General features: G+C 35.6%; 2 protein-coding genes and 1 pseudogene across 5 annotated transcripts; 2 read left to right on the top strand and 1 right to left on the bottom strand.

The window, feature by feature from the left end:
- Nucleotides 1-8879: 8879 nt before the first annotated feature.
- Nucleotides 8880-33340, top strand: LOC114194757 (MUS308 and mammalian DNA polymerase-like protein). 4 transcript variants are annotated; one of them, XR_003606433.2, is made up of 26 exons: nt 8882-9142; nt 9358-9710; nt 10044-10275; nt 10373-11212; nt 11834-11898; nt 12448-12553; nt 12692-12892; nt 13035-13235; nt 16246-16407; nt 16495-16728; nt 16988-17200; nt 17449-17799; nt 19130-19282; nt 19440-19661; nt 22171-22389; nt 22498-22615; nt 22893-24058; nt 24177-24374; nt 25293-25552; nt 28555-28744; nt 29764-29871; nt 31335-31687; nt 31944-31998; nt 32088-32196; nt 32296-32436; nt 32530-32626. XR_003606433.2 is itself a non-coding variant. In XM_028085153.2 (26 exons), exons 1-26 carry the CDS (start codon nt 9107-9109, stop codon nt 32815-32817), a joined length of 6408 nt encoding a protein of 2135 aa, XP_027940954.1. In that variant the 5' UTR covers nt 8886-9106; the 3' UTR covers nt 32818-33340. The 4 variants fall into 4 exon arrangements, 1 of the variants encoding a protein (XP_027940954.1); XR_003606432.2 differs by having other exon boundaries at nt 8883-9142; nt 31941-31998; XM_028085153.2 differs by lacking the exon at nt 31944-31998 and adding an exon at nt 32738-33340 and having other exon boundaries at nt 8886-9142.
- Nucleotides 33341-33413: 73 nt separating this feature from the next.
- On the bottom strand, nt 33414-36518 carry LOC114194759 (BURP domain protein RD22-like). Its single transcript, XM_028085155.2, has 3 exons — nt 36444-36518; nt 35691-35793; nt 33414-34501 (listed from the first exon to the last, which is right to left on the bottom strand). Exons 1-3 carry the CDS (start codon nt 36480-36482, stop codon nt 33630-33632), a joined length of 1014 nt encoding a protein of 337 aa, XP_027940956.1. The 5' UTR covers nt 36483-36518; the 3' UTR covers nt 33414-33629.
- Nucleotides 36519-54532: 18014 nt separating this feature from the next.
- On the top strand, nt 54533-57298 carry LOC146884246 (uncharacterized; annotated as a pseudogene).
- The last annotated feature ends 2592 nt before the right edge of the window (nt 57299-59890 follow it).

The following is a 59890-nucleotide window of genomic DNA, read 5'->3' as shown; positions in this document are numbered from 1 at the left end:
CCCAAGACTTGTCAACAAATTCTGCCACCTCAACCCATCCCTCTAGCTGCTACAATTCTCATTTCCTATCCATAACCCTCCTAATTTCATTCACTCTTCAACTTGACTTCAATCTCCTCCCCACTTCCTCACTGTCTCGCGCAAACGCCCAAGAACAAAACTGCCACGAAGGCGCCAGGCGGCACATAGATTTCTGGGTAATTTTACAGCCCCTGCAAAAATGATTCTCATACCATATGGATGCCCCCTTTCCTTCCTAACCTCTCTAAGAACCTAATACAAGTGCCTTCAACCCACGCTTAGTCTAATTCCAACACAGTAGTTTTATTATAATAAACTTTGTCCAGTTTAGTGCTACCCATCCGCCAATTCCCAAACCCTACAACTCAATTTCACTGTTCCATCGGATTAACCTTTCATTACGATCAAAATCAATGGAAAACAATTTAGAACTTCCAGTAACCACTATCCCATTGTTTTTCCCCGATCAACTCAATCCAACAACACCCCAAATCACCAGAAATCGAGCCCAACAGACTCAATCGCCTGGCAGAAATTCATCACCGCCAGGCAGTTCATCAGCGAAACCCATAAAATGTAAAACTTCACGCAGCGCCTGGCGGCCGGGAGCGTGCCGCCAGGCGGTTCCTCGTCCAGGAACCCAGATCACATATAATTACATGCACCGCCTGGCGGCTATGAATAGCCCGCCAGGCGGTTTCTGGAAATTTTCCAGAAACACAAAGATTCAACCAGAAACGAACAATAATCACAATTATACATATATCTATCAATTCAAATGCACTTATAAAAATTCTAACGTATAAAAGCTCCCCTAACCTGGAATCCCTTCGCTTAAATTGAATTGTTTGAGATACTCCAATGATCACTATGTCTCCCCCTTCTTGATGTGGTCACTCAAACCTCACCGGAACCTCACTCAAACCTCACCAATCTCTCTGATTTTCGTGCTCTAATTCAGGTCGCTATTCCAGCTTGCCAAAACCTTCCCTATGGCCACTTTTTACCCTTTTAAACTTGGCTTTTAGTAGAGTTTAATTACCCAAAACGAAATTTACCTAATGGTACTGTTAACTACCATTTAATTGACCTTTATGATCTGTTTTTCAGCTACCCAAGGCTGCCTCTCAATTATCTAGGGTTTTTCCCAACCTTTCATATTCAATTCAAAGCCAAAATGCCAAAAATAATGTTTTTAGTTTGGTTCTCCAAGGTTTGAACCCATAACCATTCAATCACAAAGTAATTAGACCACAAATTCAACCAAGTCATGTTTCATGCTTAACAAATCCAATTCAGACATCATATCATACCAGAACATAATTACATAGATTTAAATAATAAAACAATAACACAAAAGTTAGCATACATAGGACTCGAACCCAAGTCCTCTCACACAATTTAAGTACTCTCAACCACTTTAGCTAGTACTTTTCCACGTCATACCAACCATAATTTAATGTTATAATTATTTCCCCTCTCGTATTTATTAATTAATTAATTAAATTCTACGGGTCTTACACGTACAAATGGGCTTGATCAACTTATTTTCTACTAACACTTTCAATCTTCACTCCTTTAACACCCTTAGCTTCATATTTACCTCCATGTTTGCCTTTAGTTATGTAGGGTTATCTTGTTCCTTTTTATGATTAATGAATATGGTGTGAGTTGATTAAGAAAGCTAAGTGAAATCCTCACTGAACATTAAGATAGATGTTATCTAGATGTGAAGGTTCCTTTCACAAAGCTCAAGAGAAGAATGAGATGGATTGATTCAAGGCAAAATAAGAATGGAAGCGCATGAAATGGTAAAAACCGAGACACACACAAAGGGAGAAGAAGGCATAAAATGGAAAGGAATGGAATGGTAAAAATGTGATAAGCACGCCACTACAAGACTAGGCTAGAAGCCATGACAACCTTAAAGATGAGTGAATATGTGCTGCCACTTGCTATGCAAGATAAGGCTTAAAATTATTCACTTCCTAGGGAGGAAACTCTCACAAATGGTTGATACACAAAGGTGTTTAATTTCTCTAAAATGTTCAACCTCTTTTACTAGTGTTAGAAGATCCTTTATATAGAAGTGTTTAGGGGTCTCTAAGCAAAAGAACGAAGTTGTAAAAGGGATAACAATGCAAATAACAAAACTTAGAGTCTAGAAAGTAGGCCAATAAAGGGTCACAAGGGCACATTCTAGAAGCCTTCTTGGCCAAGGCAAGGTAGATGCTCCTTCTAGATGTTTTAAGACTCCTTGGTGGTCGAGGCATGTGGTCATCATTTCTAGATGTTTCTAGAAAGCTATGCTCTTTTTCTCTCCCCCACATGTGCTCTCCAAAAGCCATCTAAATGTGCCACTTGTCTTCTCTTGCATCACCTCCTAAACAACCTACAAAACAAGTAAAAAGGGATTAACATGTTGGCTTAGGTTAAAACTAATCTTTGAGTCAACAAGTAAACCTAAGGTCAAGGTCAACAAGTCAACTTAAAATAGTTAACTAAGCCAACTTCATGGAATTCAAACTAAGGAAAATAAAAGAAAAGGAAGGGATCAAGGAACTCCCTTTCTTCTAAGCATGTGCCATGGGCCATCATCCTTAGTAGGAATCAAGCCTTCATCACTTCAACACTTGGCATATAACATTGCACACAAATAGAAAGTTTATTGATAATATGAATTGTACACATTGATGCCTTCTTCCCACAATAATTTCAAATCACCAATCAATAATGTCAATACTCAATTTCATCCAGGTGAATAAATTTTTATTTTTGAAAAAAAATATATGAAAAAAACAAATGTTTTTTAATTAACGGTAAATAAAAAAAGGTGAAATAAAATTTTCTTCAAAGATTTTCAAAATTTTAGCAAAAAGAGAAAAAAAGAAAAGAAAAGTTGAAAAAAAGGAAAAAAAAAGAAAGAAGAGCCCAATTTGTTTTTATTATTGCACTCCTTCTCATGAGCCCAACAATCTAACGTATTTTCTACCTTTGTCTCTGCTAGAGAAATTTATGATTATAATAATTAGAAGCAATCTCTCTTATAATGATAGAATCAATATTATTGATGATGATGATTGATAATGTGCTCTGATTTGTTGCGATTTGATTCCCATAATGTGTTGCTATCATGATCAATTCCTTCCTTATATTGTTTATTACAATTAAGGCTGAGATTGCATTGATATTGCAAGGTGTGAGTATAAATATGCACTCTGTCATATGAAAAAGGATCAAAAAGAAAAGAAAATATTCTCTACACTTCCTCTTTCTTTCTCAATACCACTTATACAGTCACACCTTCTTTCTATCTCTTTTGGGGGGAAGAGCAAAATTCTTATTAAAGGAGGTAGGAAAAATAAGAAGAAGAGAGAGAAGGTAGTTATAATGTAGGGAACAAAAGAAGGAGATTGATAAAGACAAGGAGGAACTGGAAAGTTTAAAAGGTATGTTAATGCCAAATTTTTTCATTTATTCATTCCCAAAATTTCACTATATTTTGTTTTAATATTATATGTTTTTTTTCTACACCACCTTTTTTTATCTTATTCTAAAAATCATAACAAAAAATAGTTTTCCTCATTTCTTTAGTGTTTGTCCAAATATAATTTTCAAAATTCTTTTTTTTTAGAAAATATAAAAAAAATATAAAAAATAAAATAAAAAATGTTTACTTTTTGGTGTTTGTCCAACCGCTTGCGTCACATGACACTCATCTCCCAATAATAAAAAATAAAAAAATATATAAAAATATAAAAAAAAGAAGTCAAATCAACTATTTTCTAAAAAGATTCATAAAGAACTGTGTAACCCTAATTCTCCATTGTGACTCAAGATATGTAGGAGCGAGGATTAATCCTCGTCAGGCACAAAAAACTAAAAAAATATTTTTGTTTCTTTTGTACATTCTTTTATTACTATTTTTGGGTAAAATTAAATATTTTGAAAACCATATCACTTTGCATGTTTAATTGATGGTATCGTCTTAGGACGAACGTTGTGGGGTGCTAATACCTTCCCCACGCGTAATCGACTCCCGAATAGGGATGGCAACGGGGCGGGGCGGGGACGGGTTTCACTATCCCATACCCATCCCCGCATAAAAAATTCATCCCCATCCCCATACCCAAACCCAACGGGTATCAAACTTTTTTCCCATCCCCATCCCCACCGGGTAACGGGTATAATCTCGTACCCATACCCGTACCCGTGTTCTAACTACTTCAATATTAATTTTTATAAATGAAAAAAAATTACGGTAAAGAAAACATAATATTATGAAATATTCAATATTAGGAGGATTTTCTTCGATGCCAAATACCTTAAAATAAATTATAATTGTTTACATTTTATATTAGAATACCAAATAAAATTTCATGTGAACCAAAACATTTATTAAATTTGCAAACTACAACATTGATGAACTTAGTTGATAAAATTAAAAAATATTTCAAAAAAATATAAAAGGAAAACAAATATTCAAATTAAAATATATTTTAAATGTTTGTTTACTTCAATTTTTTAAATTCTAATGAATCTCTTTTTTATACACTAATAAAAGTTATAATATATCACTTGATCAAAATGACACAAAGAACAAATAATAAACATAATAATAAAAGGAAAACAAATATTCAAATTAAAATATATTTTAAATGTTTGTTTACTTCAATTTTTTAAATTATAATGAATCTCTTTTTTATACACTAATAAAAGTTATAATACATCACTTGATCAAAATGACACAAAGAACAAATAATAAACATAATAATAAAATTTTGACATAGATTTTGTATCTTTTGAACTTCAATATATGTTGGATAGTGACAAAAAAATATTCATAGCAATTACATTAAATTTTTATATTGTAGTAAATAAAAGTTATTTATACAATTAAAGTGAAAAAAATTACAGTATGATTAATAGTGAGTTATAAAATAACAAATAATTAGATAGAATATATCGAAATATTATTCTACATGATGAAAATAAACAATAAATAAAAATATTAAAAAACTAACAAATGTGTGTTTTAGAAATAATTTGAAAGACTATCGAAAGAAATTGCATAAAGGAAATCAAATGTATAATTAAGGTATGATAAAATGAAAAATACCTTAGAGAACTAATTATTAAATTATGTTTGAAGTGGTTAAAATTAAATAGAAATATCATTAGTGACAAAAAAATTTGTCATTAAATTACAAATAAATTAGTAATTAAATTGGTCACTAAATCAAGTTCCGATTCGATCATTGAATCGGTCACTAATTTAGTCATTGATTCAGACAATAAATCAACTACTACCACCAATGACGAAAAATAGTGACTGATATGGGTTACTGACTAAATCAGTCACCATTTCATGTTTTTCTTGTAGTGAATTATCATATACTATTCCTAAATATCATTATATATATATATATATATATATATATATATATAAAATTTTAACCACTTCAAACAGAATTTAAAGTGAAAAAATTACATTATGATTAATAATGAGTTATAAAATAAAAAATAATTAGATAGAATATATCGAAATATTATTCTAAATGATGAAAATAAAAACAATAAATAAAAATATTAAAAAACTAACAAATGTGTGTTTTAGAAATAATTTGAGAGACTATAAAAAAATCACACAAAGGAAATCAAATGTATAACTAAGGTATGATAAGACAAAAAATATCTTAGAGAATTAAGAAAACTTTTCAAATATCAACATATATACTTAATGGTTGAAAAATAACGAAAATTATTTTAATGAAACAAAAGAGTTCTTCAAATTAAACAAAAATTAATAATAATAATAATAAGTAAAGAATTTTTTTTATATTATCTTAAATTGAGAGTATAAACATTCTCATGTGAAAGGAAAATTTATAATAAATAAAAATATTAAAAAATAATATAAATATTCAAATGTGAGGCATAATTTTTTTTTTAATTAACATACATCATTTTAACATAATTACATAAAGGTTATGATAAGATAAAAAATATATTGGAGATGAGAATGAGTTTCATGACAAATGAAATAATTAAAAGAAAAAAAAAATAGAAAAAAAAAATATATATATATATATATATATATTTTTTTTTTAAACGAGAATGGAGATATGGCGGGGACGGGTATTATGGCGGGTATATGTACATCCCCATACCCATCCCCATACCCAACTGAAAAAGTCGGGGATTCCCCATACCCATACCCATACCCAGTCAATGCGGGGATTCCCCATCAAAACGGGGACGGGTTCGGGCAATACCCACGGGGACGGGTTTATTTGCCATCTCTACTCCCGAACCCAAAATTTGGTTTTTTGCAGACCTTGTCTTACTTTTTTTGTTTTTTTCGTAGTTTTCCAGAATAAACTATGGTGGCGACTCCAAACTTTATTTTTTTTTCAAATTTTATTTTTGGTTCGTCGTCCCGTTGCGATTTCGGTTTCGACAAACGACTTTTGGTACACATCAATGTCATTTCTAGTTTGTTTAGGACCCGATATCATCATAGACAACATAAAATATTTTCTCTTCATGCACAACAAAGGAGGTAGATTGTAAATCATCAACAAAACAGGCCACGAACTATGTTTGCTACTTAAGTTTCTTAGCTTTGCACCAAATTTTGGAAATGTTTCATCAACCTTCTTCCATTGTGGAGAATTAACTGGTATTGAAGAAGATTATCACACTTTCTTCCATTAACGTGCCAAGGTTTTTCACATATTCTTTAATGGAAAACAATCGTTTGAACCCAAATATTATAAGCAAGTACCACACCATCATAGCAGGTGAACCATCTTTGTCTTCATCACCATTATTTTCATCAATTTTCTTTTTAAATCGCGATAAATCACATGTTAGACATGCCTTTAGTGAAGCAACCTCGTCTCTGTACAATACACAATCATTGGGGCATGCATGTATATTTTGATATTCCAAACCCATTGGACATAAAATTTTCTTTCACCTCATAATTACGGATAAGTAACATGTTATTTTCTATAAGCATTTCCTTACACAACTCCAATAATTTTATGAAACTTTTATCAGTCCATCCATTCCTTGCTTCTAAACTGAGCAATTTCAAAGTTGTTGATAGTCGTGTAAAGTTAGTGTATCTTGGGTACAACTCATCCTTTGAATTAGATTAAGAGAATCATATAAATGAGCTCTTCCAATATGTTCTTCACCAACATCACGTACCATGTCTTCTAAATGATCACTCATCCATTTGTTTACATCATATGTTCCTCGTGACAACGTGGCTTGTCTAATACTTCTTTATGCCAAGTCCAAACTGTATAACTCTTCACTATACTAGAGATGAATAATTGATCACGCATTGTGTCCAAGTCCTAACGTATTTGATTAAGACAACGAACACAAGGATAAAAATATGTTCGGTTAACAAAGATTGCGTGTTCTTTAGCATATTGCAAAAACTTAGAAACCCGTTTTTCATATTCTTCATCGATGTGACGCTTATTCATCCAACTTCGATGCATATTAAGTTCGTAAAAAACTCCACAAATATCAAATTTTTAACCCTCAAAAGGTAAGGCCCTACCCATTCGAAAAAAATATTTTTCATAATTTTCTAACATGTATACAAAGAAGTCAAACATCATAAAATTGTCAAAATTTCAACAACATTTTGCATTGGTCTCTAAATTACATAAAATGAAAGTGATCACTCATGATCACAATCAAGTATGCATCTAGAGAACAACACAAAATTGTCTCATTTGAATTTTTATCAAATTTATTCATAAACCTCAATGTACACGTTATAACCAATTATGAAAAATAATATTTTCAAACTATTTGATCGGAAAATTTTAATCATTTGTACCAAATCTCAAACGATAACTAATGTTCGCTCAATGCTTAACTAAAATTATAATAAATCTTAATTAAACTAAAATTAATCAAACATAATCAATATTTCTTATCTAAATATTCATTTTAAAACTCACAAAAAACTAAATTTGATACTAAAAATATTCTTCAAATTTAAATGAAACAAATATGTCAATAAAATCAAGAAAAAAGTGGTAAGAAAAACTTCTTCGAACAAAGTTCCTAAAATCCCTAAAATTTATTGGCCAAGATAAATAAAATAAGGGAAAACATAACCAAAATCACATATAAATCGAGCCATACCAAACTCCAATGAAGATAAAAAAAACCTATTCAACATTTGGTGCATATCCAAACCTCAAACTAAGCACCTCAAGCCTCGTCGCCAATAATAGGGAACAAAGGATTCTCGCGTTGCTTAAAGGGGTTTGAAACACACTTCCTGCATGAAAAAAAATGGTGAAAACGAAAAAGAATCACGTAAAAGGCAGCCAAATAGCATGCATTTGTGTTAAATGAACCACAACTTAACTTAGGTGGTGATCGTGCAAGTTACTGCAATAGCTAGGAAGACTTAGAAGAGAAAGTGCGAAGAAACATATAAATAACTTTCGACATAATATATTTAAAAATAAAAAATTAGTTGAATATATATATATATATATATATATATATATATATATATATATTCTTTCGATTATTCATATACTTTTACAAATATTCACATATCTACCCACTTATATTTACTTTCATAAATTAAAAACCAATAAAAAACAATTAAAAATGATAATAATATAAACATTTTAGCATGTCCTTTTTCATATGTTTTCATAATTAAATTTAAATTTATATGAAAAAAAATTAGAGAAAAAGAATCTATACTTTTGAATAAATTTCTATAAAAAAATGTTTATTTGACAATATTTTATTTTAAAAACAATATTTCTCAATTCCATATAATTTTTCCTGTTCAGGTAGCACATAACATTTTCCCGCAACCAAACATTCCCCCTTATGTTTCAATTTCAATTTGTAGCTTTCAGTCGGCGCCACGCCAAAGAGCACACAAACCTCTTTGCCGGTTCGTTGCGTCTTTTCAAACTCTGCGCTCGCTCGACGCTAAGCATTCAAAACAATCTGCGACGTCGTATCGTATGCGTGATACGAAGAACCTACACTTCTCGTTCCTCGCGCCATTCCATTTTCTTCCATGGCTTCTCCTACGCATCGCACGCGCCTCGATCAGGTCCTTCTCTATCTCTTTCTCCAGCCCTAGACGACGCTGTTCTCTTCCGCATTATCCTCGCACGCCCCAACAAATTCGCATTGCTTCGCAAAATCAAAACAACAAAAACCAAATTAACAGTTTCTGAATCTCGCTGCTTAATTGTGGTATACGAATTGTGATTCTTTTTTGTTTTTCTCACTTGCGTCCGCTTGTTTGTGGATTTGCGCGTGCAGTTTTACGTGTCAAAGAAAAGGAAAGCTGCGACGCCGGTTTGTAAGGTTGGAAGATCCGAGAAAGGTGCCAGGCAAGGGGCTGACGCGTCTCCGAGTTCCAAAGGCACTTTGGACGGTTACTTGATTGCGTCGCAGGATGGTGACGGTGACAGTGCCACCGCCCCAAACACAGTTAAGAGAAATTTGGCATCAGAGATCGGTAGTTTTCATGCCAATGGACTTAATAAGCACACTGTTTTATCGGCTCAAGGGTTTGATGATTCTGAAACTAGTGGGGCGACTGAATTCGGGCAGGGTGCTGCGAATTTAGAGCTCAAACAGTTTGCAGCTGGCTTTTTGTCTTTGTATTGCAGGTAGTTTACTCTATCTGTTTGAAAAATGAATAAAGATTGGTGTACACATCAATGTAGTGGACACCCGTAGGGGTAAAGAAAGGGAAGAGAGAGAGGTGTAGGTATGATTGTTAATATGATGTGATAGGAAGAAGCTGATTGAAAGAAATGACAGGGGTTAATGAGATGCTTAAATAATAGTATTCTGTGTTTACTTATCTCCACTTATGAAAAATTGTACGTATCAATGAAATTTTCAATGAGGATTGGTGTTGAGATGTTTTCTTTCTCTTTTTGTATTGTTTTACTTGTGCGTGTATTTGACTGTTAGCATTTGAACCATGCTATTTGCAGTGAATTGCATCCAAGTGTGGATTTCCCTTCAGAGATGAAAGTGGATGATCACAAGAGTCATGGTACCGTGGCAGAGGGACATAGTTGCTTACCACAGAAGAGTAAGTGCACTGCCAGAGAGCCGGGTTTTGGTGTTGAAAATGTATCATTAAATGTCAAGATTGACGAAGACGTCAAGTCTGGTGTTGTTGGTAATAATACTATGGGATATGTTCCTATCTCTTGTTCGAAGGTTAAGCTCTAATCCTTAGCTGTTTGAATTTTTTTGTAGCTAGATTGGTATTTCAATTTATCTTATCTGTTTTGATGCTTTGGCTTCTGAGTGACAGGTTTCTGATTGTGGTGACACTGCTGCCTTTGAGACAGGCTTTAGAAAGTGTAGTAATACACCTAAAATGTCTAGGAATATGGCTGAATGCTATACACCGGGGTCTTTGATTGTTAAAGCTAGGGTTAAGGAGACTCCAAAGTCAGTACGTGGAAGCTCATCATTTTCACCTGGAGAGGCATTTTGGAATGAGGCAATTTTACTCGCTGACAGTTTGTGTGTTCCCATGGGTAATGATCCTTCTAAGGCTATGTGGGAAAGTAATGTGGTGGAAGATGGACCTGAGATGAATAACTCGTGCAATTTACAAAATTATGATGGCAAGCCAAGGAAAATATTGGATCAAAGTAAAAGCAGAATCTGGAATATGGAAGCAGGCACTTCTTTCGGGTTAGTGGGGATGCACCCAAAAGATTCTGGGAAAGAAGCATCCAGCCTTCCTGTAAAACATTTTGATTTTTCGTTTGAGGACAACAGTTTAGAAGAAAATACCATGCAAAATGGCCATGTTGGTGATCAGAGCAATGATACTTACATGGCTGGTAAACAGTATGGATCAGGTCCTACCACTAGTCATACTTATGAAGAGAAGAATGAAGTACAAGAGAAGACTTTAGTAAATAAATTAGGAAAAAGAAATTGTCATGGTAATGTTAGTATGACATCTAATTCACCCCACAATGAGGTCAGGACACCAATTAGTGCACATGAAACTGATGAAGCCAATACGCCTTCAACTAGTGTATCATTTAATGATCATTTTGACCTAAATAGCTGGCTTCCTCCTGAAATATGCAACATATATAGGAAGAAAGGAATATCGAACCTTTACAATTGGCAGGTACAAGATTGTTTCTTAAGTCATCAACTTGTTATATTGATTTACTATGTTGTATCTATATAATTGAATGCTTATATTTGCCGCTACTTTTTCTTTTCCTGCTAGTCTTTATCTTAATTTCTTCTTTTGAAAAGTTGTGGCTGTGGTTGAGGTGGTCCTGAATTTGATTATATCCTTTTTTGGTCTGGAATTCTTCTAATTGCTCCTTAGCGACAAAGTATTGAAAGCAAACATAAGAGAAAACAAGCTTTCTATTTAGTATTTTTAGATCTGTAAAAGTTATGAGCTTTTGTTCTGAGTAGTTTTATATATGCTATACAAGCACATCTAACTGAACGGATCAGTTATAACTTATAACAACTTGACAGTGACAGCTGTGACAAACTACTAACAGAAATCAAAATATTATGAGGGCTGTAACTAGCTAACTGTAATAAAAGAAGTTATATACTGACGTTAATTGACTGTCTTATAAAAGGAGTTCTACACGCAGTATAATACTAGTGATAGCTGAGAAGGTTATTTAAAATGCTTGTTTTTTTTTTTTTTTTTTCAAAATCTTAAAGTTTCTGGTATTCTTAAGTTTGAGCAGGTTATTTTGTTTTTATTTTTATTTTTTAGGTTGATTGCCTTCGAGTGGATGGTGTCCTACAGAGAAGAAATCTTGTATATTGTGCTTCTACAAGGTATTCTCTCACGTAATAGTAATTAATTTAAACCTTTTGTTATACTTTTGTCCTATTAATTTATTTAAAATTAAAAGAGTTACGTAGGGTGGAATGTAAATTTGGGGGGTGAGTGGTGGTTTTAGGGCTGTCTGTTCGAACTAGGTGGGCCTTTGCATGATAGATTTCACTTTCCCCAACTAGGGTTTCATTTACAGTGAATGATGGAGTTACAATTTTGGTAATGAGCATTAACATATTGCTGTACAACTTCATTATAATATTTTATTTCATATTTATTTTGTTGTACTGAACCTCTAATTTTATTGCATCAATACATGGTTTTATGAATTTTCTTCTTAATATTGATTGCTGAATTCTTTATTTCATTTTAATTCTGCTACCTGTTGTCCCTTTTGTTTTCAGTTCATGTGATTCTTCCGCCTATGTTTTTTATTTTTATTTTTTATTTTTTTTTTATTTCCTTTGTTATTTTATGTTTTCCCTCTGTTTTGTGCTTCCCCTCTGTCTTTTATTTGAGGAGGACATGTGTTTTTCTTGTTGCCGCAGTGCTGGTAAAAGTTTTGTTGCTGAAATTTTAATGCTGCGGAGGGTGATAACAACTGGAAAAATGGCGCTACTTGTTCTTCCATATGTATCAATTTGTGCAGAAAAGGTTCTCTTCTGGCTTGCTAATGTGTCAAAATTTAAAATTACATTTTTTTGCTATGGTGTTGTGGGTTTAATTTGTGGGATTTGGCTTAAAATATTTCTAAATTTTGAGTGTTTTGTTTTGTCATTTGGATTCATATAGGCAGAACACCTCGAACGTCTCCTAGAGCCACTTGGTAAACATGTTCGTAGTTATTATGGAAACCAAGGTGGTGGAACACTTCCTAAAGATACTTCTGTAGCTGTCTGCACAATAGAGAAGGCGAACTCTCTAATTAATAAATTGTTGGAAGAGGGTCGTCTGTCAGAAATGGGAATTATAGTAATTGATGAACTTCACATGGTATCATCAATTATTACTCTTTAGTTATTTCTCATGAGCTGCTTTCACATGTATTTTTCTATTGGACTATCATGAAAGCTAAACAGGAAATGGTACACTTGGATGGTTCTCATGGTTTATTATTCTCTTCATCTGTTAACAGGTTGGTGATCCCAGAAGAGGTTATCTTCTAGAACTTATGTTGACAAAGCTTCGTTATGCAGCAGGGGAAGGTATTCCAAAGTCAAGCGATGGAGAAAGTTCAGGTGGAAGCAGTGACAAGGCTGATCCTGCACAGGGTCTGCAAATTGTAGGAATGAGTGCAACAATGCCAAATGTTGCAGCAGTTGCTGACTGGCTTCAAGTAAGCATAATTACAAGGATCCTCTCTTATGTACACAGCTGTTATGGGGAATCCTCTTTCTCTTGCTCAACTGTCATGTTTTGTTGTCATTTTTGGTAGTGTAATTACTGAAATCAGTTGAAACTTGAACAGTATAACTATACATGAATTCGAATTTATCCCTTGAAAACATAATTCCACTTAACTTTGTTTTGTTATCAACATGTTGCATGTTTAGTACTCTGAACATCATCTGTTTGAAAGAAAGAAACAGAAAATTCAATAGAACACTGACTGGAAATAGAGGAAAATCAGATTTTGCAAATATAATTGAACCATCGATATGTAATATTTACTAGAAAACCAATTGTTTTTGGTCTAGCTCCATAGGGAGGCAATCTTGTTTGAGTTAGAAACACCCTCAGAGGCTAGCACACTCTTGTGTTTTGTCATATACACTAGACTTGAGCTTGAGACCTTATTTGAGAGAAATGAAGTATGTAGCACCTAAATCAACCACCCACTGGTTATGTCATATAGTGGGATGACTTTAGACATTTATTTAGGATTATAGATTATGGATAAAATTTAAGAAGATATAGGAAAGTGATAAACTCAGAAATCACATAATGATCAATCCTGAATAGTAGTCTCCTGGATCGTAGTCTAGTCTGGAAACACTAGTGGGATAGCAAATAGCAGGATGACCATTATTTCAAATATATTATTATAAGGGTTAAATATCGCGAAATTGGAATTCATCTATGTCTAAAATTTAGATACATTTTGGTTCCTAAACTTTAAAAATGAATGAATATAGTTTTTTTAATCCAATTATGTTAAACTTTTTTTAATGTGTTAAACACATTTCAGGTTGGTGTTTGAGTTGTTTAAAATGTTTGACACATTTTGGCTCAAATGCTAGTCTGTAATGCCGTTTAACAAGTCCAAAAAAATTAATTTCATTAGATTAAAATGATATATATTCATTCATTTTTAAAATTTAAGGACCAAAATGTATCAAAGTTTGAAATAGGGACGAATTTCAATTTCGCGTCCAAGTTGGGACTAAGACCACATTTAATCCTTATTATTATAATATAAAGTAAATGAATAGTCAAAAATACAAACTAATAAGGCCAAAATTAAAGAAATCATAATAAATAAGTCATACCCTACAACAATTACCATCAATCTAGGAGAAATAAGATTATGAGAATGAAGTCTAAATGAAAGATAGTGGTCAAATTCGTAGAAAAAAAGGAAAACTACAAATAAAAATTTGGAATTTGTGACTGAATCATGGATGGAAGAGAAATAGACCTTTGATAAGTGAAGGACAAAGAAAGAACAAAACGCAAAAACAAAAGAGAGAATAGATGTGTAAAGTGTGAAGGAAGTGAAAAGAACAGAAAGCACATGCACTAAAGACAATTGCAAGGCACTAGGTCCAAATAGAGATTGAGCTTTGATGAGTGAACAAAGACCCAAGGAAGAACAAAGAACTACTTGCAATGGGGTTGGCTGGGGAAACAGATGGTGGCTAGCAGATAGTTGATCATTAGGTCAGATTACAAATTGCAAACAAGTGTAGTATTTTTTGCTTGAATGATTGAGGAAAGAAGGGTTTCAAACCCTACAATAATTTTGAAGCCAAAAGTGTATTATAAATTGAGACAGTCCATATACAATTTAAAGGAAAAGCACAAAGTTTAGGGAAAAAGTTACCATTGTTTGAAGTGCAAGGTCGTGGCTCAAAGGTGATGCGAATCAAACAATGTGGATAGCAACTTGGTTATCATATCTTCATTTGTTGAGTCTCACAAAAATATAATTCTTAGAGGAACTATTTTACCCATATAAGCTCACAAGTGAGAGATGGTATTGCCGTATACTCAGTTTAGTTGTTGATCAAACAATTACATTTTGTTTCTTGCTTTTCCATGCATAATATTTTCTCTAATGAAAATACGATATCTTGTAGTAGAGCATCTGTTCATAGGAGAACCTGCCTAATCAATTTCACAATATCCAGAGATTTGGGTGTTCCCTTTATCTTCATAAAGTAGACCTTGTGTTGGAGCCTTTTCAAAACACATTAGATCTGAATGACAACATTCAGGCTGTGTTCTTTTGAGAGGAAGGATTAGAGGGAGAGGGAGAGGGAGAGAAAGAGATCGAAATGATTAGAGGGTGAAATTGGTGTTGTTTCTTTTAAGTGATTCAGAGGTGATTCTAGAGTGGATTAGAGAGTGAAGTTTGTGAAAGTTTGTAACTGAATTAACTGATGTGATATATTAAAAAAAACTTTTAATAGAAAAAAAGAACACGCTAAATCATCTCCTAATCATCTCTTCCCATTCCTTGTGAATAGTACATCCACCCAAAAGAACACAGCTTCAATGATTGATATGAGGATTCTGCATAAACTGATTCACAACACAAACTGCAAAAGACGAAGCTAGTCTAGTACAGTTCAACTGTTGAACTTGTTTTGGTGGTATTTTACTTCCATCTTCTAAGTGATCATGAAAACATTGGCGAGAGATTCAAAGTTCAACCAAAGCAAACCAAGATAGGTAATTTTTTTTATTTAATTTCTCATAAGATATAGAGGCTAAAATTCAAAGGAATTACTGTTAACACTCCCAAAATGTTCGATGAGAACTAAAATCACGTCAAGCTAGTCAAAATCATGTCTTAAAACATGTCATTACTGGGGCCTAAGATTGTAGCATGTCTGGTTTCCCTTCTCTTATTGGTGGTGATATCTTTGATTTCCTGAAACCACCCATGGCATTCTAAAATCGGGGTCCAAGATCACCCGCTAAAACAGGAAATACAAAGTTCATTGGGGTAAACAAAATTTTGGATGCTTGGTAATGGAAGATCGGCTGATTTTCTTTTTATTAACTTAGACTTTTATATTCAAATTGATGACTATTGATCGCTGCATACTTGACCATATTATTTGTATAAATCCTAGTTTTTCTGATGTTATGCTATACATTTGTCTCAAATTTTCATCAAGGCAGCACTATACCAGACAGAGTTCCGGCCCGTTCCACTGGAAGAATATGTAAAAGTTGGTAACTCCATTTACAGCAAAAATATGGAACTTTCTAGAACAATCTCAAAAGTGGCTGACCTTGGAGGTAAAGATCCAGATCATGTTGTTGAACTATGTAATGAGGTAGGTGGTCTAGAGTCTTAGCTGCAATGTCTATACCTTGTAATACTGAAAACTTTATAGTTATGAACAATTAAATATTCTTTTCAGGTTGTTCAAGAGGGACAATCAGTGTTAATATTTTGCTCTAGCCGGAAGGGTTGTGAATCAACTGCAAGGCACATTGCAAAGTTCCTGAAAAGATTTACCGTTGATGTTAATGATTGTGAGTTTGCTGATATTACTTCTGCTATTAATGCCCTGAGAAAGTGTCCTGGTGGGTTGGACCCCATATTGGAGGAAACTCTTCCTTCTGGTGTTGCATTTCATCATGCTGGCCTTACGGTAACCTTCCATTCTTTTTTTTTCCTTTAGCTTCATGGCTTCCACTGTCACTTTATTACTAAATTCTCACATCGATTACGAATAAGGTCAAATTATAATATATAAGTGAGGTGTAAACCTTATGTTATGAGTTAGTTTTGTGAGATTGTTAGACTTAAATTCGACTAGCTTAATAATTAACACCTCCTTTTTGATTCTATTTATGTAGATGATGAACATGTTATGTTTATGTAACCTGTTATTTTTTGCTGTTGCATAGGTTGAGGAGAGAGAGATTGTTGAAACTTGTTATCGGAAGGGTCTTATACGTGTTTTAACTGCCACATCAACCTTAGCTGCTGGGGTAAATCTGCCAGCTAGGAGAGTGATTTTCCGCCAACCTAGAATTGGTTGTGATTTTCTAGATGGGACGAGGTACAAACAGATGGCTGGTCGTGCTGGTCGAACTGGAATTGATACAAAAGGAGAAAGTGTATGGCTTTTTTTATTATGCTTTCAACTATAACATAGTAATGTCAATGTGGCATTTTCATGATGTTAAGCTGATGTCAATGCTACACTTTATTTTTTGTCAATTTTTGTTTTGAATTTTCTTTTGGTTACTCAACATATGTTTCTTTTTTCTCTTTACCTACCTTTCCTTGTTATTTGGTGTCATACTTTATTTTGGTGGGTTCTAATTAATTAGTTCTGAGTTGATTCAGTTTGTTACTTGTACAGATACTTATCTGTAAACCAGAAGAAGTGAAAAAAGTTACAGCACTTCTTAATAAAAGCTGTCCTCCTTTACATTCGTGTTTGTCAGAAGACATGAATGGAATGACACATGCAATCTTAGAAGTAGTGGCTGGAGGAATTGTTCAAACCGCTAGCGATATTAACCGTTATGTTAGATGTACACTTTTGAATTCTACAAAATCATTTCAAGATGTAGTAAAATCTGCACAAGAATCTCTTCGATGGTTGTGCCAAAGAAAATTTCTTGAATGGAATGAAGACACTAAACTCTATAATACCACACCTCTTGGACGAGCATCTTTCGGAAGTTCTCTTTGTCCAGAAGAATCACTTGTAAGTGTTCCTCTAATTTTATTTAGTGCCATTGCTCTTTTTCCCATTGATCCATTTTGGGTTTATTATAGTGAAGCTTTTCTTGTTTGTTTTGTTAGAAATATTAGACATGTGAGTGTGATGATTGGATACATGACATGTTAATTGCTTGTACATGATGTGTTTGAGACCCAAAATATAGAAGACGAATAAATAGGGAAAATGAGATGATATGTGTATTATTTCCAAAATAAATAAAAAAATATAAAAGGTGATGATTCCTATTACTGTACATCAAGTACTTCAAGAGAGGTTAGCACCTCCTGGCCATAATAGAATTTCACAGTATCTTGTAATCTTGCTCCTCACTACCATCACTCCTTAACTAATTCTGTTACACCCTTTTCTACCTCACTACCATGTCTGTTCACACCCTTTTTTCTCTCATACACTCCAAATCTTGGGTCTACTTTCAATATCTAAGCCCTCTTTCCCAGTCCTAACAATTGTTGCTTCAATTGTTGGAGAGCTTTATTTATGTCCATCAACTCCTTTTTTACTGCTTTAACTCTCACTTCTCAAGGCAAAAATAAAATTTCTTTAGGAGGTTTTCTGCCACAGACAATCTCAAAAGGAAGCAGGAAAATTGATGTTTTCACATCAATATTGCTATCACCCTCCCTCAAACTGTAGGTGAGAGACTTTTACAAACAAAATCCTTTACATTGAGTTTGTGTCCAAGATGTTCTTTGGCTTGGTGAGAGCATCAGCCCACTGATCTAAGCTAAGAATATGATAAACTTCAAGTTGTTTTGATAACACTTGATCACAAACACAATAGACATCAATCTCCATATGTTTCATTCTAGAGTGAAAAACTGGATTTTGTGCTATGGCAACAGTGCTTTGATTGTCATAGAGCATGATAGGAGTAGTGGAAGAAATAGAAAGTTCTTTTAGAAAAGCTTGAATCCAAAGAATGTCTGCCGAAGATTTTTTATTTCATTTTTTATTATGTAATCATTTCCTTTTAGATAACAGGTTAAAACTTAAAACTTATAGACACGTGTTCCTGTGCAATTATCACCGATTCATTTTTCTCATTTTTAGGATGATATTTGCATTCCTGTTTATTTTTGTTTCTGATTTTATTTTTTGTGAAGATGATGGTAGGATCATTTGCTTGTTAAACTAGGTTAGAACCAATATATATACCAATGTGTAATTCCTTTTGTACAATTATCCTAAAAGGACGATGTTCAGTTTTCCTGTATAATTTTGTCTATTGGTAACTTGAGGTAGTATAGTCATGCTGTTATTGGCATTAACCTATACTTTCTTGATTTCTCAGATTGTGTTAGCGGATCTCTCAAGGGCAAGGGAAGGATTTGTCCTTGCGTCTGACCTGCATTTAGTTTACTTAGTGACACCAATCAATGTTGATGTTGAGCCAGACTGGGAATTGTTCTATGAGCATTTTGTGAGATTGTCTCCTCTTGACCAGGTTGGTTTTCATTAAGAAGAATTTCCTTTCTGTGTTTTTTATTTTTATTTTATATTGGTGAAAGATGTTATTAGACTTGCTTGGAGTTCATCAAATGTTTACTATCACCTATCTCAGGCTGCATACGTAAGTCTTATTAGTATTTATATGCTTGCAGTCAGTTGGCAATCGAGTAGGTGTGACAGAACCATTCTTGATGCATATGGCGCATGGTGCACCACTACGCGCTCCAAACAAGTCAAGACATAATACAAGGTCATTACACAATCAGCAGAGAAACCAACTCGGGATTTCCAATGCAACAACCAACTATGATGATCAAACTCTTCGTATTTGTAGAAGATTCTATGTTTCACTCATTTTGTCACTTCTAGTTCAGGTGCTTTTCTCTATTGTGTGGACTCTAATATTTCTATTCTTAACTATTTTTCAAAATTAATATTATTAGTGAACAAAGGAGATAAATGCATAATATAAATGTACTAAGTTTCTAATTATCTGTCTGTTCAATCCCAACATATTCTCTTCAAGGGCCATTAAATCTGCCATGGCTGCTTTTCGATTTTTATAAAAAGTTGGATAGGTTTAGATGGCCCAACAAATGTGTAGCCAGCCCACAAGGAATTTGGGTTGGCCACCCTACCCCACTTTTCACACATTGGCTTGTGGCATTGGGTTGAACGACCATTTTTGCACATTTAACAGAACATGTACATTGCAATACCACAACTTGTCTCATATACTACTATAATTGCTAAGACACTCTAATCTATCAACAATGAAGGAAACTTGTTTAAAGTTCTTTGAATTTTGGTTTGGATCTAATTTAGTACTACAAAACTAGATTGCAAGGTGAGGTTTTGTTGGGATATAAGGAGATAGGAAGTTTATTAAGATATTTAATTTAAAATATAAATTGGTAAGTTAGTTAGTTAGATATAAACAGGGGAAGGAGGATAGGAGGGATTCTAATAGAAAGGAGAATAAAGAGTGGAGATGAACAGTCTACTACTGAAAGAAATGTACAAATTAAGTTAGTTGTTGGCTAGTTGTTTTGCTGTTTTGACCGCTGTTGGGGTAGTGGGCTAAGGCTTTCTAAAGGAAAGCCTTTTTATTCCGTTGTGGAGAGAGGGTTTGGAGGTTGGGAAAAAAGATAGTTTGAACAAGGTAAGCCTTATGGAAGAGGAGGTATTCTCTACTTTGTATGTGGGTGTTTGAGAGTTTTGTAAAAATTAATACATTAGTGGGAAACGACATTTCCAATTTACCTGAAGAGTTTTGAATATTGTAAAAGACAGTTTGCCTGACATGAAGGAGATTAAAAAGTTTCCTCGATGACAAGGTTGTTCCAGCTGGTTGAGATAATGATTGGAAGGAGAATAAGGATAGGACATACAAAGTCTACTATAGAAAGAAATGTAAAAATTAAGTTAGTTGTTGGTTAGTTGTTTGCCGTTTTGACAGCTGTTGGGGTTGTGGGCTAAGGCTTTCTAAATGAAAGCCCCTTTATTCTGTTGTGGAGAAGGTTTGGTGGTTAGGAAAAAAGGTAGTTTGAACAAGGTAAGCCTTGTGGAACAGAAGGTATTCTCTCCTTTGTATGTGGGTGTTTGCAACTTTTGTAAGAACTAATACAGCAGTGGGAAACTGCATTTCCAATTTTTCTGGTGTTTTGTCTTGTGAAGGGATCTAACAGATTCAAATTTGTCATTGTAAATTGAGCAATGGCTCTTTGAGAAAGGATAAATCCTTTGGGAAGGGGAGACGTTTAGAGGAGAGGTTTCTCTCCTAGTCATGTTGTTTTCATCCTATTAGTTAAAAATCATTCTTTTTCCTTTCAATTCTTGGTTCCTAATAAGTATGCACCCCGCCTTTTTAAGCCATATAACTAGTCAATGTGAATCTTAACCACCACCCATGATATTGCAATTAAGGCACCTCCAAGGGTGATTGCACGTAAGATGACTTTTCCAACACTCTCCCTCATGCCCATTACTCTAGCTTGGACTGGGACATATGTAGGTGACACAACCAGAGATCTTGGATATACTTTGATACCATATGAGAATTTGGTTTGGACTTAACTTACATAATTGGTTTGTAAAGTAAGGTTTGCATCCTACTTACATATATTCTATTGTAGCAATATTAGTCTATGTGCACCTAAATTGCTACATTTTGTAAATAGTAGATTATTAGGAGAAAAAATATTCTCAATATCTCCATAGTAATTAAGAAAAAATGTCTTCAAAATCTTTCCATTTATTTCAACATATTTATATTTACATTTTTTAGAGGTTTTGGTTATTGCACATATAGATGATGAGAATGTAATTGGTGTGATTGATATCAATAAAATAGTTCTTTATTTTTTAAGTCTACTCTTGATGTTGTAATAGAGGTAAACCCCAGGAGGCTGAAACTAAGGTGATTTAGGACTAGGGCTGACCAAATTTAAGGCAACTCTTCAACAATAGTTTTCATCTTTGACATGTTAAAAGTCTTGAAAAAGCTCACATCGATTGGAAAAATGGATAAAATATTGATTCTCCTATCGTTATATTTGTTAAAAATGATATTCCCTTTTTCTTAACATTTGTGAAAAAGTAAAATCATATGAAGTTCATTCATGCATCATAATATAGTATATGTGTCCATTTAAGATTCATTTTAGATATCAATCGGTAGATATCCAAAATGTGTCAAATCTTAAGATTTGAATCAGAAGATTTTGATAACCATGTCTATTAGGATATAAAGAAAGAGAAATTAGTTAAGATAGAATACTACTGAGTTAGTTACATGAGGTGTTCGTTAGAAAAGGATGTTGATTATCTCTGGAATTTCATTAGAACTTATTTTATTTCTTATGTAAATGTTATTTTATGAAGGAAACTCCTGTGGGTGAAGTTTGTGAAGCATTCAAAGTTGCCAGGGGAATGGTTCAATCCTTGCAAGAGAATGCTGGTAGGTTTGCATCTATGGTTGCTGTGTTTTGTGAGAGACTTGGTTGGCAAGATCTTGAAGGCTTAGTTGCTAAGTTTCAAAATCGTGTATCTTTTGGAGTTAGAGCAGAGATTGTAGAACTTACCACCATTCCCTACGTGAAAGTAAGTGCTAAGCACACTCAAGTTCTATGATTGCTTGACATGCTCCTTGGTATATGTTCTATTGTTATTGGCTTGTACTAGTTATCTTATGTGCTGTTTAATTTGCAGGGTTCCCGAGCCAGATCACTCTATAAAGCAGGTTTACGTACACCTCTTGCAATTGCTGAAGCATCCATTCCAGAGATAGTAAAGGCACTTTTTGAATCTTCTTCGTGGGCCACAGAAGGTGATCTATGGATTAAGTTGTCTCAATTCTGTTACATTGGTTTAAATTTAATATTTTGGTCTAGGTTGAGATAACATTGAATATTCCTAGAAACTATATATAATAAAATGTAAATATGGAACTAAGGTAACTAGATTAACATTTTTCATAGAGAAAAGCCCGTTATCAATGTACTGTACTTTTAAATTCATTACATTAGCTTTTTAACTTGGGATTGTGTGAGTGAAGCGGCCTTATGTTTTCCATGTATTCTGAGTTGATTTTGTTTCTTTGAAAGGTTCTGCCCAAAGGAGCTTACAATTTGGGTTAGCAAAAAAGATAAAGAATGGTGCACGCAAGATTGTTCTTGAAAAAGCTGAGGAGGCTAGTAATGCTGCTTTTTCAGCTTTTAAGTCTCTTGGGTTCAGTGTCCCACAGTTTGCTCCTCGAATATTATCTACTGCTCCTCATGATTCTATCCGGCAAGAAGCTGGTAGTACCTCTGGAAGTGACACAACTGACACTAGTCATAATTTTGTTGATGCAAATCACATTGTTAATTCTATTAAGTTTACTTCAGATAAAGAAAGAAAAGAATTAATTAAATTATCTGTTAGTGGTGCTCTGGCTCCTGTGGAAGAAAAATCAAGCAACAGGGTGCTATGTAGCTTGTCCACTTTTCCAGTTGCAGGACCTACAATGGATGAGAAGAATGGGAATTTTGACCTTGCTAAAAATCCAGACATGTCCCACTTCTCTGCTCCATTTCAGAAACCAAAGGATATATCTTGTGTAAAGGATGGCTGCCATGCTCATTGCACAGAGGAACAACATAAGAATGGAAATTTGGCTAGTGGTAATTCTGGTTGTTCAAGTAAGAAAGGTCCCATTAATGCAGTGAGTTGTCCAGGTGGGCTTGATTCATTTTTGGATATATGGGACACTGTGCCAGAGTTCTACTTTGATATCCATTACATTAAGCGTTTGGAATTGCACTCTGCTGCCCCCTTTGAGATACGTGGCATAGCTGTTTGTTGGGAAAACTCTCCTGTGTATTACGTTAATCTTCCCAGAGATATTCTGTTTTCTGACAAAGCAAAAGATGACTGTTTATCCATGAGTACATGTAGTGATAAACAAAAAGTTTCATCTTCTAAGTGTAACCAAGATTTAGAGATTGCTAGACATAGGTGGAGCAGAATTAGTAAAATAATAGGGAAAAGAAATGTCAGAAAGTACACCTGGAATTCAAAGATTCAGATTCAGGTGCTGAAAAGTCCTGCATTTCCGGTTCAGAGATTCAGATGTTTGGACACACCCGGAACAAGTGTGTACCTTGAAGTTATAGACAATTCATATGTGTTATTTCCCTCTATTCATGTTCAGGATGCAATTGATCTATGTATTGTGGCTTGGATTCTTTGGCCTGATGAAGAGAGTAGCTATACTCCAGACCTCGATAAGGTAATGTACATGCTTGTACTGCATCCATGAATATACATACATGTTCACTTGTTTGGAATCAATTTTTGATGATATAACAGTATCTTACTAGATTCAACAATTGTGGTTGATAATATAGGAGGTTAAGAAGAGGTTATCCTCTGAGGAAGCTGCAGTGGCCAATCAGAGTGGTAGGTGGAGGAATCAGATGAGAAGGGCTGCTCATGATGGTTGCTGTCATCGGGTTGCTCAAACACGGGCATTATGTTCTGTTCTTTGGAAATTACTTATTTCTGAAAATCTTGCTGAAGTGCTTATGAGAATAGAAATCCCATTGGTAAGAATTTATGGGAACAGTAATTTACCCCAAATTTTGTTTAATTGCATATTTTTATGTGTTATAGCGTATGAGCAATATACCCCTATAAAAATAAAATGGTAATCTAATATTCAACAATTCTAGATTTATGTAGAGTGCTCTCATCAATGTGATGGATACACCTTAACTAAACTTTCCCTTTACACATGGTTGTTGGATTTTGTTTTTATTGAAGATTTCACATGAACTAGAGATATGACGAAATTATGGGTGCAAACCTCTATTTAAAAGTCAGTTTTGTAAGGTTAAGTTAGACATAAATCTCACTTTCTAAGATGTAAATAAGAGCCTATCCTAGCATGGTTTGTGGGGCCTATCATGTCACTCATTATCAGGTCATAATTTGACCAACTACAAAATCTAGAGCCATACTAGAGATGTTCAGTTTTCAATGGGAGGGAGTGTGTTAGAGATCTCCCATGAAATAGAGATATAAGAAAATTATAGTATACAAGTAGAAGTAAACTTCATTTTACAAGCCAATTTGTGTGATTGAGTTAGGTCAAAAGTTCATTTTCTGAGAGTTTTTATGATTTTTAACACATGAAAATTGTTTAAAAAATTAGAAAGCTTTAGATATTGTACTTTCAATTATAACTTAAATCGGTGCTGAAAATATGAAGCAAGATGGACGAGAAATTGATCAGTTTAGGGAAAAGGATTCAAGACAAATGGAGGAAGATTGTTATTGCTGTAACAATGCACTTTATAATTTATATGCACAATTAATTTAAATGGGTATATTGGAATCAGAATACATTGAACCAATTGAACCTCTGTGCTCAGGGGAGAGAGTGATTAAGTTGATAAGGGATCCTTTGCTTTTATACCTAAGCTAAAGTGTGATCTTAACATGTTAATGGCTGAATATTTTAGGTGAATGTTCTTGCTGACATGGAGCTTTGGGGAATTGGTGTTGATTTGGAGAGATGCATCCAGGCTCGTAAATTGTTGGTTAACAGGCTAAAGCATCTTGAGAAGGAAGCTTATAAGCTGGCCGGCATAACATTTTCATTAAATATGCCAGCAGATATAGCAAAAGTGCTGTATGAACACTTGAAGCTGCCCATACCTAATGTGCAAAATAAGGGAAAACAACATCCGAGTACTGGCAAACATTGTTTGGATGCATTGAGGTATGGAGAACTTTCCGTTTCCTATGTGTTGTTCTGTTTGTAGTGACTTTAAGATTATAAATACAAGAATCTAGCAATGTGCCACTCCTAGGTTTTCAAATCAAACTCCACTCTTGTAGATTCGTATTGCACTTAAATCTCCATTATCTTTTATTTTTAACCTCTACCTACAAAAGGATTTGTGGATAGAAGTGTTTTATAAGTACCTCTTAACAATTTCTAGCACACTTATTAAGCTCCTTGCCTCTCTCACGAACACTTGTCCACTTGTTTCTGGCTCACCACTCCACTACCAGCCACACGCATCAGCGAAACGCCTTCACATAACTCCTCAAGAATGCAGCTTAACAACTTAGCGCATAGCACAATGTCGACTACTAAACCTATACTCATCCAGCCAATGTAAATGCACTTACTACCTGCTCTGTGTATTTTACACACATTGCCCTATGTAAAACACATAATGTTTGACCCATGCAATTTACATCCGCTTAACTAAAACACACTTGTCGACTCCACTCTCAACTCTTCCCATGGTCCTTATCTTAGCTGAAGGTGAGGGATCTGGAGAAGGAAGGATATGAGACAGATGGAGAATGAGGAGTCTTGGAGAAGGGAGTTGAAGAATACCTTGATCAAGAATGTCAACACATGGATTTGTCTATTCTCTCAGCATGAGGTTTAACACAATCTAATACTATGAAACTGCAAAGGAAGACTGATGGGAAGATTTGGGTTGATCTTTATAGAGAGTGGGGCAAGTCCTAATTTTATCTCATTAGAGCTAATGCCTCTCCTTGGCTTGCATGTTGAATCAACTCCATCATACAATGTAAGATAAGGAGATGGACACAGGAAAAGCATACTGCTAAGGAGGCTCTTTTCTTGATTGATTTTGGAGTGGATTTGATTTTAGTGGTAGCGTTGTTGGCCTCATTAGAGATGTTAAGGTGAATTGGAAGACTTTAACAATGATTCTCGGCACACAAAGTTAGACGGTCTAGATAAAAGATGATCCAACTTTGGCCAAAAATTTAGTGAAATAAACAAAAATAGAAGTTGTTTCAATAATATGGGGTGTAGGAGTTGCTTGACAGACAACAGGGATGAGCAGAAAATACTATAAGTAAGAACCAAGAAAAATTGGATTTGGTTTTGAGAGAGTTTCTAGGGAATCTTAAAGATTGCCACCTTGTAGAGATGTGGATTGTAAAATTGCAATCAAATTGGGAGTGGATACAATAAATGTGAGACCCTATAGATAGCCTTACATGTCAAAAACTAAATTCAAAAACAAGTGGGTGAAATTTTGAAATCAAGGATTGTCAGACCTAGTAATAGTCCTATTCCAGCTCAGTTCTTTTGGTCAAGAAAAAAGATGGGAATTGGAGATTTTGTGTGGACTATCGAGCCACTACAAGAAGTGTTGGTGTAATGGCAAGAAGGTGGGTTCGAAGTGGCCATGTAGGAAGATGTTTCTACCATTAAAGATAAATTTCTAGAATTCAACCTTGGGGTCTAGGTTGTTCATGCAGCATAGGGTAATGTTAGCCAGGGAAATAATGAGAGAGTAGAATGTGTATTATAAAAGGAAATTTAAAAATAAAAAATTGTTATGCGGTTAATTGTTTTGGGAGAGACTTTATGAGAAAGTCTATATTTAGTTTCCCTTTGAGGTGTTGGGCATAATTTTGTACAAAGTTTTTTACTGTTGTATCCGAGGTAGTTAAAATTGAGATTATGGTTGGATCAAGAAGGGCTCACAAAATCATAAATTACCTGATTGTGACTTGTCCTGAGATTGCTTTTGTAGGGAATGTAGTAAGTTAATTTTTAAATGCTCCTATCCAAGACTATTGTGATGCAATTGTATAGCTCCAAAAGTATATCAAGAATATGAAGATTAGGGAAATACTCAAATTGTTGGGTATTCTATTGTTGATTGGGCTAAGTCTTTAAGTGATAGACGATCCACTGCATTATTGTGTTCTTTTTGGAGGTAATTCAGTATCATTTCATGGAAAATCAAGAGACAAAATGTTGTGGCAAGGTCAAGTATAGAAGCAAACATATGGCTAAAACAACTCCTCCACAAGCTTAAATTTGAAGAAAGTTTCCAAATGCATCTTCTATGTCACAATTAGGTAGCATTGCACATTGCCTTCAATCCTGGCTTTCGTGAGAACCAAACATATTGAGTTGAATTGTCATTCCAGGAAACAAAAATTAGAGTCTGGAGACATCATCAGTAGATAGTTGGTTGACATATGTCCTATATGCTCCAATTTGAGGGAGAATGTTATAATTATAAACATAAAATATGGACTTTATCTTATATAATTAGGAATATCTAGATTATATATGTATTATTATGAATATTTTTATTTGTTCCTACATCACATCTTTGTTATTAGAAGATAAATTTCTCTATTTATTGAATTGATTCTTTTTTCTCAGTATAAATAAAGCACTCATGCTGCTTCAGAAATGTGTTTCAGTGCAATATTTCTCTCTTCCTTTGAATTTCTCATATTCTTTATAGGCAAGATATGTTCTAGTAAATTTCATTTTTTTTCAGGCATGAAGATCCTATTGTTCCAGTCATTAAACAAACATCGAACAATGGAATCCTTAGAATTTCACATATACTTTATAAAGAAATTATGTTCTAGGAAATTTCATTTTTTTTTTTCAGGCATGAAAATCCCATTGTTAAATATTGAAAAAAACTGTATAGGATTAATCTCCTTTGTGTCTGAAATACACATAGAGTGAATGTATTTATAATAACAAGTGATACAAGTAGATATGGCAACTAAACATAAATATGGTAAATAGAAGATATTGTAATAAGCAATATCAATAATATCTACCAATACCAAATAATGTCTATTTTTTCCTAATAAACAATAGATGCTATATGTCCCTAATTAACATAAAACGCAACATATCTAAGACTTTATAAAGAAACTGTGTTCTAGGAAATTTCATATTTTTTTCAGGCATGAACATCCCATTGTTCCAGTCATTAAAGAACATCGAACAATGGCAAAGCTGTTGAACTCTACGTTAGGATCAATTTGTTCTCTGGCTAGGCTATCTGTAAGCACACAAAAGTATACAATACATGGTCATTGGTGCCAGACATCTACTGCAACCGGTCGGCTTTCAATGGAGGAACCTAATCTTCAGGTTTGGGTTCTTTTTTTTCTTCTGGCCTTTTTTTCAGTTAACTGCTATATGTAGTGTTAGATGCAACATACAAATATTCATGTGACCTAATAGCTTAGGCATTTGAGATTATTTTGGATCGTGAGTCATTGCATGGTATGAAAGCCTCTGTATGACCAAGTAGTCTAGACTTTCATGCTTGTTGCTTTTATTTATGGATGGCAATTAGGGCCTGGCCCATGGTCCCGGCCCGTAGGCCCACAGAAAAAATGTGGGGCGGGCCAAGGTAGTGAGCTCGTAGGCCCGTGCAGGCTCGGCTTGCATAGGCCTGCGGCCCGCGCAGCCGGCCCGCAAGCCCGCATAAAATTAAAAAAAAAAAAACTTGTATTTGTGTATATTAATTACTTCTTTTATGGAATCTTGCATTAACGTTTCAAATTCTTGTATAACTGGAAAAGACAAGTATTATGTAATTTTTAATGTGCTAAAATTTAAAGAATACATTGTGTATGTCATAGTATGAATATAATGAAAATGTTGAATTATCAATTTATCATCTAATTCTCCAAAGTCTTTACTTAATTTTGTGAACTTCTTAAAGTTTCCCAATTTTTAAATATTGAAAGTTTTATCATAAAAATTAAAAAAAAAATTAAAAAAAAAAGCGTGCTGGCCCGCGGGCCCGCGGGCCAAGGAGTATGTGGGGCGGGCCAGTGTTTTCAGTCCGCATAAAGTATGCGGGGCGGGGCGGGCCAGCCCGCGTTGTGCTGGCCTTATGCGGGGTGTGCCTAAACGGGGCGGGCCGTCCCGCATTGCCACCCCTACTTTTATTTGTTTAATAAAGAAAAAGTTGTTTCAACACTAGGTAAGTGGGTTTGTGATTTGTGCATTGTCCACACCTAAATTCCAAAGGGCTCTTTAATGAGGAGGGATGCAAGAAATTGAATAAAAATTATTTGTTTGTCTGCACCTGATAGCTTAAGCTTTTGAAAGTTGGTTCAACCAATTTAATGTTGTATAGTGTCTTGTTGATGCTGCAGTGTGTTGAGCATACGGTACATTTCAAAATAAAAGAGGAGGAAAATGAAGGTGATGCTAACGAGAGTCATTGTAGTATTAATGCTCGGGATTTCTTTGTTCCCACTCAGGTGATTGGCTTTTAATTTTACCTTTTTGTTTCGTTTGTACTTCAGTGTTTCTTTCTGTAGAAAAGTATTTCCAATCCCAGTATTGGTGCATATCTTTAAATAGAATTTTATTGTTGTTTATTGCTTGATACCTTCTTAGATTCTAGTCACATTTAAAGCAAAACAAAACAAACACTCTCTGTTGCTGGATTTCTGGCCCTGGTTTTAGAAGACACTAGCCTGATTAAAATTGCTCCTTATACCCAGGATCTCTTTGATACCATAATTGATAATTCTTTGTTTTGGTCTAGTAGTGAGCTTTAGGAAACAAATTGTACTTTTGATAGTAACTGATGTTCTTCTCTGGCTTTCATTATTCGAGGTAAGTAAGAATCGATTTTGAGTATACCATTCATTATTTTCTATTATTAACTTGCTATTTTTAATTTTGAATGGTTACATACTGCATCACTTCTACATCTTTATTAGTAATTTGGCATTCAACATTGGCATAAGAAGAATAAGAAAAGTCCAAGAAAAATATTAAAGACCTTGATGAGGGGTCTTTTTACAATGTGTTAGCATTGATTCATTCATGCAAGCCCCTCATAGTGGGAAAAGACGTTTGTTTCAGTGGTTTCTCCTTACAATTTAAAGCTAAGATTTTTCCTCTAATTCCAAAGCCTATCTTTTTCTATTATGCAACTCATGCAGTGTTCTCTTTGTTTCATCCTTATTCTCTCGTTAGCTTTTTACTGCTGAGTATTATCAAGTGACTAAGTTTATACATCACAGGTCATGTGTGCGGTGAAAAAGACAAATCAATAACTGAAAATAATTCCACAATATATGAAGATATGATACGAGAATTATTAAAAACGTTTCTGTTGAAATGTAACGTTATTTTTATTATTTTTCCTGTGTACCCTGCTGTAGGGGGTCATAAGTGCTTTGCCTCTTCTTTGTATCCTGTAAATAAATCAAAAAAAGGTGTAATAGTGTAAGTAGAATACTGTCCATTGTCTTTGGCAGTCATCTCTTTCCTTTTTTTTTTCATCCTACCTCTCTAAGAAGGTGAAGAAAATTTCCCTTAAAGATTTTGAACCATAGGAAGGCAACCTTCGTTTTCTTTTCCTCCCTGACAATAGTACGCCATCCCAGAGACAGTATTCACAGTCCCAAAACTGCAAGTATCTTCTCACTCCTAATTACTTAAATTACAATCCATATATATTGCATATAACTATTAGTTATTTTCTTCACAGAACTGCCACCTTGCAGTTTGTATGTGTTACTGTCATTCTGGAATTTCTAATACGGCATTGTTTTCTAAAAACAGATATACTACATTTCCCATCACGTTTCCTTCATTTTATAATCCGTTAATCCCTCTGTTTTCTCTTTAATTTTCATTGTAAATTTCTCTTGTGTGTTAAATATTTTTGGTATACCTGTGGTCATCGTCATTTATTGTTTCCTTGCAGGAGAACTGGTTACTGTTAACAGCGGATTATTCTCAGATAGAATTGAGATTGATGGCACACTTCTCTAAAGACTCTTCTCTTGTTGAGCTTCTCAGTAAACCTGATGGTGATGTCTTTACAATGATGGCAGCAAGATGGACTGGGTGTTCGGAGGTCTCCGTGGATTCTCAGGAGCGAGAGCAGATCAAAAGGATGGTGTATGGTATTCTTTATGGTATGGGTGTCAATAGCCTTGCAGAACAACTGGATTGCACTTCTGATGAAGCTGCTGAAAAGATTGCTAATTTCAAAAGCTCTTTTCCTGGTGTTGCTTCCTGGCTTCGTGAAGCTGTTGCGTCTTGTCGCAGTAAAGGGTAAGGAGACCTTGTGCTACTTTTGCTCATCCCAACTCAAATGTCTCTTTGCAGTGATACAGTAACTATGATACTCTAGTCGTATGCATTGGATTCTCTTGTTTGGACAATAGTTTTTTATTATTTAGTGCCAGTGTTGTGTTTATTTCCAGGGTGGCATTTTTTGGTAGGATTTAAAATATTATTTTCTTGATACAAGTTGATATTTTTATTGGTATTTCAACTATTTTAACCTCTGTTGTAATTTGTACAGCAGTTGTATTTTTGTGATATCAGTATCTTGTTGGAAACTGTGCTTGTCAATGATAAAGGTGATTTATTATATTATGATTTAAAACTTATTGTTAAACTTGACTTACGTTTGGGAATTGTGAATTACATTTGTATATGCGTGATCCAGATATGTGGAGACTCTAAAGGGAAGAAAACGATTTTTGTCAAAAATAAAATTTGGCAGCAGAATAGAAAAATCAAAAGCTCAAAGGCAAGCTGTAAACTCCATTTGTCAGGTTAGTATAGTTTCTTTTTCTTCCTGGTGAGGACGATTGCTTCAGAACAACTCACAGTATTCTTGCTTGCGTCATTTCCTTTTCCTCCCCCCCTCCCAGGGATCTGCTGCTGACATAATTAAGATTGCAATGATAAGAATTTACTCTGAAATCGCCATTGGATTTGATAGTCTGGATTCCAGTTCTTCTGTGACAACCGAGTTTCAGATGCTTAAAGATCGTTGCCGGATTCTGTTACAGGTAAAAATATGTAGAATTCGTCATCTCTTTTGTTTGTTTATGTGTTTCACTTCCTTTATTGATTGTTTCACTTCTTTTATTGATTGTTAATAGGTACACGATGAATTAGTGTTGGAAGTTGATCCTTCTGTGATAAAAGAAGCAGCCCTATTATTACAAACAAGCATGGAGAATGCAGTCTCCCTTCTTGGTTTGTTTTACATAAACTAAATTCTTTTGGGTTTTCAGGAAGGGAGGGGGTGGTTGAATTGAAGCACTGGGTATATGGTGACATTTACTGTTTACATTTATGCTTCTGCAGTTCCTTTGCGTGTTAAACTTAAGGTTGGAAGAACATGGGGATCTTTGGAGCCATTTACGTCTGATAAAATTCAAGGATGACACACTTGTCGCTGCATTATGGAGCACCAAGTTTTTTAATTTTTTTTCACGACCCAAGGATCCGGAGATTTGGTATGATGAGGAATCCGATTCTAGGAAAGAATGTTGATGACGAGGCCTACGATGTAATATCTGGAGTCCTCTGAGTAAAAGGCAAAAGGGTAATGTTTCGTGGACACTAATATCCATCTACACTCGAAGAGAATGAACTAGAAGGTAGTAAAGTCATGGATGTAATGCAACAGTTAATATGGTGAGAAGAAAAGATAGGGTGAAGCGTGAGTGTAATATTTTGAGGTGAGTGTAACATTTTGAGATGTCATTCTTTAAATAACTTTTTTAAGGATAGGAACACAAATTTTAGGGTTTTTATATTTATTTAAGTATCAAATCCTGGGGCTGAGTTTGAAAGAAAAACGAACGGAATCTTCTCTTCCCCATGTGAATGTAAAGCTAAACTATTTTACTAATTTTAATTCTTTTAATTTTAAATAAAGGAATAGAAAAAGTGGACATTCCAATACACGCACTATCTCTAAAATTTGTGTAACATTGACGTGCAAATCACAACACCTACCCGGAAATGCATAGACAGATTCTTACATGAATGAAAAAAGCTTCGTTTATATCACATACAAGCACATATGCAGTACATCACTATTGCATAACACATTCGTGAATCCTTAACTGCAAACTTGCGACAACGTGCGCTACATAATACTAATAATGCTACGATTATTCAGTTATATAGTTCATTTTATGCAATTAAAATTGCCTAATTATTCAACATCATAAATAGGACTTTAAATATTCTACTTAGGAATAAAGACAACATGATCTTGAGGGAGGAAGTGACAGACAGGAACAGTTCCTGGTTGAACTTTGAGCACTTGGAAGGCCAAATGCTTGGGATTCCAATTTGACGTGTCAGTGTGACACACTGCAACTGCTTTGGCCCTGCTTCCATCAGCACCCTCCAATGGGACAGAGTAGGCATTAGTGTTATCTGATTTGTGACAATAAAACACTGCATATGGGTATTTCTCCTTGTGGCACACAACACCCTTCTCACCCAACTTCTTAACTCCTGGTGCTATTTTGTATTGTTGCCATTCCCTCTCTTTTCCCACTCTTGTGGAGATAGCATCAATATTATTCCCAAGCGTGGAAGTGGCGAAATCAACCATGGACTCAAGGGAAGTCACGCAACGCTTTTCCTCTCCTCTGATGATGGGCCCTTCACACTCACTGATGGTGTTTTTCACCACTTGAGCCTCATCTGACCCTTCCTTGATGGAGAACCTGTGCAATATATCATTGACATTGTTTGAAGAAAAGGGTATGGAATCAGCCAAAGGACGAGGCAAGAATGTGGCCTCTACAGTAGAGGTTTGAGAAAAGTGCAAGTCCAATTTTGTTCCATGATGCAAGTTCTTTTCCAAGAAGAAGAGTACCACATTGGGGTCATCATGTAATTGGGTTTCGCTGGCTGCATAATTGTAATCAAATGGAGAGTGTGGCCCCACTTCAACATGCACCGGCTTTCCCTTTGGTGCAGTGTGTACACTCACTCCACCGTTTCCTCCTCCAACATTGACATCAGTGCCACCTCCTTCTCCTTGGTTTCCCTTTTCTACACCACCATTCCCTACATCCAGACACCTCTCTTTCTCTTCCTTCCAATCTGCATACTTTTCAGGTTTAACTTAACAAAACTGTAATCTGAATGGGAAAAAGACATTTCAACACCACGCTATTTTATGCACCTAATTTTGTACGTTGCCTTAATCATTAAATTAATGCACTCCAAAAAATTTTTTTTTTTTTTTATATGTAATTATGTCTAGTATCGTTTCTTATAGATTCTTACAATTATAACTCGGTGGGAATTGTATGAGAACTTGTGAAATATAGGAATAAAGAAAAAAAGTAACTCTCAACTATTGATATGATAAATGCTACCGACCATAATCTAAGGCGTGTGACTTTGTTTTTAATTTCTCTCATTCTGAAACTAATAGTCGCTATTACTTTATTATGCCCTAATTACTAATTACAACGGAATATACTTTCCTTTGAATACAGTTGGTTCTACCTAGTAAAGAAATTCGAGTGTTAGTTTGAAAATGATATACTAAGAAATAAGGCTCACACGGATTTCTTCTGATTATAAAGTCAGCCTCAGTGACAAAGTTTAATTTCTTAAACAATGGTTGGACATGCTTATGTTAAAATAGCACAAGTTAACATTTTTTTTTTGAAAAAAATTGATTCAGTTTTTCACATATTATTTTATGTATAACTAATTTTATTTTATTTTTTTAAAAAAAATCATTTACCTTTTACTATGTTTTCCTCTTAAAAAGTATTTATAAAAACTAGTTAAAACTCACATTTCCCTTAATGGCGTATTTGCATAATTATATTTTTTTTTTCTTACACAACAAGACTAGCTGTTGCCCTACTAGATACGTGTTCCTGAAGTATTTTTTCAGGCTCTTTCTTTGGGTAGGTGCAGGATAAAATTCAAATTATCTTTTAACTTAAAAACATTTTAAATTGTATAAATATAAAAATGCATTATAAATTGTAAATTATGTAATCCAAAATTTAAACTTTTAAATTATAAATTTTGAAATGGACAATCCATGTTTTCAAAAATTGCACAATCTAAAAATGTGAACCACAGATAATTTTTATTTTTATTTTTCTAACAGTGCATGAAAAACAGTGGAGTGGAGGAAGAAAAAGCATCCCTTTAATCTTAAAACAAAGAGACTGTTGAAAAGCATAGCCTGAAAAAAAATTGAATTAACTAAAATAATTTTGAACTATATATTCTTCATTTTTTGTTTTGTAGGAATTGTACTTACCAGGGTGTAGCAAATCAGTGATGGCTTTGGGCATTGGTGTGGTGGGAAGCATGGACTTCCAGTAAAATTCTGGAGATAATGCAGCATTAGTTGCCACAGTAAGCTGCATTCCTTGACACAACCCCATTAGTTTCTCATATATGATATCAATTTTCACATGCAAATAGAGATTTAGGTATAAAATAAATTTAGGCTGAATCCAACGCATTGTTAAACCTAATTCTAAAGAAACCTTCAAGGTGAGACATTTTTAAGTTAGTAAAAGTAAAATAGTTATGGAAGCTTTACATGAAATAAAAATGGTTTATCCTCTTAATTAGTTCAGACCTTAGTCACCAAGAAATATGCACTTTAATCACCACACTACACCAAAATAATTTAAAGCTAAGAAAAATTAATTGCGCCACCACAATTTAAAATAAGTTCACATTATTATTTAATTACAAATCGTTACACAACTAAATTGTTTAAGTTTATAATATTTTATTATTGAAAGTGATACCAATCATAACTTTTAACTGGTTATCGGTGCAAAATAATTTACATAGTAAGTACATTACCATTTAACTCAAATATTAATAGTACATAATTGTTTTTTCCTACGGTGTAAGGCAAGAGTTTGAACTACTTGATGTTTGGAATTGTTTTGGTATTATTTTCATATAGTTTAGAAGTAAAAGTTAAAAATAATTTAAATACTATATTTAAACTATTTGATGAAGAAAAGTGTATGGAGGAGGAGTTGGAGCTCACCATGAATAAAGTAACGATGGGAAGAATGTGAAATTCCATATTGGTATTTGGAGAATTGATCAAATGCGAGTGAGAAGAATTGAGAAACAAAGTGGTTTGAAACATTTGTATATATAGTGAATTATTTATGACGAAAATGTGGTATCGAGTCCTTGTCCACCAATTATCAACCATGAAAATGTGGCTTTATTAATTATTGTCTTTAATTCAAGTAACTATACCCATGGCTCAACAATACTTTGTTTCTTTTATATGGGTGGGGAGGAAAATAGAATTGATTAAAATCAGGTGTATGAAAAGACTTTTGTTTTATACAGTTGGTGATAAATGTAATGGCTCAAAGCAAGTTCCACATCATGCACTACGTGACTCCAAAATTTAGCTTTCTTACAAGAAAAATACAGCATATTTGCTGCAAAGAAGTTTATTTCTTTTAAAATTATATTACTATGATATATGTATTCACTTTTTTGATGATTGGAAAAATTTAAGTAGTTATTTTTAGTGGAGTTTTTTCTTTTATTTAAAATATTTGAACACAACCTTTTTTTTTTATCAACAATACAAAAGTTTTATAAAGAAGATTATGAGTGTTCTGATTCGTTTATAAATAAAATTTTCTTTGAATTATCCAGGATTTATATAGCACTTATAATAAGTGCTTAGTAATCTTCATAATCGTTCGTACAAAGCCAAAAATTGCAAAACAATTAATGTTAGTTAAACTTTCTAAAGGTTTTGATAAATTGTTTTGATTCGAGGTCAAGGAGCCTTTACAGAAAAAAATGGAATGAAGAAATGATAATAACTTCTTCCTCCTTTCTCATTTACTCATATAATAAAATGGGTAATAACAAACTCTAGATTATTGACATATTGACAGCTCATAAATATTCTTTCGTCAAAAACCCCACTCTACAGCTTGTAATCAGCTGGGTGTTTTGCAACCTTCGAATCCATGTTGCCATATTTGGGCCAGAAATCTCATTGGGCCTTTTGACAATGTTGGTTTCAACTTTTGGGCCTGAATTTATTGCTCCTTGCGAAAGTCACCTTGTCCTCAAGGTGATAGTTCAAGTATAGCTCGTTCCAATCTACCCAAGTAGTTTCCTCTGGAGCTAGTTCCATCCATTGCACCAGGACCATTTCAATACGAGGGAATGTGTAATTGTCCCATTTGGAGTCCAATATGGCTATTGGAACGATCATCAGATTGTTACCTTGTGTGGCAATTGGTAACACATATTGTGAAGTAGGGAAGAGGTCGTGATGAGCCTATAAGTATAGAACAATGAAAGACTAGATGAACTTTGGAAGTTGAAGGCAACTCTAGTCTTTATCGACTGGCCCAATTTGCTCAAGTATGCGAAAATGGCCACAAAAATGCTTACCCAGTTTTTGATAAGTAACACCCCTTACTAAATTTTGGCAGTAAGGTCGAAGGCAAACATATATCCAATCATCAACTTAATATTCCACCACACGTCATTTATTGTTTGCGACAAATTTCAGCTGATCTTGCACCTTTTGAAGTTTCTTTCGAAGGGTAGCGATTATGTATTAGCGAGTTAAAAGTAAAGAATCAACTGCTTCAACAAAAGAGGTGCCCCACAAATACTAAGAAATGGATGGAGGTTCCTTCCCATACGCGACCTGAAAAGGAGACATCCTAGTAGCCAAATAAGTAGTAATATTGTAGCACCATTTAGCTAACCCCAATTTGCAAGCTTGTTATGCATCATGGAACACAAATACTATTCTAGGACCCTATTAAGGACCTTTGTTTGACCGTCAGTTTCAAGTAAAAGTAAGTAATTATCCGAAGCTTAGTGCCACACAAATAAAATAATTCTCTCCAAATATTTTTGATGAAAACCGAATCACGATCTGAGACCAATCTACAAGGAAAACCATGATGCTTACAAACCATGTCTAAGAAGAGTTGTGCAACTTTGAAGGAAGTGAATTGAGTAGGTAATGTGCCAAAATGAGCACCCTTTAAGATTTGATCAACCATCACTAATGTGATTGTACTACCTAGAAAAAATGGCAAACCAGTAATGAAATCCAAGGACATGTCAAGCTACAACTCCAATGGAATAGATAAAGGTTGAAGTACAACATAATGTTTAGTTTCATACTTAGTCTGAAAGCATGTGTCACACAGAGCAACAAACTTCTAGACATCATCACGCATATTGTGCCAATAGAAGTTATGTTGCAACTACGACAAAGTCTTAGCAATTCCCGTATGACCGCTAAATGGTGTTTTTTTCTAAAATTCCTCCAGCAACACTTGAATGAAAGAATTGTAATGGTTGAGCCAAATCTTGACTTTATACAACAAAATTTGTTGATGGATGTTATAATGCTCACGAGCATCAGGATTACTCTGTACAACCTTGAATATCCAAACAAATTTATAGCTAGTTTGATAAGCCTTACGGAGTTTTTCCATGAACTAAAACTGAGGCATAGATAAAATAAAGAGTTGACTATCATCGAAGTCATAAGGTTGTGATAAGGCATCAACCACAATGTTATTTTTTCCTACTTTATACTGAATGGAATCATCAAAACCTAATAGTTTTGACAAATAAATTTGTTCTTTAAGAGTTTGGATAACCTGTGACATTAGATCCTTAAGGTTATGATGATTCGTGAGGATTGTAAAGGAATGTCCAAGGAGATATTGTCTCCATTTCTTAACAACAAAAGTGATGGCATGGGGTTACCTTACATACATAGAGGAACACATAAGCTTTTGAAAAAAATGGTTTTCTATGGAACACTATAGGATGTTCTTCTTGCATAAGAACCACTCCCATGGCCAAACTGGATACATAAGTCTCCAAGACGAAGGACTGGTCACAATATGAAGATATCTTTGGTTGACATGTCATGTGAGGAGTGTGAAAAGCAAAGAGTGAGGTGAATATATGTATAAATTCTTTGTGCTCATGAAAATAGGTGTGATAATTATAAACCAATTAGGCTCTTCCTTCTTTTTTCTTCTTATTTTATATGCTAAATTTAAAGCTTGAAAATCTAAAGAAAACTTATTTCATCTTTTTTTCTCTTACCTACAATTAAAAAACATATTTTTTATTTTATTTTTTGAAAACAAATGCATCCACCCGAACGAAATTGGGTGTTAACGAAAACAATTTGGGGAAGAGGGTGTATAGGGAAAATGTTTATGGTTGGGGAATTCTGTGAAGGGGTATTAGGGAGGATGCATATATGGTTAAAACCTACAACCCCATTGGTTGGTAAAAGGTGTTAACTTGTTGGGCTGAAATGTCACTGGGCTTAGGAGGTGCATAAACTTTGAACTCCACAAATTTCCCAACCTTGGCAAATTTCATTGAGTTGAGAATAATATGTGACAATTAGGCCCAATTCCTTGACCCATTGGATACAAAGAACAACATCAACACCATTGATGGGAAGAACACGGAGCTCCACTAAAAAAATATAGCCATGAACCATCAATATAACATATGGACAAAAGCTATGATACTCAATTTCATTGTCATTTCCCACTATTACCCTCACTATATTAGTTGGTTGAGCTTCCAAGTTTAAGAATTTAGCCACTCTATCTTGTATAAATTTATGAGTACTCCCCCATCTACTAAAATCGTAATGGGTTGTTTTTGCTAACTCGCCCACTAGTCTAAGAGCTTCCAGAGCAGGTAAATCTGTTGTAGCATTAAAGCTTATTTGGGCTCCACCATGGCCCATTTTATGCCTTCTAAAGGAAACTAACTTGGGTCCACCTCAGATATCAATAACTCACTCCATATGTCATCATCATCATCATCAACGACAACCAACAAAAATAATTGACCCTTGCATTTATGCCTTAGAATGAATTTGTCATCATAGTTGTAACATAATCCCTTTTCACAACGAGCCAATATCTCTTTATGGGCCAACTTCTTATAATGTGTTTTTGGTTGGATTAAGAAGTGTTGGTTGAGAATGGAAGGGTGGAGTCGACAACAATGAAGGATCAGAAGACGACGAGAAAGGCACTAACACAAATTTTGACGTTGGTCAAGGAGTTTATCCTTCTTCAATTTGGCTAGAGCTGTCGCTTGAGATAATGTTTGAGGTTACAATGCTTGTACCTCCTGGTGAATTTTCGAGTTTAACACTGAAATCAAATTACTCAACAAAAAAGGAGCTGGAAGTCCAACAATGTCATTAACAAGGCATTCAAATTGATTTAAATAATCTTGAACAATTCCTTTTTGAGTTAATTTGAAGAGAGAATCACGAGGGTCCTCATAGTAAGAGAGAAAATTGTACTTTTAAGGCCAACTAAAACTCTTGACAAAAAGGAAGCATGTTATTCTTGGGCAACCATTGAAACCAACTGAGGGCTGGACGGTCAATGTAAAAGGATGCCACTTAGAACTGATTAGACTCCAACTTGTGGTGATACTAGAAAAACTTGGGTATTTTAAAGATCCATCCCATTAGGTGAGGGCTGAATTAAGGAGAATTGTTGTGGTGAAAAAGTGAAAGATAGGAAGTCGTGGATCTTCGGTGGAAACCTTCCAATTGTTGATTTGTTCAGTGGAAATCCATCGAACATGCAGTGGAAGATTGAGATCTCTCGGATGGGAGAGATCGACTCTATTTCGAACGAGTTCCAATGGGGAAACTCATGACACTCACTCAATCATAGCCCTAAGAAGGCGAATACCTCTCTAGAAGGTGAGCTAAGATGAAATAGGGAAATAACGACTCTCATTCATCAAAAGTTTCTTTACAGACGCTGGTTTGCCTCTATATATAAGAGGAAAGAGGCAACGACACTAACGACAAAGCTACAATGTACAAGTAATGAAAAATGTGAATCAATCACGAGCCTAGCTACATAAGAGTGGAACATTTCTTGTGAGCAAGTATCCTTAACAGCTAAGGGGTCTGAGTGTGGACAAAATTCTATACTTCTTATTTGTTCTGAACATATGGTCCTCATTTACTTTGGCTTTTGCGCTATTGTGTTTTGTACGTGTGCTTCCTTGAACTCTATCATGTTTTGCATTTTAATGGCCTATATATATATATATGAGAAAGCATGGGTTTTTTTTTCTCCTTTTTCTTCGAGGCTTTGTTTGTCAGGGGTATCAATTAAGAAAAAAAAGTTATGGAATTCTATCCTCACGATCGGACCACGGTGATGCAACCAAATTGTTATTCGAAATTAGGTTTTGCTCATGACTTGGTATATTAGAGGGACCCACGACATGCTTTGATTTCTTTTCGTTTTGTTTCATGGTGCAGACAAGCAATCCACTTTAACTTCTTGTTTTAATATTATTTGATGCACTTATTTTTTTATGGGACTTTTGTACATTCTAATGTGGTGCAATACACACCTTAAGTGCTTAGCAATATATCCTTTTAGTTTGGTTGAAAGAAAATTCAAGAAGTTCAATTGGTGGGTTTTATGCAAACAAAAGGGACTAAAGTAGGAGAATTAAAATAAAGGTTCAAGTCTGGGTGCCAATTCGTTTGAAGTGGAAGTGTTTTTGGCAATGTTATTTGGTGTATTTCCAAGTTAGGGGTTTAAAGATTCATCAAATTGTGTTGTTTCACGTCGTTTTTCGTATTCTGGAAGCGTCGATGATCGTTGGGCGACTATGTTTATTTTTGATCTGCGCAGTTGTAGTAAAATTGACTTTCCTGACTCGTTAACCGATGGATTAAGCTTAAATTTGGACAGTTTTTCGTAACATGCTATTCTTTGTTTTGACCGGTCGAATCGTCGATTTGAGGTCTGTAGTTTGTGAAATATGTCACGCATTATTGCAGTAGTTTTGGTTTTATGATGATAAATTTTCTTAGAAATTTTGGTGTAAGAATTATGGTTGTGGATGGCATTGTAGGTACTTAAGTGTTGGCACTCAGTCATGTGGGATGAACATTGATTTGTGTTGCATGTATGTCATGCTATGGTGAATGCCTGTACACTTATATGATTATGTGAACTATATGTGCATATGTATGGGATGGTATGATGTGATGTGAGTTTAAATGACTAAGTGTTGATGTTATTCTTAATTTGACATAGGGAATTGGTTAAAAAGGGGTTCCTGTAGTTACTAATTGAGGTAAGACTTATGTTTTGTATGAATAAATGAGATGTGTGTTTGCTGCTTTATTATTTCATAATTTCATAATTTCATATGAGCATGGTTTACTCTGGGGTTCAAATTGAATGTTGGCATTGATTTAAGATGTGAGTATATATGATATGAAAGAAAGGAATGTGTGCTTATACTTGAAAGAGGCATATGTGTTGTGACGTTGTAATTTAGAGTATATGAATGTGTATTTTGATTTCTGGATGTTGAGAATTGAATGATTGGATGCTAGGAGTTGAATTAGAGTACCTAAAACCAGTAGTGTCACATTACTGGTGTAGCGCCTGGCGATGCAAAGTGGACCGCTAGGCTATAGTAGGAAATAGGGAAGTCTTGTGTGTTGTGGTGCCCGATGGTGATACCGAAATCGCCAGGCGGTTTGCACTACCATTTCGCCTGGCGGCGCTTAAGTTGCGTCAGGCGATGGTGCAAGTGGCAGGGTGTGTTTATGATGTGTTTTGCATGACTTGTTGTGTTGGTTTTGGTCTGTGATATGTTTGACTGTATCACGAGTGGGTAGGTTCGTGATTGGTGTTGGAACGCGTGATTAATATGAACGGGGAGGCTCACATTAATGATACTCTCATGTGAGGATACGAGCAGGGAGTTTCGTATGTTCTGTGCTCACACTTGAGAGTTGCTGCGAGCGGGGAGGTTCGTAGAGTTGGACCACGAGCAGGCAGGTTCGTGGAAGCATTAGAATCCCTAAGACCAACTTGAGTATGTGTCTTGTGTAGTGTAGTGTGTTTTTCTTAAATTCGTTTTGATGTGTTGAGATGTGGACTTGGACGAGGAGATGTTTGATAGTGTCATGAACTGGTATGTTCAGGATTGGTGATGAACACGTAATAATATGAGCGTGGAGGTTCATATTATGATATTATCATGTGATGATACAGGCGGGGTGGTTTGTATGTTTTGTTCTCACACTTGAGGGTTGCTACGAGCGGGAAGGTTCATAGTTGATGGATCACGTGTGTTGAACTACGGGTAGGGAGGTCCATAAAGTTAGACTACGAGCGGGGAGGTTCGTAGAGGTTGGACCACGAGCGGGCATGTTCGTGGAAGCATGATATATCCTGGGTCCATGGCCAAGTAATTGTATGTGTAAATGGATTAGTAGTTTCATTTGTATAATGAGATGATGATCTGAAATCCTTGGGTATCGATTGTTAAGATTAAGCAATTTAGATGAAATAAAGTAGTTTGGGGTGAACCTTTTTTTTTATTAATTGTATATTTGTGTTATTATGAGCTCACCCTTTTTGTGTGTGTTTGACGATGATTGTGTGACTTGTCACACAGGAGCAGATGATGTTCTAGGTGATGCTGGTGAGGCATAGAGCCGGAAAGGGGCTAGCGTGGGAAAGCTTTTTATGGAAGTTTACAACCATTTTATTTTCAATTTTTTTGTAAATGGTATTTTTACTAGAATATGAACTAGTATGGATTATTGGAACACTATGGTTTAATTGGATGAGTTTAATAAATGTTTTAAATTTCCCGTAATTTTGGGAAAGACAATAATAATAAATGCGAGTTTGTATTTATTTCTATTTGATTTTATTTAAATTAGTAATATCTGGTCGGGATATTACAGAGTTCACTAAAACTACTGTTGAAAATTAAAGCAATGACAGAAAAAGTAAAATGGTGTAGCAGCAAAATGCATGAATCATACTAAAGCTGAATGCATAATGAATATGCGTGTTTGTATTTATTTCTATTTTATTTTATTTAAATTAGTAATATCTGGTCGGGATATTACAGAGTTCACTAAAACTATTGTTGGAAATTAAAGCAATGACAGAAAAAGTAAAATGGTGTAGCAGCAAAATGCATGAATCATACTAAAGCTGAATGCAGAATGAATATGCGTGAATGGATGCAGTGTAATTATGGATGCAATGGGAAATGAAATGTTAAATGTGCATAATGACTACTAGAACATAGAAATTCTACGAGAAACCACTAACTACTGCAAGACTTAAAGCAAAGAAAGAAAAAGCAAAGTGGTGGAGAATCTTAAAGGCAAACAAAATGATAACAAAAAGCAATAAAGGAAACTTAAAATGTTGTATAATTGAAGTAAGCTAAACTTAGAACAGTTGCAGTGATTGAACATGAATTCATCTACACTCGAGAAGACATCTCGATAGTGTGTGCCCACTTTGGGGTCACTTGGTTTCCAAGAGGAACCGTTAATATGAGTAGATTTTTCCTAAGATCAAATCACTGACTCAAAAAGCATAGACTAAATTGAAGATTGAAATGCATTAAAGGAATTTTAAAGGCAAGAGAGAATTTAAATGCTAAAAACATGCCATGCTTTTGAAAGCACTTAAGTTAAGCTATGCGTTTTGACCACTAACATTTATTCTGCTGCATTAAGAATAGCTCACCTCTAAGACATTGAAAAGATTAGGCTTAATTACTTGGATAGTCCTAACTTTGGTAGGAGTGTGTCAACTTGATTCTTGTATTTAAAAAAGTTTCAATTGCACTCAACTTTTGAAAAATGCCTCAATTTGGTTCCTTTCAAAAAAAAAAGTTACTAACAACGTTATTGGCATGTTATGTATCAATCTATGGTTTTTTTAAGATCTTTTTCTAATTTTTTAATTTTTTTTAATCTTTTATTTATTTAATTTTTGGGAAAAAAAATTGTTGCCACATGTTAAGTTGTTAGTATGACACATGACACTGTCAATGCCACGTGGCAAGCAATGTCACCTGTCAGTGTCACTACTAAGTGTCATTATCTTAGTTTCAATTTAGTCCTCATATATGTCTCTTTGATTCAATTTAATCCTTACACATATCTCTTTGATTCAATTTTGTTCTAATTTTTTTAATAATTAAAATATATTTTTTTAGTCCATGTTTTTTTCATAAGACTAAAACTAATTAAGTATAAATATTTTTACAAAATTATGTATTAATATTTATATTAAAATCTATTAATGAAAGAAATGATTAACAAAACATGGGTTAATAATATACAATAATGTAATATGTTAAAAAGTCATTTTAAATAAAAATAATTAGCATAATATACAAATAATAAATTTGGTCTAAAATTGGAGAGATACAATATTGTTTTAGTTTGAAAAAAAAATGAATGATTAACAAAACATGAGTTAGTAATATACAATAATGTAATATGTTGAAAAGTCATTTTTAATAAAAAAAATATCAATATAAGATTTATACAAATGATAAATTTGGTCTCCAATTGGAAAGAGACAATATTGCTCTATTTTGAAAAAAAAAAGATTGGGACAAAATTAAATCAAAGAGACATAAGTATGTAGAGATGTCAAAATGAGTTTCAACCGTGAGCCAACCCGGCTCACCACGGGTTCGAGCGGTGTTGGGTTGAGAAAAATTCAACGTTTTCAAAAGTGGGTTGAACTCAACCTGGCTCACTTAACCCACAGGTTAAACGGGTTCGAGCCGGGTTGAAGGTGGGTTGGCCCATTTAACCCACCAACATTTTTTTTAATTTTTTTTTAATTTTTTTTAATAATTATTTACTACTCCTATTATATTTATTCACAATTTCATATTTTTAAATGCTAGAATGTTGCTTAATTATATTTGAATAGTTTGAATGTTTAATTAATTTGATTGTCAAGTTATATATGTTGATACTTTAATCTTTAACTATAATCTTTATAGTAAATTACTCAAATAACCGTCTTATAAACAATCTTTAACTATAATCTTGAATAGTTTTTTATTTTTATTTTGTTGAATAGCATGACAAAAAATTTGTAATATTAGCCTTTCTTAGACTATATGGATACTTTCTTGGAAATAATTATTCATATATTGGTGGTGAGTATGATCAAAAAATTGGTTCTTGATTTTACTATGATTGTCATCTCATGGGTTACTTAAAAATTTATTTAAATATTTGAATACTAATAAATAAATAAATATTTTTTTAGGTGGGTTGGTGAGCCAACCCACGTAACCCACCAACCCATGGTGGGTTGAGTCAGATTACAAAATTTCTGGCTCACCATAAAGTGAGTCGGGTTGGGTTCACTCATTTTCAACCCGGCTCGTGGTGAGCCAACCCGTGTGAGCCGGGTTGGCTCACTTTGACATGTCTATAAGTATGGATTAAATTGAATCAAAGAGACATATATAGAGATTAGATTGAAATCAAGACAATGACACTTGGTAGTGATCCTAACATGTGACATTATCCTATCACGTGGCACTAACATTGTCACGTGTCACACTAGGAATCTCACACATGGTCACAAAAAAAAATGCATAAGAAAAATTAAAAAATTAAAAAAAAGAATAAAAAAATTAAAAGAACCAAAGATTTACATGTGGCATGTCGTTAACGCCGTTAGAATATATTTTTTCTGAAAGGGACCTAATTGTGACACTTTTTCAAATTGGGATGCAATTGAAATTTTTTTAAAAGTGGAGACCAAGTTGACACACAACCACTAAAGTGGAGATCATCTGAGTAATTAAGCCAAAAAGATTATATGAATCCAAATTAGAACCATTGAAAATCAGAAACAACATTGCACTAAGAATATAAAACTAAAAAGGGGATAACTCGTAAAACTAAATTCTAATTTATGACATTAATTCTTTTATAGAACATGAACCATGTTCCTTTCGATCGTGCTTGGATGTATGATCGTTGTTATAGTGGTAGAAGAGATTTGAAGGAGTCTTTTGTGATATGCGTTGAAGAGTTTGTGTAAACAACAAGACAATCTAAATATTTTGAATTTGAAGGAGGGATTAGATACCCTAGCATTAAATGTGATTGTACAAGGATTTTGATAGATGAGATTGATATTGTGGTTTGTATTTGAGATTGATATTGTGGTTTGTATTGAATTGGTTGTGAGTGCAAGTTTTGTTGTCATATTTTATATACGCCAAAATCTGTAAAAATAAATTTTCGACAAACATATATGTCGATAAGTGCCACTACAACGATTTTTTGTTCAATGAGGCCTTTATATCAATTATGTCTTTGGCTTTCTTTCTATCAATCTTGAAGCATTTTTCATGAACAATGAATCCTAAGAATTAACTTGCACTTATGCCAAATGTGCATTTTAATTTATGCATTTTCATACAATGTTTTCTTATTGTATAAAAAGATTTTCTCAAATTATTTAAATGTAAACTTTTTTATTTTTATTTTATTACAATATCATCAATATAAACTGCATGTAATCACCACTTAAATAATGAAAAAGCAAGTTCGTAGACCTTTGATATAACTTCAACATTTTTTAATCAATAGGCATTACCAATCATTCATACATTCTAAATGCCTCCAAGCACCAGAAGGCTGATTTCAAAATATCGTTCTTTACTATAAATATTTGGTTGTATCATAAACTAAACATTTTATTTCCTACCACTTCATTGATAATTATATCAACAATTAGCATAGGATACTCATATTTGTAAATAGCATTATTAAGATCTCAAAAATTAATGAAAAATCTCATTTTATCATTTTTCTTAATTATTGGACCTATATTTGAAATTCAATTAACATACTTGGTTGTTCTGATGAATTTTGCCTTTAGTAAACTCTAATTTCCTATTTGAGTCACCATTTTGTCTAAGATCACCTTCAAATGTCCATCTTGGTTCCAAAAAAAAAACTTTTGATGAGTTTTTAATAATGTAGAATTTTACATTATCTTAGCTATCTTTTGTTAACAAAATCAACTCCTCTTGAGCTTTTAACCCACTTAATCCTCAATTTTACTTTGCTTTTATGAATAAATACAATTTAGGTTACATTGATCTAATTATACCACTAATCCCCAATTTTTGTGTCTAATTCAGTGATAGGAAGCTTTTTCCTAAAACCAAAGAAGTTCTCAACTAGAGAAGAAAGAAGATAAAAAACAAAATTTGAATATCTAAACCATGTATTTAGCACTGAGCGCCAGAAAGTTATAGTTGAGCGCCAGATCCAGCACTGAGCACCATTTGGTTCACATTTTTGGACGCTGAGCGCTAGTTAGCCAACGCTCATTGGCTCACAAAGTTGGACGCTGAATGGTGTGGGGATAGCGCTGAGCGACACCTATGCTGATGTGGCAAGTTTAACCTATTTCTTCTGGTTTGCTCGAGTGGAAGGCATCTTTGGACGTGAGAGGCGCAAAAAAACACATTTTGGAGAGCTTGGAGGTTTGCTAGGGCTGTGGGAACAACTCCTTCTTCCTCTTTGTATCTCCTTTCTCTTCCATTCTTCTATTTGTAAGTGTGTGCTCTTCATGAGCTAAACCTATTTTTGTTGGGGTTAGATGTAGCCACTAAATTCTTGTGTATTTCCAAATGTTTTTGAATATATATATATATATATATATATATGCCTCTTTCATTAAATGCTAGTATTATTGTTTCTTCACTTAATGTTTGCTTTGATTTGGCCATTCATTGCATGATATTTGGTTCGTTGAGTGTGGAAATATCTTTTGAAACCTTGATTTGGAACAAGAAAACTCAATGAAGGTTGTATATAGTAATGGGACTTGATCCATTGGTTGTCTTAAAGCCTAGTGCATAAAGCAGGTTTGCCTATTAAGAGTTCAAGGGATTCACTCTTAATAGGGAAACTTAGGCTCATTCAACTAATGAATTAGGGTTTGAGTAGACTTGTGAGTTGATATTAGCATATTGATGTAGGGGATGTAAAATATTATATGCATGAGAGCGAAGTAGGTGAATTATAACCTCGACAATACCAATTCATATAATTTCTAATCTCTTCCATTGTCTAAGTGCTTTTAACTTCCAAAGTTCATCTTTAATCGTTTATGCACAAATTTACTTTCTTACATGAAACTCAAAATTATGGATTCATTCTTTAGTTTAAATTAGTTATTAATTACACAATTAATTAGTATTACACGAGTCTCTTGGAAAACGATATCCCGATCTTAACGATTACTACTTGTACGACCTAATACACTTGCCAAAGTTTTAACAGTTATCGAGAGAACTGTCCCTACTCCATGTATCCATTTCCTCCATAAAGAAACTTTGAAGTTAGTTTCAAACTAGACCACGACAAAAACAGTGGCTCTCATGTAGTTTGGCACTAGACTACCACATCGAGTGTAATCATTTCCAGTAAGCTTGATGACCTTCCACTGAAGTAAGTTACCATTATGTTATTCTTCACCAAACCTTTCTCACCCAACTTAAAACTCTTCAACATAATTTTGGGAAAAATGTTAACAATTGCTCCTCCATCAATCCATCCTCCGATTCTATCTAATAAATGTTTTTCTCTATGCATTTTTTTAATTCTCGATCATTCTTCAATTTTCACTTGTTGGCTTTACCACAATTCCCTTTTCATTTCAATTTTTCTCAATTGATTCTCTACTTAAGCATCTCCTTTGTATTCCTATCCCCGATATCTTCATCTTTTGATGTATTTATATGATTCCTCTTTGATGTATTTACCCTGATATTCTTTTCGGATATCTCGATTTTATTTTATTTGTATTCTTATTTTATTTGTAATAATAGTATATTATTATATTTTGATTATTGTGATTATTATTGTGTTTTCGTATACTTTTTTAAAACTACTTTTAACAATATATTTAAACATTTAATAATTTTAATTTGCATTGTTATAAACTTTACATTTCAAAATAATATATTGATGTTTAATTCTACTAATTAATTTGGCATATTAACATGTTTTCATTATAATATTTAATTTATCTTTTGTTCGAATTATTATTTAAAACTCTATATATTGAAATGTTTTATCACTAAATATTATTTGATAATTTTTAAATTATATTATTTTAATATTATTATTCCAATAAGCTCTACTTAAGTAATAATATTATTTTCTACATTAAATAACTCCAGAGTTTATTAATTAGAAAAGTAGTTTATTATTTTAATATCAAATTATCCATATACATTAATAAAATTTCCCATGTACATCACTTATTTACTTCGGTAATTTTAACTTCTAAGTTTCATTAACATATTTTCTATTATTAATAATTATCAAACAATAATTATTATATTTTTAAAAAGCACTTTAAAAATATTTTAAATATTTATTTTACATTATTGTGAATAATTACATTACAATATAATGATTTTTATTTTATTAATTCTTTATTAGATTTTCATTAATAATTTATGTATTTATATTAATAAAATAATATTTTGATATAATATGTTATGTTATAATAATTAATTATTTTTAGAAAGATTGTATATTTAAATTATAAAAAAACATAAAATATAATATAATACATGAGTAAATAATACAATGTAATATATATATATATATATATATATATATATATATATATATGATAACAATAGACTAAATAACAAGTATTTAGTATTAAATTATATTTTTTATTTACTTTTATGTCTTTTCTGATTAGATCCTGTTTAGGAAAGAGTGAAAACTCAAGAGGAATAATAAAAATAAATCATATATATGTATATATATATATATATATATATATATATATATATATATATATATATATATATATATATATATATATATATTTCATGATTTATTAAAGTATCAATGTTTAGCAATTCTTTTTAATGAGTCGAAATATTGCAATTCTTTTTATGTTTTAAGTAACAATGGTGGGCAAGACTTTTAATCAGAAGCATAAACAATTACAATTTTGTTAATGAAAAAAGTTTTAAATTCAAAATTTGAATTTGAAACTGAAATTGTGGCACATTCTATGGGTTTTAGGTTATGCAAGGTAACTTTTTGGGGTGGGGGAGGGGAATGATAGTTTCATGTGTGACTTTCTTGGGTAGGATGCGTGGGAAGTAATGGCACAGTCATTTGAGAAAGATCATGTTTTCCTTGGTAAGGCTGCTCAAATTCTCATTCAATTCAACATATGAGCTATGAAATATAAGTATTGTCATCTTTTTGTTTTTTTATGTCTTAAGGGTTTGGTTTATGATATGTAATATGCTTTAAGGATTAGTCTAATGATATACCAAAATAATATATGTCACTCTAACGATTGCAATTTCAGAGGCTTGATGCCATTACAAAAGCTCAGCGTCAACAACAGGCAATGGATAATTTCAATGCCATTGATAGTGATGATTTTTGCTTCCTTCTTTCAACATTGACAAGAGGTTTGGGTATTAAACTTGCCACAACCTACATGGCTTTAAACCACAAAATGGCTTACATGTATTTTGTTGATTTAATTTTATTATTAATCAATAAAAATATTTGGTACTTACTTTTACTTCTATGTTTTTAGGCAATTAGTATAACTCAAAATTTGGCACCAAGAAGTTGTTAACATATATAGATGAAATTCTTGAAAGAGAATAAAAGATTGAAGAAAGGAATCTGAAATGGAACAATAAAATGACTTATATGTGTTTGGTGCACATTACCATGAAAATTTTTGTTTACGATTTTAATCTGCTTTTGATAATGATTTTTATTTTTGGGTTGATAAGATTTAGTTTTGGAATGTTGAGAAAATGTTAATAATTCTCTTTACCTTTTAAACTACCACTTTTTATCAATAACAACTTCACTCAACAAGATATATCTATCATCTATTTATCAACAATTTAAGTTGATTTATTTTCTTTTCTATTAAAAACAAAATTTAAAAAAAAATAACTAAGTTCATTCAATTATTATAATTATTTATTCATATTCTAAAATCTTTTCACTATATATATATATATATATATATATATATATATATACTGTAAGACCCATTTTTATTCCTGCCCTAAAAGTTAGTGGGCTGCCCTACAGTATTGGGCCTAAAGGCCGGCCCATAGGATAAAAACCTGTTTCAGTTGCCCTAACACTCACACTTTCTGCATTCTCAGATTCGCAGCCGCCTCCTTCCCTGTTTCCGCACTAGAGCTCTGCTAGGGTTCCAACGTTCTTCAGATTTACGTTTAGCTTGGCCATTGTTCTGCTCACGTAAGTACCCTTAACCCTTACCGCCTCTGTTTTGTATAGCTTTCACAGTAACAGTGGAGACTCTTTTATAACTCGTTTTACCCACTGTTCCAGTTGCGAATTGGGCCCTAGAGCTGCTGCGCTCCTTGGTTACGCGTCGAAGGTCCTGTACGAACCTATTTCCAGGTACGGGAAGTTAGGGTTCTAGTTTCGACTCTTTTAGAACTGTTTTTGTGTTGGTTGTTACCTTGTATGGTTGGAATCTGTCGTTTTGATGTGTGAAACGCTTTGTATGTGTTGTTTGGCCGGAAAACATGGCGGTACAGCGAAGAACAGTGGCGAGACCTGTTAATCTCGCCCAGGCGAGTCCATCTCGCCTAGGCGAGATGAAACAGGGAGCTCGCCTAAGTTTTTTGCGCGAAAAGTCGCCCAGGCGGCTCGCTCAATTTTTGAGCGAGCAGGCAACTCACCCAAGCGAGAGGGATCTCGCTTAAGCGAGATCCCGTGTTGCCCATGCCCTAGTTTTTGGCGCTCTCGCCTAGGCAAGGGCGAGGCTCGCCTGAGCGAGACCCCTCAGCCTGAGCGAGATGCTGGGCGAGACAGTGCCGTGATTTGGATGTTTAATGCTTCTCGAGTGATCCATGTTGGTTGAGTATGATTGTATGATGATGAACATGTATGTAATGGAACATGAAGTATATTTTTGGCATGATTCATGAATTGTGGACGAATGGGTTGGTATGAGGCTTAACGTGAGAAATGAATGTGTGGTTTGAAAATTAAAGGAACATGATATTGGCATGAGACTAGGCCCCAGACTCATTGGGGTGGTGATGATCGGAGGTATGGATTTGAGATGTGATTGATATGAGGATTAAACTTCAAGGGTTGCTATGGAATTGAAAAATATAATTCAATATTCTCTTATTGCTGATTTTTGACGGTTAGTCCGTGTCAGCGTGTAAATTCCTTGAGGTCTCTAGGTGAGACCTCTGGGGTTGCGCTTCAGTGGTCGGGACGTAATTCCATGGCCCCTGTTAGTGGGTGCCCATGGTGGTGCCCCATCTGTATAACTAGGTAAGGATTCAAGGTAAGGACTGCATCCTGACACTCTAAGGGGCCAGTTAGTCTCACTTAGAGCAGACTGACTCCTGTGGTGAGAGTAGCAGGAGACCTGAAATTCATTAAGGGCTAACCTTGTGGTGAGGGAGATATGATTCATCGTAACACTTGTAACACATAGCTCGGAGATATGCAGCTTAGAGTCGAGCAGGAGTATTCACCACAAGTGCGAGCGTCCGCTGAATCCGACCAAGTTATACGTATCCGGATGAGTCGAGTCGAGTCGTAGTGTATTGGATGAAGAGTCATAACATGTGTGGTTGCTATGTGGTTATGAGATGAGGAAAAATATATTTGACTGCATGATGAATATGTTGTTGGCTCTAGCTTACCCGTTTTATTGCATGGTTATGATGTATGTGGCTGTTCTCTCTTGCGATGATCATCAATTTGGTTGATGGGAGTAGATGGGCGAGGTTCTCACGGTCAACAGGCGAATGGTGATTCCGCTGCTTAGCCATTTGGGCTGGAGTTTTCCTTGTGTTTTATTTAGGGCTATGGCCCATGTATTTCCTTCTGTATTTCTACGCTACACTCTAAGTTGTATTCGTATTCAGCTATCCTGCTTTTTGGCATCGTGGTGTGCCTAGTTTTGTAGGGGTGATGTTGGGAACCCCAGGATTGCGTTGTTATGCTATCTTATGTGTGGCGTTTCCTTTAATTGCATTTATAAATTAAATGGGACGTTACATTTATGGTATCAGAGCGGTCATTCCTCAGGTCTGTGGACTTGGATGTCCGCTTAGCTTTCTCTGTGTATCTTCTGAGTGTTCTTAGTTAAATTCTTGCCTTTATCAAGCCTAACCAAGTGATTTTCTGTGTGCTAGTGGACTATGGCACCTCCTCGCCGAGCTTCTCAGTCATCCCAGGGGGACACACCAGATATCGCCAGAGCCATAGAGGCAATGGTGGCAGCTATGGCACAGCAGAGTGCTGCGATGATGCAGCAGCATGAGGCATCTATGCAGCGGCAGGCGGCATCGCTCGAGCAGCAGCAGGCTGTGATGCAGCAGATGGAGGCTGCGAGGGTAGCTGCTGAGGATGCTCATCGGCAGCACATGGAGGCCCTCCGCCAGTTGGAGGAGAACAGGGCGGCTGCCCCTGTGTTTGGTCCTGAACCACGACCTGCAGTTAGGGAGTGGAGTCTAGAGGACTTCCTGAAGCACCACCCGGCGAAGTTCGACGGGAAGACTAGTCCTGACGCCGCAGACCAATGGCTGAAGGACCTGGAGCGCATCTATGATGCGAAGATGTGCCCTGCGGAGAACAGATTGGCGTTCTCAGTTTATATGCTCACGGGAGAGGTGGAGCATTGGTGGAGCAGCACCAGATCCATCCTGGAGGAGAGGGATGAGCCAGTGACGTGGGAGGCTTTCAGGGAGAGATTCCTCTCCGAGTACTTTCCCGACAGCATCCGATACGCCAAGGAGGTGGAGTTCCTCCAGTTGCCCCAAGGAGGGAAGACTGTCACTGAGTATGCTGAGAGGTTCAAACACCTCAGCCGTTTCTACACCCTACCACTCGATGAGGAGTGGCGATGCAGGAAGTTTGAGAATGGGCTTCGCGGCGACATCCGCTTGATGGTGGCACCCTTGTCCATCAAGGACTTTGCTGCTCTGGTAGAGAAGGCCAGAGTGATGGAGAAGATGAAGCGTGAGGTGGAAGGTCAGCGTCCACAGTAGCCACAGCCGCCTCAGAGGATCGGTGGACCATCTGGGTCCAAGCCCAGGCATGAGGAGCGGAGGAGACCGTATGATAGGCCCCACCATCAGTCTCAGGGGTCTAGGGGTCTTCCTCCTCAGCAGGGTCGAGTGCAGTGTTACACATGTGGAGGACCCCACTCGAGGTACGCTTGTCCACGTATGGAAGGCTACCGCAGATGCAACAACTGTGGCAAGGAAGGCCACTTTGGGAAGGATTGTCCCACCCTTGCTAGGGCATCAGCACGCCCTCCAGTTCAGACTCCTCACCAGCACCAGCGGAGAGATAGAGGCAACAGGCCTCAGGCGACGGGCAGAGTGTATGCGATGTCAGGGGCTGAGGCATCAGGCTCAGGTAACTTGGTTATGGGTAGTTGCATGATAGCTGGTTCTTCTTGTTATGTGTTATATGATTCTGGAGCGACACACTCTTTTGTGTCAAATGCATGTGTGGAACGGTTGGGTCTGCCGGTGTGCGAGCTGCAGTGTGAGCTCGCGGTGTCTACTCCGGCGTCGGGTTTGGTCAGGACGTCGTCCTTGTGTGCTAGGCTTCCAGTGGAGGTAAGAGGGACGCAGGTACAAGGTGAACTTAATCTGCCTACCTCTACAAGAGTTGGAGGTGATCTTAGGGATGGATTGGCTCTCTGCCAATCGCATTCTGATAGATTGTCGGGAGAAGAAGCTGCTTTTTCCCGACGCAGAGGAGCCTGAGTTGGTGTCTTCCCAGTGTGTTATGAGGGAACTACAGGACGGAGCGCAGTGCTACATGATCTTCACGCATATGGAGGTGGAGAAAGGAGAGGCAACGTCAGTGATACCGGTTGTCCAGGACTTTGTGGATGTGTTTCCGGAGGAGGTACCAGGGTTGCCTCCCAGTAGAGAAGTGGAGTTCTCTATAGATCTTGTACCAGGGACAGGTCCGGTATCGATGGCTCCATATCGCATGGCTCCGGCAGAGTTGGTGGAGCTCAAGAAACAGATAGAAGATCTGATGGAGAAACAGTTCATCCGACCCAGTACTTCGCCTTGGGGAGCACCAGTGTTGTTGGTGAAGAAGAAGGACGGGAGTTCGCGTCTGTATGTGGACTACAGGCAGTTGAACAAGATGACGATCAAGAATAAGTATCCGCTCCCGAGAATTGATGACTTGATGGATCAGTTACATGGATCATCAGTGTTCTCGAAGATAGATCTGCGCTCGGGTTATCATCAGATTTTGGTAAAGGCTGATGATGTACAGAAGACAGCCTTCAGATCCAGGTATGGCCACTATGAGTACGTGGTTATGCCGTTTGGTGTGACCAACGCTTCAGCAGTGTTCATGGACTATATGAACAGGATCTTCCGGCCCTTCCTAGATAAGTTTGTCGTGGTCTTCATAGACGACATCCTTATCTACTCCAGGACTCAGGAGGAACATGCAGAACACCTAAGGTTGGTGCTTGGTGTTTTGAGGGAGAAGCAGTTGTATGCCAAGTTATCCAAGTGTGAGTTCTGGATGGATGAAGTTCAGTTTTTGGGGCATGTGATATCTGCTCAGGGGATTGCAGTGGACCCGGCAAAGGTCGAGGCAGTGGTAAAGTGGGAGAGTCCCAAGTCAGCTACAGAGATTAGGAGCTTTGTGGGGCTAACAGGCTACTACCGGAGGTTCATAGAGGGATTCTCCAAGATAGTGGCACCTTTGACTTTGCTTACGCGGAAAGACCAACCTTTCACTTGGACGGACAGGTGTGAGGAGAGCTTTCAGGAACTAAAGAGGAGATTGACGAGTGCTCCTATATTGGTAATTCCGGACGTGGGGAAACCGTTTGAAGTCTACTGTGACGCCTCTCACCTCGGGCTTGGGTGTGTTTTGATGCAGGAAAAGAAGGCAGTGGCATATGCTTCGAGGCAGCTTAAGATACATGAGAGTAATTATCCCACTCATGACTTGGAGTTGGCGGCTATAGTTTTTGCCTTGAAGATCTGGAGGCACTACCTGTATGGTGCTCAGTTTCGGGTGTTCAGCGACCACAAAAGTTTAAAGTACTTGTTTGATCAGAAGGAGTTGAACATGAGACAGAGGAGATGGATGGAATTCCTGAAGGACTACGATTTTGAGCTCCTGTATCATCCAGGAAAGGCGAATGTGGTGGAAGATGCTCTGAGTAGGAAGATAGTACATACTGCACACCTTATGATTAAGGAGGTGGAACTACTAGAGAAGTTCAGAGACATGAGGATACAGGTGGAGTTGGGGTCCGAGTCCATTAGGTGTAGTACCCTTACTATATCTAGTGACTTCTTGGGCTCGATCAGAGAGAGGCAGTTGTCGGATGCCAGCCTGAACAGAGTTAGAGAACAGATTGGGTCGGATGAGGCTAGGGACTTTGCTTTGGGTGATGATGGTATACTACAGTTTCAGGGCAGGGTACGCGTACCTGATGATACTGAGGTGAGAAGGTTGATCCTTGAGGAAGGACACAAGAGTCGTCTTAGCTTGCATCCTGGCATGACTAAGATGTACCAGGACCTCAAGGAAACCTTCTGGTGGCAGGGGATGAAGAAGGATGTGGCACAGTTTGTATCCGCTTGTCTGACGTGTCAGAAGGCGAAGGTGGAGCACCAGAGACCCGGGGGAAATCTACAGCCTTTAGAGATACCGGTGTGGAAATGGGACAGCATCTCCATGGATTTTGTGACTCATCTTCCACGAACTTTCAGAGGGCATGACACCATCTGGGTGATAGTGGACCGATTGACCAAGAGTGCTCATTTCTTGGCGATGAACTTGAGGATGTCCATGGCCAAGTTGGCTCAGCTGTACATTAAAGAGATAGTAAGACTCCATGGAGTGCCCTCGAGTATAGTTTCCGACAGAGACCCGCGGTTCACATCCCGGTTTTGGCAGACGTTGCAGAGTGCTATGGGTAGCAAGCTCACCATGAGTTCAGCTTATCACCCTCAGACTGATGGCCAGTCTGAGAGGACGATCCAATCATTAGAGGATTTGTTGAGAACTTGCATATTGGATCATCTGGGTGCTTGGGAAGAGGTATTGCCTTTGATAGAGTTTACCTACAACAACAGTTTTCATGCGAGCATTGGCATGGCGCCATACGAGGCTCTTTATGGCAGGAGGTGTAGGACTCCTCTTTGCTGGTATCAGGACGGAGAGGCCGTGATGGTTGGACCTGAGTTGTTAGAGCAGACCACCGAGAAGGTGAGGATGGTGAGAGACAGGATGCTGGCTTCTCAGAGTAGGCAGAAGGCCTATGCGGATCGCAGGAGGAGGCCTTTGGAGTTTGCAGCGGGAGACCATGTATTCTTGAGGGTGACCCGAACCACGGGCGTGGGAAGGGCTCTTCGCTCAAGGAAGCTTTCGCCCAAATTCCTTGGCCCGTATCAGATCACGAGGAGGATTGGACCAGTGGCTTATGAGATAGCCTTACCCCCGCAGTTGGCGAATCTTCATCCAGTGTTTCACGTCTCACAGCTGAGGAAGTATGTATTCGACCCGGCTCATGTGTTGGAAGCTGAGGATATACAGATCAGGGAGGATCTCACAGTGGAAGTACCACCCATCGCTCTTGAGGATAGCAAGGTTGAGGAACGACGTGGAAAGACCGTTAGTCTTGTTAAAGTCATCTGGGATCGGAGGACGGGTGACTCGACTTGGGAGTTAGAGGAGGACATGAGAAAATCACATCCACATCTGTTTACCTGGTGAGTCTTTCATTTTCGAGGACGAAAATTTTTGTTGTTGGAGGGAATGTAAGACCCATTTTTATTCCTGCCCTAAAAGTTAGTGGGCTGCCCTACAGTATTGGGCCTAAAGGCCGGCCCATAGGATAAAAACCTGTTTCAGTTGCCCTAACACTCACACTTTCTGCATTCTCAGATTCGCAGCCGCCTCCTTCCCTGTTTCCGCACTAGAGCTCTGCTAGGGTTCCAACGTTCTTCAGATTTACGTTTAGCTTGGCCATTGTTCTGCTCACGTAAGTACCCTTAACCCTTACCGCCTCTGTTTTGTATAGCTTTCACAGTAACAGTGGAGACTCTTTTATAACTCGTTTTACCCACTGTTCCAGTTGCGAATTGGGCCCTAGAGCTGCTGCGCTCCTTGGTTACGCGTCGAAGGTCCTGTACGAACCTATTTCCAGGTACGGGAAGTTAGGGTTCTAGTTTCGACTCTTTTAGAACTGTTTTTGTGTTGGTTGTTACCTTGTATGGTTGGAATCTGTCGTTTTGATGTGTGAAACGCTTTGTATGTGTTGTTTGGCCGGAAAACATGGCGGTACAGCGAAGAACAGTGGCGAGACCTGTTAATCTCGCCCAGGCGAGTCCATTTCGCCTAGGCGAGATGAAACAGGGAGCTCGCCTAAGTTTTTTGCGCGAAAAGTCGCCCAGGCGGCTCGCTCAATTTTTGAGCGAGCAGGCAACTCGCCCAAGCGAGAGGGATCTCGCTTAAGCGAGATCCCGTGTTGCCCATGCCCTAGTTTTTGGCGCTCT

This window comes from Vigna unguiculata, chromosome 8, assembly GCF_037176805.1.
Source record: "Vigna unguiculata cultivar grain cowpea cultivar isolate G323 ecotype 2 chromosome 8, ASM3717680v1, whole genome shotgun sequence".
Lineage (NCBI taxonomy): Eukaryota > Viridiplantae > Streptophyta > Magnoliopsida > Fabales > Fabaceae > Vigna > Vigna unguiculata.
The sequence above is the reverse complement of the archived record's forward strand: the minus strand, read 5'-3'. Positions and strand labels throughout refer to the sequence as shown.

Coding starts and splice junctions, on each gene's coding strand:
- LOC114194757 (XM_028085153.2), top strand. CDS start 9,107: ATGGCTTCTCCTACGCATCGCACGCGCCTCGATCAG. Junction 19,283..19,439: donor GATTGTCTCCTCTTGACCAG/GTTGGTTTTCAT, acceptor ATATGCTTGCAG/TCAGTTGGCAATCGAGTAGG. Junction 28,745..29,763: donor TGGAGGAACCTAATCTTCAG/GTTTGGGTTCTT, acceptor TTGATGCTGCAG/TGTGTTGAGCATACGGTACA.
- LOC114194759 (XM_028085155.2), bottom strand. CDS start 36,482: ATGGAATTTCACATTCTTCCCATCGTTACTTTATTCATG. Junction 35,794..36,443: donor CCATCGTTACTTTATTCATG/GTGAGCTCCAAC, acceptor CAAGGAATGCAG/CTTACTGTGGCAACTAATGC. Junction 34,502..35,690: donor CACTGATTTGCTACACCCTG/GTAAGTACAATT, acceptor AAAAGTATGCAG/ATTGGAAGGAAGAGAAAGAG.